Source organism: Borostomias antarcticus (assembly GCF_949987555.1).
Source record: "Borostomias antarcticus genome assembly, chromosome: 5".
Lineage (NCBI taxonomy): Eukaryota > Metazoa > Chordata > Actinopteri > Stomiiformes > Stomiidae > Borostomias > Borostomias antarcticus.
Genome location: NC_140238.1, coordinates 21,906,746 through 21,978,834, shown reverse-complemented (window position 1 = coordinate 21,978,834; position 72,089 = coordinate 21,906,746). Strand labels below are relative to the sequence as shown.

At 45.3% G+C, this 72,089-nt stretch overlaps 1 protein-coding gene across 2 annotated transcripts; it reads right to left on the bottom strand.

The window, feature by feature from the left end:
- Positions 1–19,638: 19,638 nt before the first annotated feature.
- On the bottom strand, positions 19,639–54,265 carry LOC311309355 (cell death-inducing p53-target protein 1-like). Of its 2 annotated transcripts, none has more exons than XM_084438586.1 (5): positions 54,193–54,265; positions 30,354–30,589; positions 29,972–30,043; positions 20,686–20,830; positions 19,639–20,567 (listed from the first exon to the last, which is right to left on the bottom strand). In XM_084438586.1, the coding sequence occupies exons 2-5, from the start codon at positions 30,571–30,573 to the stop codon at positions 20,462–20,464; spliced, it is 543 nt and encodes a 180-aa protein (XP_084294712.1). In that variant the 5' UTR covers positions 30,574–30,589; positions 54,193–54,265; the 3' UTR covers positions 19,639–20,461. The 2 variants fall into 2 exon arrangements, with proteins under 2 accessions (XP_084294712.1, XP_084294713.1); XM_084438587.1 differs by lacking the exon at positions 54,193–54,265 and adding an exon at positions 49,876–50,001.
- Between the last annotated feature and the right edge of the window lie 17,824 nt (positions 54,266–72,089).

Below are 72,089 nucleotides of genomic sequence, written 5' to 3'. Positions count from 1 at the left end.
GTCCTCCACAGACACACCATTGAACAGGGCAGCCAACATGGCCACGCCCCTCATACAGTGTGCCCGAACAGCCCCAGGCAAAGGGCAACCCACAGTCTCATAAGACTTGGAGATGCCCTCACAAATCCACTGGGAGAGACGTTGTTTGGATAGAATAGAATAGCTCAGCATGAGTCAGACGACTCGTGCATAGGTGAGATAGAGTACGAGCCAAGACATACACAACAGGCTCACTGTTGAATGACAGCTGAGTGCTAGTGCTATAACACCCAAGGAGTGGGGCCTCGCTCGCTCATGACCATGGTTGGACGAGGCTACCGCCGACTTTCCTTTCTCAAACTGTTTCTCCCCAATGACAAGTGGAAATGTTTTAGCTGCTATAGAAACAGAAAAAACATTCCGCCGTCCGAATCACAGACTTCATTGCCCATCAACAGTGTCAACGACGTCATGCTAGGCGAGGATATCGCGTGACAGAGAGCAAACGCTGCCACACATAACAGGCCTGCTGTTTTATGATGGCTGAGGGCCAAAGGACAACACCATTCCACCATCATCCCGGGCAGTCAGCAGACCATGTCCATACTAACCAAGCCCTTCACCTTTGAGGAGTTTGAAGCAGGACTATGCACCATGAAGCTGGGCAAAGCTGCAGGTCCTGATGACATACCAGCCGAGGCACTACTATTGGGTCCGGGTGGGCCTGGGCCCACCCATTTTGACCCAGGCCCGCCCACTTCTAGCTGTTCATCCAATAGGCAGCCTGAGGAAAGCTTTGAGTGAAAGCTTCCCAGCCAATCAGCGGCTTCTACCCCACGTGTGGACTCTTAAGCCTGCCCACAGGCTGCATCGTCACCAGCATGTGATCCAATGAAATGAATGAGTTAGTTGGTGCGCAATCTGTCAAATTCAAGCAGTAAGTTCAAAGAGACAGACAGTAGCTAGCTAATATGAAAAGTAAACATGGCGAAGCACAGCAGCTTGTTAACATTAAAATTCACCAAGAAATGCTGCGAGGAGCAGGAGGAGGAAACCCTGCGTCCATAAGTAACGTTACGTAACCGTCCAGCTCAGCCGCCCTCGCTCCATCAAGTCCTCCCATAGCTACTAGTGGAGGAACCAAACCCTCAAAATTTGGAGACACTCCTCCCTGGGGTAGAACAAAACGGGACATTGTTTTTTCATATCTTTAATATGTCCCCTTCATGAAATAGATTGTCCCAAGTATTACTTTTACTGCAAAAGTCATGAAATTCATCCATGAAGTGACTTACCCCATCCATCTATCCATCCATCTTCATCCGCTTATCCGGGGTCGGGTCGCGGAGGCAGCAGTTCCAGCAGGGGGCCCCAGACATCCCTTTCCCTAGCAGCATCAACCAGCTCTGCCTGGGGAATCTTTAGCCACTCCCAGGCCAGTGCGGAGATGTAGTCCCACCACCTAGTCCGGGTTCTACCCCGCGGCCTCCTCCCAGCCGGACACACCTGGAACACCTCCCTAGGGAGGCGCCCAGGAGGCATCCTCACTAGATGCCCGAACCACCTCAACTGGCTCCTTTCGACGCAAAGGAGCAGCGGCTCTACTCCGAGTCTCTCCCGGATGACTGAACTTCTCACCTGATCTCTCAGGGAGACCCCAGCCACCCTCCGGAGAAAACTCATTTCGGCCACTTGTATCCGTGATCTCGTTCTTTCGGTCATGACCCATCCTTCATGACCATAGGTGAGGGTGGTGACGAAGATAGACCGGTAGATCGAGAGCTTTGCCTTTTGGCTCAGCTCTCTTTTCGTCACAACAGTGCGGTAAAGCGACTGCAGAACCGCACCAGCTGCTCCGATTCTCCGGCCCAACTCCCTCTCCATGGTTCCCTCACTCGTGAACAAGACCCCCAAATACTTGAACTCCTTCACTTGGGGTAAGGGCTCATTTCCTACTCGGAGCGGACAGACCACCGGTTTCCTGCTGAGAACCATGGCCTCAGACTTAGAAGTGCTGATTCTCATCCCAGCCGCTTCATTTGCGAACCTATCCAGAGAGTGCTGGAGGTCACAGGCAGATGATGCCATCAGGACCACATCATCTGCAAATAGCAGCGACGCGATCCCCAGCTCACCGAACTGCAAACCCACCTCCACACGACTACGCCTCGATATCCTGTCCATGGAAATCACAAACAGGATTGGTGACAAAGCGCAGCCCTGGTGGAGGCCAACCCCCACCGGAAAGGAAGATGACTTCATCTTCCTTTCCAACCCCACCGGAAAGGAAGATGAAGATGACTGGATCCCCTCACCCCATACTCCCGCATAACCCTCCACAAGACCTCTCGAGGGACCTGGTCGTAAGCCTTCTCCAAGTCCACAAAACACATGTAGACAGGTTGGGCAAACTCCCAAGCCCCCTCTAAAATCCTTGCGAGAGTGAAGAGCTGGTCGGTGGTTCCACGTAAAATGTCATCAGTCGAAATGTAACCTAATCTGTCATTTGTCAAAATGCTTAAAAGTGGGCGTAGGGTAAGCCAGCTCTCGAAGTGCTTACATTGGAATTCCCATTGACATTTTAACACTGGGACGGTTTATCCAATCAAAACTTGGCATGACTGTCCCATCATTCACGTCGCCTGTCAATCATGTTACCCACTTTAGCTAACTAGTTACTGGCAGCATCAATGAACATGGAAAATGGTGATCTTGAGTATTTGTTGAAAGTTTATTTCAAAATGAATTGGATTAAACGAGTTTGGGTTACGATATAAAATAGGCCTAGGTCTTTTGTGATTAATTACCAGTTGTTATGGATGTGCGTTTTGTTTTGCCTAGATTTAATCAGCACTCGAGAGCGTGAACTTTGCTTCCTGGAGCGGTGGGCTAATATGCCTAGTAGGCTAGTAGTAGCCTAAACACTGATTAGTGAAGTAGGGGAGAAGCTATTGAGTGCTGTGCCCTAAGAGGGTGTATTTTATTGTCCTGTCATTCCTCTTCGTGGTGCTTGGCCATTGTTGTCATATAATGGCTCTATAGTTTATTTAGTGTGTCCCTAAAAGCTTGGTTGTTTCGGCCTAAATATTGCCCTCTTATTCGCTCGTTTTTTTTATTGGCCTTTGTTGACGTATTAAAAAACATCAGTAGCCTAGGCTCAGCGCCCTTTTGGTGCAGTGAAACCTCCCATCAGGGCATGCTTTTAAAGCACACCCCCCAAAAACTGTGCGCGCTGCGTGCGTGCTTCGTTGGTCCTGGCTTACACGGTTCTAGGACCCACCAGACGCCACTGGGAAAGCTAGGAGTTTTTCTGACAAATGGTATTCAAAATTACCGTGGCTGGAATACTGATAGCTGAGGACATCAACACAAGAGAGCCACACCGGTGCACTAGAGTCGCTGTCCTCAATGCCACAGAAAAGCGCTGAAACAGAGATGAAGGGGAACCCGTTTTTTGCTTATTTCAACTGGCCCATCCAGTTTTCTGGAGGCCCACCCACAATCAAAATCCTGGCGCCGCTAGTGACATACTGACTGAAATGATCACTCACCTAGGCCCAGTGAGTGATCATGGCTTATGGACATGTACAACACTTGCCTCCAAACCCAGCGCATACCGACGATCTGGAGGAAAGCCATAATCATGGCTCTTTTAAAACCTGGAAAAGACCCCAATCTTCCCAAAAGCTACTGGCCCATCTCCCTAATTTGTATCACCTACAAGCTGTTCGAGAGACTACTCCTTAGCCGACTATCCCCACAGATAGACGCTGAGCTAATCAAAGACCGAGTTGGATTTAGACCTGGAAAATCATGCTCAGGCCAGCTGTTAAACCTCATCCAATACCTCGAAGACGGCTACCAGAAGAAGCTGATACAGGCGTTGCCTTTGTACAGTAGATGTGTCGGCAGCTTACAACACCGTCCAACACAGGCTGCTGATCAAAAAACCTTTCGACATGACAGCGGATGCCAAACTGTGCAATATAATAAGATGTCCTCTAAGCAACCGAATGTTCTGTCACAGTCAACAATAACAAAAGCAGATGGTTCCACCAGAATAATGGGCTACTGCAGGGCAGTGTCTTGGCACCTCTTCTCTTCAATGTGTACACCAACGACCAGCCCCTACCAGAATGATGAAGCAGGTTTATCAACACAGATGACCTAGCCATGGTAACGCAGCAGCATTCCCTTCCCAGAAGTTGAGTCAACCCTGGAATGAGGACTCTCAGATATGTCAGCATACTATCTGGAAAACCATCTGCGTCCAAACCCTGGGAAGAATCAAATCTGCAGCTTCCATCTTAAAAACAGGAAGGCAAAACGGAAGCTCAACATAACCTGGGATGGAATAAAGCTTGAAAACCACCAGCACCCAGTCAACCTGGGAGTAACATTAGACCGTACCCTTAGTTACAAGGAACACACCCAGAAGACGAGAGCCAAGGTGTCCACCAGGAACAGTCTTCTGCGACAACTAACCAACTCAAAGTGGGGAGCTCACCCAAGTACGCTGCGTACAATGGCACTAGCCTTGTGCTTTTCCACTGACAAATATGCCTGCCCAGCATGGTATGAATCAAGTCACGCACACAAAATAGACCCAGGCTCAGCTCCAGGAGTAGCTTCTTAGACGCCACTGAGGAACTGGAGATCACACCACCTGCTGCCTGGATTACTGAGTGGCACGACCAGTGGAACAGCCTGGGCAGCAAGACAACCCGATGGACAGAGAGAGGCATCATCCCATACGAATGTCTCGCTACTGGCCACTACCAACCTTGGGCTGTCTGGAAAACACTGAACCGTCGGCAGGTGAGCGAAGGACGCTGCAAGACAACCATGAAGAAATGGAAACTAACACCTTCTGATGCATGTGTGTGCGGTGAACCTATCATGGATGGAACACATCATGAGATGTAGCTACACTCCATAATGTACTGGAGATTACCTGCCCGAACCAAATGCCTCTGCACTCGCCTGCGCTAGCCACTGGAAAGACGTGATATAGAAGATGTCTGGTCATGAGGAAGAAGATGATGGCTGAGCATAAGCAGTAAGGTATCTCCCACTCTGCCTATCCCCGGCGATAAGCAGAAAGTTTTAACTGCCGTAGAAGCACAAAAACATGCCGCCACTCAAAACGAGGACCCAATCAACCCCTAAATTACATTCAATGCTCATCAGCCGTGTAGCCGCTCTACCTGTCAGTATCACAGGGAAAGGCTCAGCCGCTCAAAACGAGTTAATGACCGCTGCCAGCTGGATGAGTGCTAAGCTTAGTCCCGCTGGCAGTCGGAAATGTAACACATTAAAAACACAGAGCAGCGGTGGACCAACAGCTCATGCTGAAACGCCGCGCCCCCATGTTTACCGGTGAGACCGCTGTTGTCACATCTGCTGGGAGGCAGGGGAAGACATCGCGGCTCGAACCGGCACACCAAAGTTTTCCGATGGGACCGGAGCTCTGAGCAGTTCGGTCCTGTCGTACTCACAAACACCCCCACCCCCTCTTTCATTGTACAGAAGGAGCTACAACACGGTTATGCCGTTTGCTAGCTACACTAAACACAACATGAGGTGCAGACTGTACATTACCACAGACAAACGCAGGAAAACCAAAATAACAGTTAAGTATATTTTTATTGTCACCCGCAAGAAACATTTCCACACCCGCTCTTAGAAGAGCGTGGTGGGCATGGCAATGACAATCATTTCTTCTCCCGAGCCTGTGGGTGTGCATCGGAGAGAACCGGGCTAGGCTGGGCACTCTGGACTAGCTGGGAGGTGGGAGGATATGGTAGGAATGCTGTGCTTGCGGCCTCGAAGGCCAGCGGGGAAGCCAGGTGATGGGCCGTGGCGTGGCGGGACTCCACGGCAAGCTGTTCCATGCTCATTCCACCGACGTTGCTTGCTCAAAGTTGTGGCAGCAGCAGCCGAGGCACAAGGGCATGCCAGCACACTGTGCCTCCCTAGAGCAGCGAGGTATCTAGTGACGGGGAGCTGGTCTTGTGGCCGTGTAACTGCTCCAACACATTTGGTGCAGCTGAGCCAGGCAAGACTGATACCTGACAAATGACAATTGATACCTGACATCTGATAAATGACAACTGATACCTGACAACTGACATCTGACAACTGACACCTGATATCTGACCTCTGACAACAAATACCTGACATCTGACTTCTGATCTGACAAATATCTATGTGGCATCTGACAAATATCTAGGTGATATCTGACAGATGTCTAGGTGATATCTGACATATCTTTGTGACATCTGACAAAGATCTAGGTGATATCATATTATTGTATGTATGCTATTTGTATTGTAACTTTTTGTATTGTAATTTGCTGCCTCTTGGCCAGGTCACTTTTGAAAAAGAGATTCTTTATCTCAATAAGTTTACCTGGTTAAATAAAGGTCTAATTTTTTTTTTTTTTAAATGTCAGACATATCTAGGTGACATTTGACAATATCTGGGTGATATTTGACATCTGACTCCTGAGGATGTCCTTAAATGGCCACCATACAAACCAGTAGATAACAATGCACTATGCAGTATTTTGCGCATACAAAAGAGGTCGCGAACATGTCCTCAGATGACAGTTGGGGAATACTGTGTGTACGACTGATTTAATGAGACGCAAATAAAACAGAAATGCAGAGATAAAACAGTATTACTCGTGAGGGGCGTTCCAGTTAAAACTGCGAGTAGTATCATGTGAATCATGACTTCATGAGCCAAATGGAACGCAGCATTACTTCGGTCCTCTCTATGTCCCCGTGGGGGGGTTGTAGCATGCTCCCTGTCTTAGCTTGGCATGCTGCTCAGCTAATCCAGGGAAGCAACCAGAGCGGAGCCATCAGCACCAAACTTAACTGTATTCCATTTGTAGCAATGAATGGTAATCAACCAGTGGCGCGAGTGTCCCTGAATGAAAATGCAATAAACATAGTGGGCTTCTCTACTCATTGTTTTGTAGTGGAGTGCAAATGATCTATCACAACATGAGTTTTTCTGCAATGCTGCCAAATGTGTTCATTTAGTCGACTGTGTTCCATCTCACCAGGGCTTTGGGCCAGCTGCAGTAACCAAGGCCTTTCTGGAAGCCATCCTAACAGACAAATTAACTTGATGGATGATGGAAACTTTTATTATTTTCCTGCAACAAAGTTCTGCTTCTGTCCTCATGCACAGCTTTCCATCAACACTAGACAATTTTATGGAAATGCACATTGCATTCCTTTTCTATGCAAATGGCTATGCAAACTGTTTTATTACTTGCACCGCCGAAGCATGCAAGTAGTGTGTTCACTGCTGTGGGTGTGTGGGTACAGTATGTGTGTATGTGGGTGGGAGGCTAGATGGGAATTTTGTTTACGTCATAGCTCGGAAACAAATAACCCTATAACATTCATACTTTGTATATGTTCCGCTCAAGGTATGCTGGACCTGATTAGATTTTGGAGCGGATCTGAATTGCAGAGCGGATCCACAAATTGCACTGTGAAAAAAGTAGTGGATCTATTAACATTTCTGAGGCAACGTCAAATATTTATATTATTATATATATTATTTTTCCTAAAAATGTAAATGTAATAAAACCAGACGTTTGGTGATAATAATGTAGCTTACTTTGTAGCTCAAAATGTCCTCTGAACAATTCCGGTTTTCAAATCGAACGGTGTTATGTCGGTTTTAAATTCCCAGCTGGCATTTCAACATTGATTCACGGGTGATTTAACGTCATGTGACTATGTGAATCAACGTTGGATTAGGTTTTGATTTTGAAAGGTGAATTAACGTTGATATCGCGACATTGTTCCAACATCTTACTCTTCAACATGGGTCACAGAGAACAAAGGCGTGAAGTTTTTACAATTTTATTTTACATTAGAATCAAGATGCACATGTAGGCCTACAACAGCAGTAAATGGGGTTGCAACACTGACAACTGTACAAATAGCAACAACATCAATCCAACAATAATATGAAAAATAAGTGTTTGTGGCACTGGCATGCACACACACAAACACATTTTGTGACATACTTCTATACAGCAATGCTACAGAAAAAGGCATTCACAGTCAATCTGCCGGCTGGTAACAGCTTTTAGCTTTCTAAACAGACAACCTCTGCAGCACAATACGACCCAGGATGTAGCCTATGTTAAAACGCTAAAGCAAAACCAACTTAGTTAGCAAGCTAAACAACATATTAACCTTACAATCTACAAGTAGTGGCAAAGGTTGGACAACAAGGGAATGACTGGCACATTGCTCAGCTTGTATATAAGTATATACTAGCTACGTCCAGCTAGTGCGAGACAAACATTACACACGATGCACCACACCAAAATTTCCAAAGATACTACGGTGTCCATAATAGGACATCCTCGGATGTCCACGAAAGGAAATTCGAATCTCATTTACGTCTTTGTGCAAGCGCAAAATAAGGATTTGTGACCAATAAAATAAATTTATTGCAAAGATATATAAAGCAAAACCTTCGTTGGGCCACTTTTTACCCATATTGTGCATTTAAGGGCTATAAGGCAGGTTGAAGACATCATGTTGGCGTTGTTGTACATCAACGTAGGCTACAGATCTTCAACAGAATTTCAATGTTGATTTATAAGTATTTTATCAACCTTTTTCAACCATTGAGCATTCAATATTGTGACAAGGTTGAAACGACAACTGACATTAATCCAACTATATTTCAAAGTTGAAGGTCGGTCGTGTGCCAGCTGGGTTGGGTTGCTAATTTTGAGATAGCGCTGCACTTTGGAATCCTCTGAGGGGGGTGTATTAACGGCATTGAATGTACAGTAACGGTTACAGTCATAGATTACAGTCATAGATATTATGAATGGAATGCTCACACCAGTGTTCATTTTGACAACAAATTATGATTTTGTTTTAGTCATAGTCTTTTGACTAAAATGCCATTTAGTTTTAGTAATATTTTAGTCATCTGACTTGTTTTAGTTTTAGTCTAGTTTTAGTTGACTAAATATCATTACGATTTTAGTCGACAAAATCTACCATAGATTTAGACAACTCAAATTTAACAGGCTTAGTTCAATCAATCAATCAAGTTGGATTTATAAAGCGCCCTTCATGAAACCCAGAGCGCTTTACAGAGTCCAGTATTCATTCAGACACAGTCATACCGGTGGTGGTAAGATACATAGCTACAGCTGCCCTGGGGCAGACTGACAGAAGCGTGGCTGCTTCTGTCAGACAGTTTCATAATGAAGCATTCCTCTCCCCCAGTCTGATGCTAACTGTGTTTTTTGCCTGATATAGCAAGCTATAACATTATCATGTCAGCACTAGTTGGCTAGTCAGGCTAGCTAACATCAGGCACAGGCTAGCTAACGTCACACCGGAGGAGAGGGGCTATTGCGGCGCCAGATAGCTAACTGTTCGTGTCTTATCCATCTAGCTACAGTATAACATTAGACAGCAGCAGTAGTTGCTTAGCTAGCTTACCCAGACTAGCTAACGCTAGATACCCCCGCCAGCCGCCACAAGCATAGCCCCACTTGTTGCTAGCTAACCTGTGCCTAACATTAGCTAGCCACTAACGTTAGCATTGCAATGATCAGACACTTCAGTTCTCCCCCGCCACAAACCTACGTGAAACACTGGTTTCTTTTAGCTTGTATTGTATTTGAAGTATTTCAGAAACACACCAGCTTGGGTTTAGCTAATACAGTAACGTTAGCCGGGGGTGGGGGGGTGCTTACCTTCTCGTGAATTTCGGGATGACTGTTCTCCAAATGTCGCTTTAAGTTTGTTGTATTTTTGCCAGTAATTTTCACCCCACACGGTTTACAAATGGTTTTGTTTTCCTTTGCATCAAATATGAAGTTTATCCAGATGTCTGCTCTCCTCTTTCTCCCGGTGTGTGCGAACGTTGACAAAGACATTTCTGAACTGTGGTAATTTACTGAACAGTTCAGGCGCAGTCGTATGCTGTTAGTTGACTTCCCGCCGGCCGGTGTAGCAACGGTACTATTCAAATGTGGGCCTACACACAGGCTACCTGTAGGTTGCATCCAACTCGTTCTATTAATACATCCATGATCCAACTGCGCACATCCCGAACCTCGACATTCTGATTTGAACTTTTCCCATAAGTCCCTCCATAACCATTTTAGTCTAGTTTTTATTTGTTGACGAAAATGTGAATAGATATAGTCATAGTTTTTGTCATCATACATTCATTTTTATTTAGTTATCGTCTCGTGACGATAACCCAAAAAATGTTGTTGATGAATAGTTTTCGTCATAGTTCTCGTCAACGAAATTAACACTGGCTCACACTATGACGCAGCATTACCAAGCAACATTTTCAGGGTGAGACCTTGCAGAATTATTGGTGATGATTTGAGGTCACTAAATATGCACATACTGTAAAAAGCTGAAAATATGAATGCAGACTATGATATGTAATTGTAGGAGAATCGGTTACTTTTCCATTGCAGTTTAAAATGTCACTAGTAGATCTGTATGCTCGGTGTTTTTATGGCAGGATTTATTAGGCAATCAATCGTTGAGAAGACCACTCTTGAATTATTTCGGTTGATAAGTATCAATTTTGAGAAGTGCTCTTTCCTTGCATTTCTTATTGCCGTATTAAAGGCAGAAATATGTTATTTGTGAATGTCATGATAGACCTGTAGCTTGGTCTTTCTCCATATACGCTCAGATCTTCTGCAGGTTCTCTTTAGTTGATTAGTTTCCTCATTTCGCCATGGAGCTTTATGGTTGCTTGTAACCCTTTTCAGTTTAATATGTGCTACAGAATCAAAGACTGCCTTTACTTTGGTGTTAAATGTGGTTGCTAAATCTTCAACATTACGTGACGGCCCCACTTCTGGGGTTGATAAATTGTTTGTGATCACTATTTCTCTAAAGCTATCAGCTACTGCAGAGATAAGATAATGTTTCTTGACAATGCGTTCAGTACTACATTTGACTTTAGGAACCAATGCAGTGAAGAAGATGCAGACATGGTCAGAGAGAGCGAGGTCACTGATAGAGGAGACAGCAATAGTCAGGCCCTTTGTAATCACTAGATCAAGGGTGTGGCTGCAGTTGTGGGTTGGCTCGGTGATGTTGGGTAAAATCCGTGGAGTTCAGGAGGCTGATAAAGTCCCTGGCTTTCGAGTGATAAAATCTTATAATTTGTATGGGTGATGGACAGGAGTTCAGAAAATTCTGTAGAGAAGGCAGGGCATTGTTTAGGAGGCCTATACACGGTTACTGCCAGAACTGGGGGCTGGCATTTTAGGACAAAAGCGTGGTATTCAAAGGAGGTTAAATCATTGAAGGAGATGGTCCTGCAGCTAAGGGCATCTGTAGCTATGTACTGTAGACATTTAGCATTTATACTTCAGCGAAGTGTCTGATCACCTCCATGGTTACTTGCAGACACATAGCTGATTGATCCATGGCAACGAACGTGCCTTCTATCTACCCAGCTGGCCAACCCACAACTGCGGCCACACCCTTGATCTAGTGATTACAAAGGGCCTGACTATTGCTGTCTCCTCTATCAGTGACCTCGCTCTCTCTGACCATCTTCTTCACTGCATTGGTTCCTAAAGTCAAAAGTAGTACTGAACGCATTGTCAAGAAACATTATCTTATCTCTGCAGTAGCTGATAGCTTTAGAGATCACAAACAATTGATCAACTCCAGAAGTGGGGCCGTCACATAATGTTGAAGATTTAGCAACCACATTTAACACCAAAGTAAAGGCAGTCTTTGATTCTGTAGCACCTATTAAACTGAAAAGGGTTACAGCCAACCATAAAGCTCCATGGCGAAATTAGGAAACTAATCAACTAAAGAGAACCTGCAGAAGATCTGAGCGTATATGGAGAAAGACCAAGCTACAGGTCTACCATGACATTCACAAAGAACATCTTTCTGCCTTTAATACGGCAATAAGAAATGCAAGGAAAGAGCAGTTCTCAAAATTTATATTTATGAACCGAAATAATTCAAGAGTGCTCTTCTCAACGATTGATAGCCTAATAAATCCTGCCATAAAAACACTGAGCATACAGATCTACTAGCGACATTTTAAACTGCAATGGAAAAGTAACCGATTCTCCTACAATAACATATCATAGTCTGCATTCATATTTTCAGCTTTTTACAGTACGTGCATATTTAGTGACCTCAAATCATCACCATTAATTCTGCTAGGTCTCACCCTGAAAATGTTGCTTGGTAATGCTGCGTCATAGTGTGAGCATTCCATTCATAATATCTATGACTGTAATCTACAGTATGACTGTAACCGTTACTGTACATTCGATGCCGTTAATACACCCCCCCTCAGAGGATTCCAAAGTGCAGGGCTATCTCAAAATTAGCAACCCAACCCAGCTGGCACACGACCGACCTTCAACTTTGAAATATAGTTGGATTAATGTCAGTCGTCGTTTCAAACTTGACACAATATTGAATGCTCAATGGTTGAAAAAGGTTGATAAAATACTTATAAATCAACATTGAAATTCTGTTGAAGATCTGTACGTTGATGTACAACAACGTCAACATGATGTCTTCAACCTTCCTTATAGTCCTTAAATGCACAATATGGGTAAAAAGTGGCCCAACAAAGGTTTTGCTTTATATATCTTTGCAATAAATTAATTTTATTGGTCACAAATCCTTATTTTGCGCTTGCACAAAGACGTAAATGAGATTCGAATTTCCATTCGTGGACATCCGAGGATGTCCTATTATGGACACCGTAGTTTCTTTGGAAATTTTGGTGCGGTGCATCATGTGTAATGTTTGTCTCGCACTAGCTGGACGTAGCTAGTATATACAAGCTGAGCAATGTGCCAGTCATTCCCTTGTTGTCCAACTTTTGCCGCTACTTGTAGATTGTAAGGTTAATATATTGTTTAGCTAAGTTGGTTTTGCTTTCGCGTTTTAACATAGGCTACATCCTGGGCCGTATTGTGCTGCAGAGGTTGTCTGTTTAGAAAGCTAAAAGCTGTTACCAGCCGGCAGATTGATTGTGAGTGCCTTTTTCTGTAGCATTGCTGTATAGAAGTATGTCACAAAATGTGTTTGTGTGTGTGCATGCCAGTGCCACAAACACTTATTTTTCACATTATTGTTGGATTGATGTTGTTGCTATTTGCACTGTTGGAACAACGTCGCAATATCAACGTTTATTCACCTTTCCAAATCAAAACCTAATCCAACGTTGATTCACCACATGACGTTGAATCACCCGTGAATCAACGTTGAAATGCCAGCTGGGTAGCTATCCAATCATAACTGTGCGACGAAAGTGACAGCGTCTGTGACATTAGAAAGTTTGGTAGGTGCAAGACATCCCTGTCCAACACAAAAAAGTGTAGACAGTGACATCATTTCTGTCTGTCGACACTTTCGAAAGTGTTGTACGACTAAATATAAATTGGCCTTAAACTGGTGGCTGGAGTCAAATTGACAGGCCAATCCTTGCCTCTTACTCATAGAGAAGAATAAACTGTCCAATCCCAGCGTCTCAAACATACTCTAGAGAAAATCCCAGCCAGCGTTTGTGTGTGTGTGTGTGTGTGTGTGTGTGTGTGTGTGTGAGTGTGAGTGTTTGTGTGTGAGAAGGTCTATTCAACAGAAAGTGTACTGTGTGTGTGTATGTGTTTGTGTATGTATGTGTGTGGGTGTGTGTCTATGTGCGTGTGTATGCTTGTGTGTATGTGTGTGCGTGTGTATGTTTGCGTGTGTGCGTGCGTGTGTGCATGTGTGTGTGTGCATGCCTCAGTGACCAAAGTTGCCATTGTGTCAGGGCAGTAATAAAGATGGATGGTGTTATCAAGGAGATATCAAGGGGGTGCCGGAGCCCAATAGAGGGTAATGAGATGTGTCGTATGACTCAGCTGGCGGGTTACAGGGTCTGAGTGACTCATATGCTCCTAGATGCAAGGTTACAGTGACTCTGCTAACCACGTGCTCCAGGGTGGCTGGGACTACAGAAATTAGAAAATGGCCGACGCTGATTGCCACTTTGAAGGGTAGAGTGGTCACATGTGTGCCTCTATAAGAAACTATGAGGTCATTTCAATTTTAAGCATGAATAGGAGTGTCTATTTATGTTTTTGGGAGAGAGTTTTTCTTTTCTGACAGGTGCTCTTTGGGTGTTGCACAGGTGTTGTCTGGTGTCTTTTGAACCACTACAATATGACTGATAATAGAGTTGTTGTTTTTTTTTAAATCTTTTTGTGCCTCAGAAATAATGCCTTGGATTTTAGGGGAGGTTTATGTTGTCCTTTTCATGCAGCATTTGAAAGAATGACATTGTTCTCATACTACCTCATCAAAAAACCTTTTTATTCAAATATACATTTCAGTATAGATGTGATGGAAAATTCTGAGAACATGAACAGAAGTTGCTGTACTGCTGTTTAGACATCACAGCGCCTCCAATCAGAAACCATGGAAATCAGATTATGGAGCTTTCAAGCATGAACGGGAGGGCTGAGGTTGGCGGTCCCGGGTGGCGGTCCCGGGTGGTGGTCCTGGGAGGCGGTACCAGGTGGTGGTCCCGGGTGGTGGTCCCAGGTGGTGGTCCTGGGTGGTGGTCCCGGGAGGCGGTCCCGGGTGGTGGTCCTGGGTGGTGGTCCAGGGAGGCGGTCCCTGGAGGTGGTCCTGGGAGGCGGTCCCGGAAGGTGGTCCTGGGAGGCGGTCCTGGGAGGCGGTCCTGGGTGGCGGTCCCGGGTGGTGGTCCTGGGTGGTGGTCCTGGGAGGCGGTCCTGGGTGGTGGTCCTGGGAGGCGGTCCCTGGAGGTGGTCCTGGGAGGCGGTCCCGGGAGGTGGTCCCGGGTGGTGGTCCTGGGTGGTGGTCCTGGGAGGCGGTCCTGGGTGGTGGTCCCGGGTTGCGGTGCCTCCCTCGTCCGTCCAGTCGCCACCTGCTGCCAGGACGCTCCTTTCCTGTTCTCCAGCCAGGCCACCAGGAGGAGAGGTCTCCCACTCCAGCCTCCTCTCTCCAGCCAGGCCACCAGGAGGAGAGGTCTCCTACTCCAGCCTCCTCTTCTCTGTCACAGATCTAACGCAGGTCTCCTCTACTCAGGTCTCCTCTACCCTCCTCTCTCTCTCACCCCACCCCCCTCTCTCTCTCTCTCTCTCTCTCTCTCTCTCTCTCTCTATCTCTCTCTCTTAATTCAATTCAATAAGCTTTATCGTCAGGAAATACTCAGTATGTACTGTAAATATTACCAAAGCATAGAGATAATTAAATAACAAACAAGCAAATAGACAAAAAAGAGATGATAACATTGTATGCATTACACAAATATCTCTCTCTCTCTCCCCTGTTTCTCTCACCCCCTTTCTCTCTCCTTGGTCCCCCCCCGCCTCTCTCTCTCTCTCTCTCTCTCCCTCTCTCTCTCTTCGGTCTCTCTCACCCCACCCCTCTCTCTCTCTCTCTCTCTCTCCCTTCGGTCTCTCTCACCCCACCCCTCTCTCTCTCGCTCTCCCTCTCTCGCACCCTCTCTGTCTCTGTACCTCTCTCTCTGAGCACCTGTTTAATGTATTCTCTCCATGGTTCTGCCCCTCTCTCCTTTCATCTGGCCAGATAGGGGCCTTGATCTGTGAGCAGTGATTAAATCAGCCTAGCCGCTTCAAACAGCTCCGGGTGATACTCCAGACACACCAACACAAACAACACAACACACTACAAAGACACTAACACAACACACTACAAAGACACCAACACAAACAACACAACACACTACAAAGACACCAAGACAACACACTACAAAGACACCAACACAAACAACACAACACACTACAAAGACAGCAGGACATACTGTAGTAGAGAAGCGAATAAGGGCGGGGGCGGAATGGGATAGTGACCCCTGTAGGTGTGTGTGTGTGTGTGTGTTTTATCTGAGTCTGTGTCTGAGTCTGAGCAATTGTAGCTGTGTGTGTGTGTGTGTGTTTGCGTGCGTGTGTGCACACGTCCTGTGCACAGACACCCGTACCACTTGACCCGAAGCTTAGATACGGGCCCTCAGCACTTGTTACTTGCAGTAACTCCTAACCTAAAGCCGACATCCCCGCCGTAAAACATGAGGAATGGACTCTCACACGGCGCATGGCCTCACAGCGGAGAGCGCCACGTAAATCCTCCGCCGCTCGGTGGACGAGCACAGGCCATCCTGGAGGAGCCCATGGGCTGATGGGGTGGCCCTGATGCACTGGAGACTCTCCCTGGAGAGAAGGTCACTCGCGGGGCAGACTCTTGAGTAAACGAGCGGGCGGCTGGAGATAGGAGATCACAGATGATGCAGATATGTCATTGAGTTCGGTCCAAGGTCGTCTTTGTCACCCGCGCTCGCTCTAACCCCCCCCCGGGTCCGTTCTCCCCCCGTCCTCGGTGGCGAGGTCTGGGCCGGGTCGGGCCCTTTCAGCAGAGCGCCGGGTCGGGCCCTTTCAGCAGAGCGCCGGGTTGGGCCCTTTCAGCAGAGCGCCGGGTCGGGCCCTTTCAGCAGAGCGCCGGGTCGGGCCCTTTCAGCAGAGCGCCGGGTGATGGATGAGGGGGTGTTGGTGCCTCTATACTGAGCCTGGACCACAGCCTGGCTGTGATCACCCCTCTCTCTCTCTCCCCCCTCTCTTTTCCTCTCTCTATTTCTCTCTATATCCACTGCTTCACACCTCCTCCCCACACACACACATACACACACACACTTTTATCTCTCTCTCTCTCTCTCTCTATCTTTGTCCCTCTCCCCCCTCGTTCATATATAAAGAAATGGTTGACATATTATTGGTTAGGAGGTGCATTTCTTTTTACATTCATTAAATTCTCAGTCACTTGCGGTCACAAAAGTATTCATATTGTCTTAACTAGAGGGACCTTTCCGATACCTTTGCTACTGGTAACATCGTCAAGGGAATTGACTTGACCTCAGGGACCCACTTCATTCACTGCATTTAATAGTTGGAAGTGTTCTTGAAAAGATCTTCACGAACTCACTATAACCAAAATGGACCAACGACCACAAATTATCCTCCTGTTCCCACTCAACAACGGTTTATAGATTTTGGATCCAATTAGATTTCTTTAAAGTAGATTGCAGTGGTGCCTAGATGGAAATGCTGATGGTTGCTATGGTTGCTGCTGATGGCTGCTACGGTACTCATTAAAAGTGAACAGCTCAATCAATAGAGTAATTTAATGATTGCCCCGCTCAAAGATGGATATCAAACCAAAGCATAATGTTAGAATGGTCAACAGACAGTGAGGAATTATGATTGGAATGTATTAATGTCAGCAAATGGGTTTTGTTTGGATTGGATTGTGTGTAGCACTACAGTAGTAGCAGAGAGTGTGTGTGTGTGTGTGTGTGTGCATGCGCGCATGTGTGTGAGCATGTATGTATGTGTGTGTGCATGTGTGTGTGTGTGTGCATGCGCGCATGTGTGTGAGCATGTATGTATGTGTGTGTGCATGTTTGTGTGTGTGTGTGCGTATGTGTGTGTGCGTGTGTTTATGTGTGTGTGTATGTATGTGTGTGTGTGTGTGTGTGTGTGTGTGTGCATGTGTGCATTTGTATATGTGTGTATGTGCATGTGTGCATGCGTCGTGCGACTTATCAAAAACAACGTATGAATGAGCTGCAGTGTAGGAAGCTGACAGAAGTCCTCCCATGAAAGACTGAGCTGAAAGATCACCGCCCCCTGGAGCCGCACCGGAGAAGGGCCTGGGATCTGACCCGGTCCTCCGCACTGCCCTTTACAGCCCAGCAGGGGGCTCACTTTGAGGCCCCGGGTCTCCCCAGACCAAGGGAGGGCGGGTGGAACAAGCCCCTGCGGGACACTAAGCAACAGCCATTGATTAGGGTGACTGTACTGGGTGACACAGAGCAGGTTTAAAGAGAGGCGTCCCTCCGCACACAGCTGCAGGTCCACGGGTCCTGTACCGCCTCAAAGACAGGAACAAAGACAGGAGGAGGGAGGGATGGAGGGAAAGGGAGGGAGGGAGAGGGAGAGAGAGGGGAAGAGAGGGAGGGAGAGAGAAGGAGGGAGAAAGGGAGGGAGGGAGAGAGAGGGGGGATGGAGAGAAAGAGGGAAGGATGGGAGGATGGAAGGAGACAGAAGGAGGAAGGGAGGGAGAGAGAGAGGGATGGAGAGAGAGAGAGAGGGAGAGAGAGAGAGGGAGAGAGAGAGAGAGGGATGGAGAGAGAGAGAGAACAAACCAGCACCAGAATGCCTGGTTTCCTCGTGTCCTCCAGTCTAAAGCTAACGAGCCATCTGTCTGTCCTCCTTGGCTGCTCTCTGTCACGGAAACAGGGACAGGTGTTGAGGGAACATAACAAAGAACAGGTGTGTGTGTGTGTACTGTACATGTGTACGTGCATGCGCGCAAGTGTCTGTGTACGTGTGTGCCAGTGTGCGTGCATGTGTGTGTGTGATTGTATGCATCTTCAGCCCCGACAGCACATACACGCACGCAGGGCCGTTACCAAGCGGAATCAAGATATCCTTCCAGTTCTTTTCACTTCATCTGTCTTCCCTTCCTCCTGATTGGTTTTCGCAATCAGGAGATGAAAATGAGCGCCATCTGACAGCCAATCAGTCAAACTGTTGCTCCAATTTGTTACACACATGTCTGTACCGCCACTCCACAGTACACACACACACACACACACACACACATTAACCCACAGCTGTATGTGTGGACCGCAGATTAATGGATCCATATCCATTCGATCGCCCCTCAGACGCTAGGAGAGAGGGGTATAATGTAGTGAATATGAATGCAGTGGCAGATAAACGACACACACACCAACACGTACATAAACTGCAGGCAGACATGCGCACACAGTACACACACAGGCTACACACACACATAGACTTTTGCAGGCATACTGTTAGTGATACAGTGAGCTTGAGCTGCGAGCATACACACACACACACACACACATACTCACTCACTGTGCTGGCATTTACTATAGGTTGTACCACCTGGGCTTTGCTCCTCAATCCTCCGTGTTCCTCGTTCCGGCTTCCCTTCCTCATCCAGAGAACAGTGGTTCCACCCTTGGTTCACTGGGTTCATGGTATTTAGCATTCGGAAGGGGTAGGCTCAGAGACTTCCCCTCTCCAAATCTTTCCCCTCTAAGCAATACCACACCGTGTGATTAATTAGTATGGCTAGCAGCAACAAAACTCTCAAATAAGCTGTCATCGCCAGTCCCAAGGGTGTCTCTCTCTCTCTCTCGCACCTTCTCTTTAACTCATACTCTCTCTCCCTCTCTCTCTCACTCACTCACTCTCTCTCTTTCTAACTCACTCACTCTTTCCCTCTCTCTCCTTGGTTCAATTCAGTACACTCTCCACCATTTCCTTTCCCCTGGAGACTTCTGTTTGGAGCGAGTGTGTGATATATTCAAGGCTCGCTGAAACCCTGAAGGTAAATTTAATCACCAGGGACAGTTGCCTCTAGCCAGCCAATTACTTACTCTGATTGAGTTACTGTGAAAGAGATTTTGGTATCAAGTTTCTAACAGAGTTAAAGAAACTGAAATGATTCAGACGCCATTTTCTTGACAATCATTTAACATTGAAGTAACTCAATTTTAATGTTTTATAGAGAGGTTTTAAAAAAGGCTTAGGCCTATCTTCAGTCGATTTTAAACACTTCTGTTGGCTATAAGCACAAATGTGAGCAGAATGGCCAACACATTACAAGTCTGGACATGTTAGACAATGCGCCATGGGTGTGAGATTTCTCAGAACACCACACTTAATGGTGTTTTCAGAGAAAAAAACAAGGACATAATTCTCTCTCCCCCGTGTGACCACTTGAACACGTTTCCCCCTCCCCTTGCCCATCTCTCCGGTTCAATTAGGATGGCAGATGTGCGGCCCGGACTTGACTGGCTAAGCGCTCGACTGCAGGGAGGAAGTAGGCGACAGCGTATTATCACTTCCTGCTCAGCCTCTAATAGAGTTTGTCATACCACAATTATCCTGGTCCAGGAACGGGAGTCTCTCTCCGCCCTGACCCGCTCTCCCGCTCGCAGAGAACCACCTGATGATTCACCACTTCTCTGATATACTGTACAGTAGACAATCCACACTTTATGGAGGCAATTACTGCCGGCCGAAATGGAAATCGCGTAACCATGAAAAGCCATGGTAATTACTGACAATGGCCCTTTAGACAGTTTGTTCTTTGCTGCCGAAAGCAATAGGAGAAAATGACATATGGAAAGCTGTTTGCGCAAGGTTACATTGCATAACGTTACTCTGGAAGGTCGGACGTGAACAACATAATTACAAGGTTAGATATCACAACTTATGGTTACTTCACATTCATATACTTAAGGCATAAAGGTATAAAAGTCTGGAAGTGGTTAATACATATTGGAGAACGTATTTTTCTTTGGCTGCCGCCCCCCTGTCTGGTTGGGAGCCGAGCGATGCTCAAATGCGTTTGTAGATGTGAACCAGGTTGTTGCAGGTGGGACAGCGATGCTCCACGTCTTGTAGGGAATCCACACAGAAGGGGATGCAGCAGCATAGCCAGCACCTGTGGCAGAGAGGGCAAAGATATGAGGAGACGCATTCTTCTACAATATGGCAACTTTAAAGTAAAGTTTAGTTAAGATAAGCCAAGCTAAGCTAAGATAAGCTGCGGTTGATCTCACCCAGTGATGGTGAGGCCTCCACAGACCAGCCAGGTCAGCAGGCCAGCGTTGTGCTCCGTCTTGGTGACCACAGCCTGCCTGCAGTGGGGACACATGGCATTGCCGGGCACGTCGGTCAGCGATGGAGCCACCACCACTGTGGTCACTGGAGGGAGGGAGAGAGAGAGAGATGGGATGAGAGCAAATTCAACAATCTCCCGTTCTCAGTTTTCCTTCTGCTTTTCATGATTGTTTCCTTGTTTCTTGTTCCTTTCCTGTTCCTGTCGTCTCCACTCACCCAGACCACAGGGATGACTGGACTAAGGTAAAAGGAGTGGAACCAAGTGAAACTGCGCTGGAAAGATGTTGTCTCTTGTTATTCATAGATTTAATCTGACCGGTCACTTAAGGCAATGAGGAAGCATTACAGTGGTCTTGATTGATAGACAGTGTCAGTCAAATCAAATAAGGGGTATGTTGATAAATGATGTCCATGAAAATTTGGGGCACCAAAACAAACTGTCTTTACTCCCTCCAAGCTGGCTCAGGTCCATAGTGTCCAGCCAGTCAGGGGATGTATTGACTGATGGCAGCTGGTAGGAAGGAGCTATGCAAGCGCTCTGTAAAGCACCGTGGCAGGATCTGTCTGCTGCTGAAGGTGCTCCTCTCAGCCTGACCAGCGTGTCATGAAGAGGGTGGGAGACATTGTCCATGATGGCCCTCAGTTTGGCCAGCATTCTTCTCTCCACAGCTACAGTCAGGCTGACCCCCAGTACAGAGCCCGCCCTCCTGGTCAGCTTGTCTTTAAATGTAGAAACATATAAAAACAAAGTCTACAGGGTTTTGAGATGTCAAAATACTTCAAAAACATTAATAAGACGATGAGATCCTCAGGAGGTAGAGCGGCCGAGGATCACAAGGTCCCTGGTTCGATCCCAGCTCCCGGCATTGTGCTGAAGTGTCCTTGTGCAAGACACTGAACCCCAAAATCGCTCACATGCGGCATGGTGGCGCAGTACAGTACCTAGTACTGTAACCTCACAGCAAGAAGGTCTCCGGGCCTTTCTGTGCCGCGCATGTTCTCCCTGTGTTCACAAGGGTTTCCTCCCAAAGAACCCAATATGAAAAACATACAGAAGAACAGATGCTCTTGGACTTGGTTCCTGGGCACCGTGAACGATGGCTACCCACTGCTCCTGGCTGTCCCTGGAGGAGGACTTGCTGGGATGGGAGAAATGCAGGGAACAATTTCCACATACGACACCTGAAGTTGCATGAGTGTGTTGTGTGCCATGTCGCCGTCATGGTGTGTAATGTGTGTCACTGTGTGGTCAAGATAACCCCCCCCCCCCCCCTCCCAAGTGTCAAATGATTCATCTTTCAGTTTAGAGTAATGAATTCATTTTTTTTGCAACATGTAGTTACGCGTTATCTATAGATTTAGGTTACTTTGTGCGATGGTGTTTCAAGATTCATGCATTATCAATGACAATCTATTATTCTGTAGCTAGCTGTGATGATTGATTACTCAACAGTGTGCACCTGTGTGGCTGGGCTACATGTGGCAATATGGCTCAGCCCAGTGTCTCTCACCCTGTTTTTTTAAGTTGACCATATTCTTTTTGGCTATTTTGTCCTGTCACCCTTTTTGGTGTACTTTATGTTAACTATAATTGAGTCCGCCTACAGGTGGAAGATCAACCAGCTGCTGTCCTGGTGCGGCCAAAACAACCTGGAGTTCAACGCTCTCAAGACAGTGGAGATGAGTGTAGACTTTAGAAAGAATCCAGCCCCCCCAGCCCCCCATCACACTGAATGACACCCCAGTGACCACTGTTGACTCCTTCCCCTTCCTGGGCACCACCATCTCCCAGGACCTCAAGTGGTGCTCAACATCAGCTCCCTCACCAAAAAAGCACAGCAGAGGATGTACTTCCCGAGGCACGCCTCCAGGACCATAAAACGGGCCAGAAAGATTGCGGCCGACCCCTCCCATCCTGGTCATGATCTCTTTGAACCACTCCCCTCTGGCAGGAGAGTGCGGTCCATAGGGACTGGGTCCACGTGCCACAAAAACAGCTTCTTTCCCACGGCCATCAGACTCATCAAGGCTTGTGTCCCCCCACGGCCCCCCCCCCCCTCACACTGACTACCTTTGCACCACTTGCACTCGACTTCAAATGTTCCACATATCCCAACAGCTCACACATTGCATACATCATCATCATCATCGGGTCGTCCGCAGAGAGGCCTCCCATCTTTGTCTCCAGTTATCCCAGTCCTCCGTACACCTGGTCTCCACTTCCCTATCCATCTTACTTATGTCCACAAATGTTTTGGTAGGACATCCTTGCGACTTGCGTCCGCGCCATGGAGATGGCTCCCATAACACCAGCTTGCTGGCCGGAAGCTCACTGTGTCTGTAGCAGTGCCCAGCCAGCCTCATTCTCCTTGCTTCTTCCATTACATTAACATTACAGTCGTTTAGCTGACACTTTTATCCAAAGCGACTTATAAACTTCCCACTCACCCATGGCATATCTACGTACAGATCTTCAATGCTGACGTGCGTTATAACTTATGTCCAGTGCTGCACGCCACATTCTCACACCACACTGCACACATAATGTACATACACTCGCCACACTATACTTCTGTATATATTGAGTAATTTAAATTGTGCCTTTCTTTTTCTTTTTATTGGTTATATACTGTAGTATTTTTGTACTGTTTTTTTTATTGCATTTGCTTGTCTTTGCACTACCCTGTCCTGCACTGCACCCTGTCCTATGTCATCTTCAGCGTAGTATGCCATTACCCTAGTCAAAGTCCTAGTATGTGTGAACCATGTAAATGGCAAAATAGAGGATCTGGCATCTTGAAGCTGGACCATTTTGCACCAAAGGTGGATGCTGACATCTGGTGGTCATACAACTGAGCACACGTTAACAACAATATGCTGGTGTACACAACACATACTACACACACACACACACACACACACACAAACACACACGCGCGCGCACACAAACACACCTGCACACACACAATACCCCCCGCCCCCACACACACACACAGAAACACACACAGTTTTACTTCCTGGTTAACTACAGGAACAAACCCGTTTTAAATATATTTTTAATCAGAACCACCATGCAGGTCTGAATAGCAGCTTGTGCAGCTGGAGACTCACCAGCACAGTAACAACCCAGCACAGTAACAACCCAGCACAGTAACAACCCAGTACAGGCAACACTCTGAGTACAGAGGGAAGCAGATGTCCCCAACTCCTTGGCGCGGACGCAAGTCGCAAGGACGTCCTACCAAAACATTTGTGGACAGATTAACGTCCTACCAAAACATTTGTGGACAGATTATTAAAGTTTAGTTAATTTTATCTTTATGTTAATCCATCATACTGGGGGAACGTAGGGGGAAGTTGATGTCCAGAGACATTTGTCCAGAGCCATTGTTATGTACAGTATAGGGAACAGGAAAAAGCAGAAGCAGGTGTTACAAGTTGATAATCGGCCTTCCTGCCGTGTCGAAGGTCATCAGAGGCACTTTCATCCACAGTTCCTTTGTGCCAGTAACCATCAGATTCTATAACAGGGCCTGAGCTTTCCTGAGTGTTGTGGAGGTGTGCATGTATGTATACTATTTCTACAGACACACAGTAGACACATCTATTTATACAGACAGACAGTAGACACATCTATTTCTACAGACAGACAGTAGACACATCTATTTATACAGACAGACAGAATTATGTGTATTCCTACAGTAGACACATCTATTTATACAGACAGACAGAAGTATGTGTATTCCTACAGTAGACACATCTATTAACAGACTGGATGTATGTATGTACCTGTACATATTCTATTCTATTCTATACTCATGCTGTACATATACTGTAGATGTACAGTATATAGCCCTTGTTCTTCTTTCATGCTTATTGCTACGATGCATATTTTGTATCTGCATTTTCAACCTTGCTGTAATTTTTCCACTGCAGAAACGCCAAATTAACGCAATCATCCATCCATCCATCCATCCATCCATCCATCAGCACTGGTGATTGGCAGGCATGGGCTTCTCAGGCACCCACCACAGTACAACTAGTGTTTGTCTCACTCTCATGGTTCAGCTGCTCATTTTAAAAAAGGGCGGGTAACATGAAAACTAGCTGATGGATTTGTAGAACACATTTGTATACAGGGGATAGAACAGCGGGCCTATGGAATGGTTTGTGTCTTGGGCATAACCCCGACACACACATGCATACTGGCAGGCTCTGTCCACTAACGAGAACTGCAGCCAAAATCATTTAAATGAGAATGCCTCCTATGCTGTGTGGTTGTGGTTAGCCAGACAGAACAGCATTGTTTCAACAGTTCCACTCAGACCAAGTGCTTGAACATGGAATTTGTGTAAGTGTGTGTGTGTGTGTGGGGGGGGGGGGGGTCTCTACAATGTATGTGTGTGCATGCACGTCTGTGTGCTCGAGAACTTACAGTAACGCATTTCATATTAGTGTATGCGTGTTGAGGAATTTACATCCAAACACCTTAAACCTTTGTTCTCTCTCTCCTTTTGTAATTCATCACCTCCCCCAAATATTCACATAGCTGTGCTAACATACAAAATGGCCTCCAGGAGGCCATACACTTTGAATCTGTCTACAACATAATAACCATCCTTTGTCATCCTTTGTCCCCAATTGCCGCCTTTTTCTCATGTCACATGTCTGTACTCTTGGCCACGCCTGCCATTTCATATGACGTACAATGGAGTAGCCAATCACATCCTGGAAGCACCGTACCTGTGTTTTGATTGCATATAAGGCACAGCAAAACTTGATGTGAGCAACTTGAAACTTGAAAAAAGATTGTGTTGGTCTAGATTGTTGAAAACAGAAACCCCCGGGTGGGTTTAGTAACTATCTAAGGAGTTGTGACTCAACAATAGATATATTATATTGTGTTGTTCTTTGACTTCGTCCTTGTTTCGTTACTAGGGTATATGCCTTTCGGAAGAAGTGTGGATTTTGGTCTCGTGATTTGTTCCCCTGCAGTTGATGTACAGTTAAGGTTGTTTATCGGTTGCAGTTTAGAACGGTTTTGAGTTAATACGCCGTTAAAGTTGGCACAGAACGGGCTTCCCTTTGGCCGGTCGCGGGAGTTGTACCGTTGTATTTTTTCTCAGCGAAGGTAGCTACTGGGAGTGGTTTGGTAGTAGTCCGACCCGCGTTTCTTGGAGAAGCGTTTGTCCCTTTGATCCCGGGTGGTTGGTATAACCTAAACGAGTTTTAGCTTTCAACCAAGAGGCTGGTTTTCAGCCGGGCAGGCATATATTTTTTTTGCTTGTCGTAAACGTGGGCCTGTGTTCGTCCCCTTTGTTCGTCTTTTGTGTTCCGTGTCCCTACACAGGGTTGTTCGTTTTGTTGTTTACTGTTTGAGCTTCGGCTCTTGCCTTGTATTGTTTATTAAGCGCGCCTATTATCCAGGTAAGTATTGTAAGTATTTTGTACACTGTTTTGACTGTTAAATCCTAACTGCTAGAATCTAGTAGCTGGTCGCCTGGGAGACGCAGAAAACACCACTCCGCTCTCCCGTGATCCGCCATCGAGCCAGAGGGAGAACAAAGGACCAGTTGCTGGGTGAGTTAGCCTACTTAGCGGTTTAATGTGTCTTTGTTTCTTTCGAAATTGTATTCCTTTGTTTATTTCCCGCCTTGCTGTTTTAACTATACTTTTCTTTTCACCGTTAGTTTTGAATTATAGGCTGTAGGGTATTGTGTTAATTATGAATCCAAATACTAGTTCGCTGTCTGGCCCAGCTAAGATTGTTGCGCAAAGGTTTTGGGATGATGCTTGTATGCAGTTTTTGCTCTGGGCGGAGACATTCTGATTTCCCCCTGTCCGGTACACTCAAGATTCTCGAGTTGGCGACTGTTAGGGCTCAGTTACAGGCGTTTGAGATGACTAGATTAGGAAGGGAGCCTGGAAATGCGATAGATTGGAATTCATTCAGGAAGTGGGAAATAGTCGCACACAAGTTTTTTCAAGTCAGAAAGAAGCGTAGCTGAGAAAGTTAATCAGAGAGATGCATATTCAGAGTCCCTTCCCCCTCCTAGTCATTCCGTTTTGAACTCTATCACGCCGACTCGGCACTCAGAGCTCACACATCCTTCCCAAACTATGACTGGTTCACCCGCTGTTGTAGCTGCCGCCCCGCCTCCCAACTCTGTTTTTCCGTCTGCTCCCAACCAACAACGACCACAGGGCCGTCACATGAACAAGAATCATAAAGGTAGAAACAGAACGGACTACAGGATAAAAAAGAGCGAGAGAAACGAAAACGGAGACAAAACTGACGCGTGTTTTCATTGTGGTAAAACTGGCCACTGGATTAGAAATTGTTACAGTTACCGCAGGCAAAATGAGAGGGAGAATCCTGCAACCTGGGATTCGGCGCCACCTGCTGGGGTTCCCTTGAACAACCCACAAGGTAGATTTTAACTAGCCAATATAGACCCATTTTTTTTAAGGTAAATAAACAGGACAAGACATATGTAGCTGAGGACGTAAGGTTTGTACATGATAGTGGGAGGATAGATAATGTTTGCCAGTGTCTTAATCTTAATACAGCATCTCCTAACAACCCAAATTATATATTTTTAATGTTTATGTTAAATATCTCAAGTTTATAGTTTGAGGCACATTCATCGGGTCTGAGTGTTTTTCTGAGTGTTTTTACAGACACCTGTCGTTCAGGGAGTGATGGGTGAATGCCGAACCAGGAGACGGGCACAGGACCGGAGGTGGAGATGGAGGTTACCGGCCTGCTTCCCTACAGATGGGCGACCTGTAGTTCGTGGGATGCAGGGCCAACGCCATGTCACCGACTCACTGTGAACGACAGATAAGTATGACATAGGAAAGAGACCATTTTTTCAAAGAGACCATTTTTTCCGAAGCGTGCCAAATACTCTGTTAGATAATTGATATTTTGTTAATTGTAAATGAAGCGAGTTCATTTTAGTGTTATTTTGTTGAGACAAGAATGTTTTTATTTTATTTTTATTTCATAAAATCGCGAGAAATTCTAAAAGCAAAATCCAATTGCCTTGATCACGAATGGGGACTGGGCGTGTTAAAGTAATTCTTACACTGCCCCTGATGTCACTGTAGGCTACTGCAGAGCCTAGATCCCTGCTACTGTCCGATTCGGTAAATGGACAAAAGCTAGTTCCCCACTGACAAACTACATAGACTGACGAGCCCGACTGGCTCTAACGACACTTGAACAGACACCCTGTTTAAGTTTTCCTGACTGATTAACACAATTTTTTCCCAAAGCAAGATCATCTCCTGCCAGGAAGAGGAGATGATAGAATGTGACCTGCACTTAACGATGTTTCTGAGTATCTTCAACAGACTGCTGATAACCGTTCCTGACCAAAGAGGGGCTTCCTGACCAAAGAGGAGAACAGGGAGACCAGACCAGACCAGAGGACTCTCCTCTTGCTCTCCTGTTTTGTCTATGCTGTCTCTCTCATCTGTGGATTCACAGGTCTCTCCTCCCATGTCTCTCAAAGACATTGCCGACCTGCTCCCCGTATGAAGTCCCCACTAAGGAAAGGTGACCATTCCGGACGCCAGAGAGGGCTTCTTCTTATCATCTCCAACCAAGCCATTGGGTCCTGATCCGCGACCTGGGGCCGTACCAGATTCAACTCACCACGCAGACGGCTGCCAGAGTAGCTGAGAGAACTTCGACGCCGTTGCACTCACACCAAGGAGCAGATGAGCAGCCTGAGAACAGGCCAGAAAACATGGAACAGAAGTAGAAGTAGCGGGGTGAACCTACCCGTCAAAGATGGAACAATCAGGACCATGGCATTCTGGCCTGTGTGGAATAGCTGTCAAAAGTAGCTGACAGGACGGTCCATGCAGCCGAACCAGAGATCTCAAGGGCAAAGCAGTGGGCCGCCACACTGTCCTCTCCTCTGATGAGCAATCGGAGAGTGACCTTGCCGGTCACCGCCACACTGTCCTCTCCTCTGATGAGCAATCGGAGACTGACCTTGCCGGAAACCTCCTTCTCGTGGTTGTTGTTATGACAACGTGGACAAGCTCAACAGCAATGACTGCACCTCTAACCCCACACACTGGAACCTACATTGGACATTCAGAGACGCAAACATGGAAGCTACAATCCAGAAGAAATTACATTCGATTGTTCACAACAGGAGTAATGAACTTTGAAATTATCTTGAAAAAATATCATATTTGTTTACAAGAGTTACAATGGTTGAAACATAAGTTGATAAATGAGTTTGAAGAGTTATTTCTTTGGGTTTTTCCTCTAAATTGACCAAGAGGTTTTTGGTGAATGGTTGTCCCTTTTAGATTAGTAATCATGCCATCTTTTTTACCTTGTTTCCTGTCAAATTTCTGAAACAAGGGAGTTTTGGTGCGAGATTTGCACGTGGAAAGAAAATAATCTATTTTTTGTTAAATATTTCACAATAAAATTATTTTTTTATTCTTGCTCCACCTAGTGGAGAGATTACTTCCTTTCCACATGTATAGCATAGAGTTTTTACAATTTGTGTTTGTAATTGATTTTTTTGGTTATGCTTATTTTATATTTGATGTATATATTTTATGTGGCTTTTCAGCCACAGATGAGGGAGATTGTCATGGAATTTTACAACTAGTCTCAAGACTATTCAGATAGCTTTCTTTTCTTTCCAACCTATTGATCCAGTCCCCTGCCTTTTGCTATTGTAAACACCTTAACCCTTTGTTTCTCTCTCTCTTTTGTAATTCCAAACACCTCCTCTACCTCTGTCTTCCTCATTTCTTTGTTTAAGTCAGACCCCTGTCTCACCAGGACAGGAAGGGCCCACACCTTCGTCCTTCCCGTCCTGGCTCAGACCTTTTGTTCCTTTGTCTATATTCAAAGTGTACCGCGCTTTTCTTTTCATCCCTCGACCACTGTTTGATATCCGTCACCTTACGATGACGTATAGACGAGTCAGCCAACCAAATGTCGGCTGCACCACATCCTTGTTTGAGCACATATAAGGCGGTACTAGGCGAGCTTAGGTTTACTTCTGTTCTGATGAACCACTCTGTGTTTTATCTTGAGGTCCTTTTGCAATCGTATTGTTTTCTTAATAAATCTGACTGAACCTTTTTGAGCGAACCTGGGCAAATACTTCATTTTTCGAAACTTCTACTACAGTGCGCGTGTGAGTGTGTATGTGTGGAGGTATGAGTGTACCATGGCCTCACCTGTGGTTGGGGTAGGAGCTCCTGGCCCAGCAGGGTACTGGGGGCTGGGAGGGTACGCACCCGGAGCAGGACCTGGGGGGGGCAGGGGGGACTTAACCAGAACCACAGCGCTCACAACTCAACCGAACGACAGGTCGAGCAGATACATAGTATCCATCCGTTAGTCTGAAGTTGTGTTGCTTTTCACTACTGCTACTGTTCAAACTATATATAATTTATAGCTGTGATGACATATTCCAGCTTTTGTTTGAATGTTCTTTCGCTGTTCTTTTTCTCCCTCTTGAAAGATTGTGTGTGTCTGTGCGTATGCGTGTGTGTTTTGAAAGTGCGCAGTGATAGGATAACCAAACAGACACACACACACAAACACACACGCACGCACCTCCTTGATAGGGTCCGGGCTGGAAGCCAGGTTGGGGGGTCGGGCCCCCTGCGGGGAAGCCAGCCTGGGGGTACATCCCGGGCTGGGGGGCCGGGCCCCCTGCGGGGTAGCCAGCTTGGGGGTACATCCCGGGCTGGGGGGCCGTGGCTATGCCCCCGTAGTTCATCGGGGGTCCTGGGTAGGGGGGTGCGGAGTCATCAGGGGGATATCCTTTCTCCATCTCCGCAGTCTTTTACCTGGGACAGTGTGGAAGACAGGGCGCAGATCAATCAGCCTGGAAGGTGTGATTCACACTGGTTGAAGTGAATGGTGTTGTTATGTTATTATACCATCATAAGGGGTAGTCTCACGAATCAAATCAAACTTTATTTATATAGCGCATTTCATAACACAATGCCTTTTACAGAGAGCAATGGGGGGATGGACATAGGTCCTCCTACCCCTACGTATTCCAGAGGGAAGCAAAAAAAACACTTCACCCAAAAATGTGTTTGTCAAAGGAACAGCCTCAAGACAGCCTTCTGTCACCTGTCTGTTTCTTTTATCTCCCTTGACACGCCTATTGCTATGAGCAGCTGTTAACACAGTCGAGACTCAAGTGCAGTTTGCTAGGCTACTGGTACCTATCCCTAAACTTGCATGCATTCAGAGAGACATAAACTAACCTGCTCCAGCAATGAAATCAATAAAGTAAATGTCAGATGACAGCACTATTAGAAAGGAAGTCCCTGTATACTTTCCACTTTTACTGTACCACATGGGGATTGAAGGCCAGATGTTTCACATCCCCTTTTCATTCTTTGTTCAACATTCAAGGTCCATTATAGACATGCCATTTCCCTTTAAAGGGGTAGTTCAGAATGTTGGACACAGAGCCGTATTTATGATTTACCCATAATGTTGTTGTTTGAAGAAGAACATTTTCAGCTGATTCCATGCTCTCTCATTCTCGCGTAGCGGCATGCTTATGCTAGCTCAAATATGAGGACAGTCTGTCAGTGGCTCATTTGAGTTTTTATACCATCATTTTTTGTATATTGTTGAACCCATTCGTTTGTTCGGACCTCTGCTTTCTCTGTAAATAGGGAGGTGGACCGATACGTAACTAGCCACATGGGCATAGAATTTAAAGGAGACGCAGGGGACATGTCCCCATCAATATTCAGAGACAACTGAATTGTCCCCAGCAATAGTTTGGTACACAAACGCTTAACAGACCTCATTCTCTACTAGTCCCGCCTACTAGCCCAGTATCGCTAATAGAATTGGTTTGCCTTCTTCTTCTTCGTTGTGCGGGTTAGGTGTTGTGTCCTCTACTCCCCAGGCTCGGGGCCGAGGGGCTATCCTTTTACCACCCCGAGCCTGGGTGAGGGCTATATATCCGGGCATACCTCCAGGAGCCATGTCACCGTTTCGTCATCCAAAACCGTCAGGCCATGCATTCCGTTGGGTGTCCGGTATATCAGACAGTCCTGGGTGACGTGGTCTGTGGTTTGTTTCTCGACGCTAAACTCGCATGCCGCACAGGATACCAAGCCCCATCTGTGCATCAATGAGCGGAAGTGCCCGACACCGGTCCGGAGGCGATTAAGCCTCACCCACGCCGGTCTGGGTAGGTCCATCCCGGGAGCCCGGATAAAATCATGGAGTCTGGAGGTGTTTGCTGCCTGCCTCACTGATGTTAAGATCTCTGCATTGCTGCAGGAGATCCCGTGCGGCAGGCACAAAAGGGTGTCTCGACTTGAGACGCCGGGGAGGCTCCGCTGTTGCAGTGAGCCTGTCGTGGAGCGGGTGGTTAGGCTCCATGGCCCGGCAGGCGAGACGTGCTGTGGTTTCTGTGCAGTGGAGGCCAGCGGGCTGGATGCCTGCGAGGATGGGAAGGGTGTCCACAAGAGTGCGCGCAGGCATCCTGTCACGATGCACAAGGCTTCGTTGATAGGCGGGTCGATGAGGCGGGTGTGTGAGCGCTGCGACACCAGACCGGTGCGCAATATTTACTGGTCGAGTAGATCAGGGCTAGGGCTGCCGTGCGCAGTGTTTTTGCGCTGGCACCCCAGCCTGATCGGACCAGTCACCTCATCAATGCCACACAAGCTGTTAATTTCTTGCGCAGTGACTCACAGTGTCGGCGGAACATGAGCGACCTGTCCAATGTCACGCCAAGATAGGTTGGTTCGCCGCTGTATGGTAGGAGTGTTCCATCGATGTGCACTTGGAGCTCACGTTTGGCCTCCTTGTTGTTAAGGTGGAAAGCTGCCGACACCGTCTTTGCCTCACTGAGCTTCAATCTCCATTTCCGGAGGTATGCTGCTAGTGTCTGCTCCTTGCTCAGTGTCTCCTCCACGGCCTGCCAGTCTCCAGCTGAGTACACCAGCGCAACGTCGTCTGCATAGGCATACTTCCTGGAGACTGTGGTCGTAGGTGTAGATGTTATAAAGGAGGGGGGCCAGGACAGATCCCTGGGGGAAGCCATTCTTAAGGCGTCGCAGCCTGCTTCGCTGTCCCTACTGGTGGCAGGGCCGGACTGGCCATGTGGCGTACCGGGCAAATGCCCGGTGGGCCGGACCTACTTGTGGGCCGATCTAAAAAAACGAGCTAACGAACGGCCCATAGAGCAGGGACAGCGGCCCATTGGTCCATTTTCTATACTGACACTGGGCTGGCCTAATCATATGTAGGCCCCACCCCTCCCTCTGTTAGTTTCAGGTGTCATTTGCGTGGGCCGCTAGAGAGCCTCAGCAGCACCCCCCCCCCCCCCGTCAACAAATCGCGCAGCAGCACACACCCCCCCCCCCCCCCCGTCAACAAATCGCGCAGCAGCACCCCCCCCCCCCCCCCGTCAACAAATCGCGCAGCAGCACCACCCCCCCCCCCCCGTCAACAAATCGCGCAGCAGCACCCCCCCCCCCCCCCCCCGTCAACAAAACGAAACTGAAGGTGTTCCATTTCACGCGTCGGCTCGGCTAGTGGGCCGACTGGGGCTACATTTCCCGGTAGGAAATATTCACCCAGTCCAGTCCTGTGGGCCGGTCTGGGCCAAGATGCCAGGGCTGAATTTTTGTCCCAGTCCGTCCCTGACTGGTGGTGAGGGTGAGGCTGCGGTTTCGGACAAGCTCCATGATCATGCTGACCAAAGCACTTTGAGATCTGTCTTGGCAAATGAGATGCGCTATATAAATCCAATTTATTATTATGTGCCTGTCCAGCAGCAGACGGAGCAGCTTGCAGGTGAGGCCGCGGTGCCATACGGTGTCTTAGGCAGCCGTCAGGTCTATAAAGACGGCTCCGGCCTTCTTTTTAGCCGAAAAGCTGTCCTCGATGTCTTGAGTCATCAAAGTGACTTGATCTACGGTCGATCTCCCGCGTTGGAACTCGGCCTGCTACTGTGGGAGAAGCGGGTTGATGTTTGGTTCGATGGAGCGTACAATAGATAAGACGCTCGAGGATCTTGAAGGGGATACATAACAGAGAGATGGGGCGGTAACTCTTGGGGTCCCCTTCAGGCTTGTTCGGCATAGGGATCGCGACAACTAGGGCTCTTCTCCAGATTTTGGGGATCTTGAGTTGGCGCAAGCAGGAAGAGAGGAACACTCTTAACCAGGACTTCAAGGTAGGCGTGGCATGGAGTATAAGCTCCATTTCTTGCTAACGTGTGAGAGACTGGCTGTAGCACTGTATCTGGTTGAATTTGGTTGAGCATCTCCAAAGCTCAGACCCTCCGTCAACACCACAGTTCTGTGCACATAAATACGGGAAAATCTCACGTCTCGTATTGATTCAGCATTAAAAGTGCATTTTGTTTTTCAATAGACCGCATCAGTGATCCCCAGTGAGGCCGTGTCAGTGAGTGTTTGTTATGGGGGGGGGGGGGGTTCCACCACATTAGCATCGCATTGTTAATAGACTTTTTATTTTTATCCTTATATTTCAAGAATTGAGTCATGAACCCAGCTAATTATTCATCAGAAGAATCGTGACATTTAAACATGTAAATTGGAGCTCTTTTTTGGGGGGGGGGGGGGGGGGGGTGGTGAAAAAAAAGGTTATGGTACAAGACTGTGTACATAATTAGCCTATTGTAGGAGTGAATAAAACAATGCATCCCAAAAACATTGTGAATCAGTCTCTCGCTCAAACAGTTTCAAACTTGCTTCAGAATTCCAACTTGCTTCTTCATGAATGTAATCTTTGTCATTGTTAAGTGTTAATATTTTAATATTCATGTTTTAGTTTGTGTTGTGTGTGTGTGTGTGTATATTGTGTTTATATTGCGTGTTTGCTACCTAATGTGTCAGAAACATGGTGGTGCCATGCTTCGTTCCTGACTGCATTCACCACTTAGATGATCGTCGTTGCCACCGGTTCTACCCATTGCCCGAGAAGGCGTCGGCGAGGAAGCGGTTGATCACATTGATAAGGCATTACTCATTTTAATGAATTTGTGATGCAGGTACATTCACATACCTAATGTTAAGGTGTTACGTGAGTTGCCAGAACTGCATAGAATAAGCAGCTAACATTAGCTAGAACCCTTGTTAACGTTCTTAGATCAAGAATGAATGAAAAACAGTCACTGGCCGTGTCCAAATGTCCATACTATAAGAGCCTAAATGCAGAGTTTAGATATTTGGTTCACTAGAAGGCAATAATTTAAGTTCATTTAATAGACATTACCACAATGGTTTGCATGGTTAATTGATTAGATTAGATTTAGAACAGCAAAGAATATTTACAGTAATGCAATATGCTTCTGAGATCATTTGTGTTATGTTTGTAATTACAGGAATAGGTTATTATTTGGATCTAGTAATTAATATTATTTTGGATGTTATCTAGTAACTGCACACTTTGATTTCTCTTTGTATAAGCCTACTCTCGCGGGAAAATGTTAGGAGTTTAGGGTTTTAGTCAGGCCTGCAGTTAGGCATGTGGAAAGTGGAGCCAGACAGTTTTTAGACCTCTCTCTGTCTATCATTTTCTCTTTCGATGGAATTGGTATTGTAATTCGACGTTTACGAGAAGAATATTGTATGAAACATTTTTCTTTAACTAAACAGTTCGAATTTTTACCGAGTTGTCCTGTGGATTCTTTGATTTCAATGACGAAAGGGAATATAGAGGAGCGTCAAGCTAAGGCTTCAGTCAGCGCACATGGGAACCTACACTATGTATGTAGTACATACTATATAGTACGCCAGATGCAGCATGCTACATCAAAATTGTCCCTGCTACATCTGGCATACTATATAGTATGTACTACATATTCCTGAAACTACCCCAAAAATGTAGTAGACATCGAGTGGATGCTATTCCGGAAACAAGATGCCGATTTGAGTGAAACGTCGCGGCACATCACTGTAGTTTCCGGTTTGTCAAAATTTGTGGAAGTTGAGGCGACAGTCATTCGCCAACCTTGCTTAAATGTTCATGGACATAGGGAGGGAAAGTTATCTCATCGCCCCCTAGTGGTAGCGTTCCTAATGCCGAGAGAATGAATGGGATTTCTCATAGACACGTCTTTTGAAAAATGATATCTTGGTCGACACCGAAAAGTTAGTAGAATGCCTTAAACGGCAAATACTTGGAGACAAACTTTATTGATTCTGGTGATCATAGTTGATTTTCAATCACAATCCGAATTATGAAAATATTTTTCTTAAATTCCATTGACTTTGACTGGAGGAAGGGAGCAATTTCGAAAATTTGAAAGAAGGCGAAATTCTGTTTGAAATTCTCACGGTTAGTAGGTTATTACTGTAAAGACACTCACAAGTTTTTGTTTTGATAACTTCACCGAAATGGCTTCATAGTAATTATTAGAAAATCCGGTCTATGGGAGTTTACATTGAAACTCCTCTCCAATAGGAACAAATGCACTAGGGGCGCATGTTTTCACTTTCTACTATTGTAGATAAATCTGCACAGCTGGCACACGACCGACCTTCAACTTTGAAATATAGTTGGATTAATGTCAGTCGTCGTTTCAACCTTGACACAATATTGAATGCTCAATGGTTGAAAAAGGTTGATAAAATACTTATAAATCAACATTGAAATTCTGTTGAAGATCTGTAGCCTACGTTGATGTACAACAACGTCAACATCAATCAATCAATCAAAGCTTTATTTGTATAGCGCATTTCATACCCAGAGGCAACACAATGCGCTTTACAGAGAACAAGGGAGGTGGGCATACGACCCACTCTCTACATATTCCAGAGGGAACATGATGTCTTCAACCTGCCTTATAGCCCTTAAATGCACAATATGGGTAAAAAGTGGCCCAACGAAGGTTTTGCTTTATATATCTTTGCAATAAATGTATTTTATTGGTCACAAATCCTTATTTTGCGCTTGCACAAAGACGTAAATGAGATTTGAATTTCCTTTCGTGGACATCCAAAGATATCCTATTATGGACACCATAGTTTCTTAGGTGTGGTGCATCGTGTGTAATGTTTGTCTCGCACTAGCTGGACGTAGCTAGTATATACAAGCTGAGCAATGTGCCAGTCATTCCCTTGTTGTCCAACTTTTGCCGCTACTTGTAGATTGTAAGGTTAATATATTGTTTAGCTTGCTAACTAAGTTGGTTTTGCTTTCGCGTTTTAACATAAGCTACATCCTGGGCCGTATTGTGCTGCAGAGGTTGTCTGTTTAGAAAGCTAAAAGCTGTTACCAGCCGGCAGATTGACTGTGAGTGCCTTTTTCTGTATCATTGCTGTATAGAAGTATGTCACAAAATGTGTTTGTGTGTGTGCATGCCAGTGCCACAAACACTTATTTTTCACATTATTGTTGGATTGATGTTGTTGCTATTTGCACAGTTGTCAGTGTTGCAACCCCATTCACTGCTGTTGTAGGCCAACATGTGCATCTTGATTCTAATCTAAAATAAAATTGTAAAAAGTTCATGCCTTTGTTCTCTGTGGCTACATGATACATGAAAAGTAAGAAGTTGAAACAAAGTTGCAGTTTCAACAGTGATGCAAAGTTGACTCAAAGACCTTAATTTACCCATGTTGAAAAGTAAGTCATTGAAACACAATTGGGATTTCAAAATTGATTCACCTTTCAAATTCAACACATATTCAGCAGTGATTGTAAGACCTTAATTCACCCATGTTGAAGAGTAAGATGTTGGAACAACGTCGCGATATCAACGTTAATTCACCTTTCAAAATCAAAACCTAATCCAACGTTGATTCACATAGTCACATGACGTTGAATCACCCGTGAATCAACGTTGAAATGCCAGCTGGGAAGCTATCAAACACATTCGGAGGCAGCAGAGAGGATTTTAGCAGAGCGGAAATATGAGCAAGGCTAATAATTTATTTTGAAACTTTATTCTTGTTTTACGGAAAATAATAAACACCAATCAAGGTATTAGCCCAATAAAGGCTATTCAAGCATAACCTAAATGGACGAAAGTTCGTTCAGAAAAAGATTGAACAAAATGAAGCATCCCTCCATCTTATTCCACAAACCGATAGCCAGGCTATTCTAGCTATTTAAAATGCTGTAATTATGTAACTGTCATTCTCGTTGATTTTAAATAGCCTAGCCTACTCAGAAATGTGCCTTGGCAACAATTGGTTGTTTCTATAGGCTACCAATATAGGCCTAACCAAAATAATCACGGAAACTTGATGTCAAGTGATTTTCTGATAGCCAGGAGAAAGAGAAAAAACACATTGACGATTCAACGTGTCACTTTGAACACCAAGTCTGAGTCGAATCACAAAATCCTGAGTTGAAGACAGCCCTAGTTATCAAACAAGCTTGGGAACTAGCTGGCTAGCATAATTTAAGCATAACAATCCAAAGTCATAGAATTTACAACTAGCCTCAAGACTATTCAGATCTCAGCTTTCTGTTCTAAAAAACCTATTGATCCAGTCCCCTGCCTTTTGCTATTGTAAACACTTTAAACCTTTGTTCTCTCTCTCTATGGAATTCCAAACACCTCCTGAACCTCTGTCTTCCCCACTTCTCTTTTAAGACAGAGACCCCTGTCGTTGTATCCTCACCAGGACAGGAAGGCCTCACACCTCAACCTTCCCGTCCTGGCTCAGGCCTTTGTTCCTTTGTCTATATTCAAAGTGTACCGCGCTTTTCTTTGCATCCCTCGACCACTGTTTGATGTCCGTCACCTTATTATGACGTGTATAGATGGGTCAGCCAACCAAATGTCTGCTAGCGTCACATCCTTGTATTGAGCACATATAAGGCTGCGCCAGACGAGCTTTGTCTCACTTCTTTCTGATGAACCACTCTGTGTTTTATCTTGAGGTCCTTTTGCAATCATATTGTTTTCTTAATAAATCGGACTGAACCTTTTTGTGCTAACCTTGGCAAATCCTTTATTTTTGACTTAAGATCAAAACTTCTTCAACAGGCTAACGCCCCCAAAAGAAACCCTCAACTGCACAAGCTTCTCACCAACCGCAATAATAAAAAGAAGCACAAGCCACTGAGTTGCTACTGAGTGCAACGTTAGCCCTGCTACCAGAGAGAATGAATTTGGAGGAGTGTTGCAGCTGGAGGCAAATGAAGAACATTTTGTGGATTATTATCACAGCCATTCCACAGTTTGGACTATACAGAAAGGTGAGGATCGAGCCTGTTTGATGACCAACTCCAATGCATGCCTAGCTCAATATTGTTGGAAATTTAACATGAACCATATGTGAGCCAGAGCCCATCACTTTCACTGGATAACTTGAGAAGCATGCTACTGTTATAGAACTCTAGCTGTGTTCGGAATAGCTCCCTATTCACTATATAGTGCACTATATAGGGCATCAGCCATTTTGTTTGTAGTGTCCGAATTCTCCACGGAATTTTCGTTCCCTATATAGTCCACTATTTATTACCCACAATTCACCTTGATTTGTAGGGAACAGTGCATGTACCCTACATTTTCTCCGTTCCCTAGGTAGTTCACTACATGGTGAACCCTATATAGGGAATACGGAGTGAGGGAACAAGGGAGCGATTCCGAACACAGCTTCTGTGTAGTCCATCACATTATGCGATTGACGACACTTGCGCCTCAATCAGGTGATCAGGCTGGGGCACGCTGGGCTGGGAGGTTACTGGGGTGTACCCTATATGTCCGTTTGGATCTGGCTGTATTTGCTGTAGGCATTTCGCGTCTTTTGTTGGGGGGTGTGCCCACGGCTGGTTAGGGCTCTGGGCACCGAAGATAGGGAGCAAGGGGGCAGGGGCATTTAGTGTAGCCAGGGGGGATAAATCATAGGAGTGCCTTGTTCTCTCTCGACTAACGAGCTGAACTTACCCTAGCGAAGGCTTTCCTTTAGACTGCAATAGCCTAAGACACGACAACTTTTCTTTCATTTCATTTATTTATTTATTGATTATCAATGTAGACGTCTATTGACGTGGACATTTATTCATAAACAATAAGCATATAGGGTTACAGACAATAGCCTAGATACAAAACTAGGCAGAGTACAATCATATGACATGGTTACTGTACAGGGTGGTTGTCGCAGCAGCGAGTGGGAAGGCGAAAGTATTGAGTATTGAGGGAGGTATGCAGCATGACGGTGCAGCTAAAGAGGCAAACAATGCTACAAGCTAACAGTGCTACAAGCTGAAGGCTAGCTGGGCTGAGAGAGAGCTAAAGCACTAGGAGGCTAAGAAGCTAACATAACAGTATGGGGCTGTCTTAAATACATTCTGCCAGGGGAAGGGGTGACATATCAGGTTATTGTAGAAGGCTGTAATTGTGCTTGATATAGTCATTTGTCAATCAGCCAGGGCTGAGTTTCCCAGAGGCATCGTAGCGCTACATTCATCGTAAGCTACAGCGTTCATCGTAGCGCTACGATGAACGTAGCGCTACGATGCCTCTTCTTCTTCCACACATGATGAGTGTGCATCATCATGTCATCATCCTAGTGCTTACAGACTACAGTCTGCCCCACAACCTTGTGTCACCCAAGAAAGTAAATAGAGCCTTCCTGCAGATACCTACCCCCTCCCCCTCCGTGCCCAATAAACCCCTCAAATTCCATTCCCGTCCTGCTACTCTGACTTTACCCGGAGTCTCCTTCTATCCTCTTCATACTGTAGTTGGGACAGTGCAACAGAACATGTTCAGTGTTTTCTTTAGCTCCACAGTGCCCACATGTATCGCTCCCCCTTTTCCCCAGTACAAACAAGGTGCCGTTCAGTCCCGTGTGATCGAACCTGAGTCTAGCCATGACGATTTCCTCCCTCCTATTCTGTGCAGTGTAGTTTTCACCATAACTGACTTCTGTACCCTGTGATACCCCCTTCCTTCTATCACCGCTTTCCCTTCTCCCTTCCCGAGCGGAACAGGTACTGAGATGTCCTTAGTCAGCGCACCTTTCGCCAGTTTGTCTGCAGTCTCATTCCCTGTCACCCCCTCGTGTGCCGGAACCCAACAAAACTGTACGTTTATACCACCCCTGTGAAGCCTAAAAAACTGTGATACAATTCAATAAGTAGATCCTCTCTGATGGTCTTGGTGGACTGTATACTGTCCAGTACCGATTTGGAGTCCGTGCACACCACCATCCTATCAGGTCTGACCACCTCCACCCACTGCAACCCAAGGATGACCGCCACCATTTCAGCCGTGTACACAGATAACATATCAGACAGCCGCTTGGAGAGACCCACTTCGAACCCCGGGATATACACCCCAACCCCCACTCTATCCAGTTCATCCTTCGACCCGTCAGTGTAGATCTCCACACACCCGTAGTAACTCGCACGCAGATACATGACCGTGTTCATACCCACTTCACCTGGCTGCCATCCATGTTTTCTCTCCAGAACGCGCCTGTCCACGGTTACTTCAGGGAAGAGCCAAGGGGGCACCCAACTAACTGGGGCGGATCTAGTGAACTCTAACCCCTCCAGCCCATAGTCCCTCACTGTGGCGTCAATAGTCCACCCAAACCCAGTCCCCTGGAACCTATTGAATTCCCAACAATCCCGCACCATGAGCTTAGCAAGGTGGTCATCCCCACACCCTTGCAGCCTAACCCAGTAGGCCAGCGCTAGTTTCTCCCGCCTGAGCTCCAGTGGCATTTCTCCACCTGCAATGAGCACTGCATTATTGGGGGTAGATCTAATAGCTCCTAAACAGATCCACTTTAAGCAACGTAGACTTTGCTGCCGCTGCATACACCACTCCCCCATAGTCCAAAGCTGACCTCATCAGTGCCCTATAGATGTCCAGCATCGATTGCGTTCCTGCCCCCAGTCACACCCAGCCACAGCACGCAGCAGATTGATAACCTTTTTGCATTTGGTTTCCAAGTGGCGAATGTGTACTGCCCATGTAAACCTGCTGTCGAGCCACAGGCCCAGGCATTTAAACTCCGTAATCAACTCCAGTGGCTGACCATAGAGCATGAGCCCCCCAGCCTCGAGCTTGCGCTTATTAGTGAAAACCATGTAGCAGGACTTGCTCGCTGACAGTTTGAATCCCCACTCATAAGACCACCTTTCCACCTTCTCTATTGCCTGCCTCAGCTTCCCGAACACGTACGGCACATTCCTTCCTCTCATCCAAATGGCCCCATCGTCTGCATAAAGAGCCGACTTGATGCATCCCTCAAGGTTCGCAAAAATATAATTAATCATCACATTAAACAACACCGGGCTGATCACACTCCCTTGAGGGATACCATTCACTATGCTGAACAGCTCTGAAACGTCCTCACCCACCTTGACTCTAAGTGTCCTACCCGTTAAAAAGTCCATAACCCAATTGTACAACCTCCCCACAATACCCAAACGGCTCAACTTGATAAGTAGCCCATCCCTCCACATAGAGTCGTACGCCTTTTCAATGTCAAAATAAACTATCACCATCCCCTCCTTAATTTTCATTGACTTTTCAACATCAGAGCAGACTCCGACCAGAGCATCCAGCGTGGAACGCCCTTTCCGAAATCCACTCTGACAGTGACTCAGTAGCCCTCTCCGTTCCAGCACATGACACAGCCTGCGAACTATCATCTTCTCCATCCATTTGCACAAATGAGAAGTCAATGCGATAGGCCTATAGCCATCAGGCACAGCAGGGTCCTTCCCAGGCTTATGAAACGGCAAAATCACTGCACTCTTCCACCCACATGGCAAGATGCCCTCACTCCAGATTCTATTAAAAAATCCTAGCTCTAGCTGTAAAGATGCCACGGGTAGCTGTCGGAACATGGCGTAGCATAACTGGTCCTGCCCTGGGGCTGAATACCCGGTACCTTGCAAAGCTATTTTGAGCTCTGTCATTGTAAAGTCCACATCTAAAGTCGACCCAACCTCACCTCCCCGATCCCACACATTCCCATGCCTACTAAGAGTGCAGACCTTCTGCTGCCTATGCACGTCATCCAGGTGCTCCCCACTATGCACTGCAGCAAAAGCACGACCCAACATATCCGCCTTCTCTTTATCAGACACTGCCAGCCTCTCCCCAACACTCAGTGCTGGAATACGGACTGATGCCCTCGTCCAACTCATTCGCTTAAACATGGACCAGACTTCTCCCAGCTGCACATTCCTGCCAATGGAGGAACAAAATTCCGTCCATGTCCTCTTTTTTGTGCTTTTCACCACCCTACGAGCAACAGCCCTACTCCGTTTGTAGGCAACCAAATTCTCGGGCGACAGGTCACTCCTCAAAACTCTAAGAGCCTTGTTCCGCACTTGAACCGCACTACTGCATTCTTCATTCCACCACGGCACCACCTTCTTCCTACGCTGGGTCAACCGTCTTGGTATACTCACAGTGGCAGCATTCAAAATATGACCAGCCATCTCAGCTGCGCAGTCCTCTATGCTACCTTCAAGAGCAACCAGATGAGCCGTGCCCTCACAAGACAACCTAAAGACCTCCCAGTCAGCCTTCCTGAAACACCACCCAACAAGTGCACACCTGTCTTGTACATACACACTCGCATGAACAACCGTGAGAACTGGAAAGTGGTCACTCCCAATAGTCGACTCGGTCTTAACGTGCCACTCACAGGCCGTCACCAGACTACTTGACACCAGCGTAAGATCCAGGCAGGACATTGTACCCCTATTCACATCAAGCCTCGTTCCCTGCCCATTATTAAGGCAGACCAGCGACCTTCCATCCAACACGTCTTCCACCACCTGACTATTACTGTCTGTATGAAGACTGCCCCTTAAACTGTTGTGTGCATTAAAATCCCCAACCCACAATTCCTTCCTAGACAACGCCCCAGCTATGTCCTGGAACATGTCCACTGTAAGCGACTCACATGGATTGTAGAAATTGACCACCCTAATATTGCCCCCCTCCCTCGGGCTGCACAATTCCACCACAACACATTCAACATCCACAGGGGAGGGCACCTCCCTATAGGCTAACCCATCTTTCAGAAAAGTCGCACACCCCCCACCACTTCGATTGTGCGCCCGTACGATGCCTCTGGGAAACTCAGCCCAGGTCAAAATTAGATTGTTGCTAGGGCGACCGGACATTCCAGGTCATTGGGTGTCTGGTTGGATTTCCCAATCCTAGCAGCTGCTGTTTACTGCTGACTGGTCAGCTTCTGATGGTCAACAAGTCAGCAGAGAACATTCTTAACTTCCTTCATGACTCAGACTGTGTGGCTATTCCTATGGCCTAGCAAAGGTTATCTTAGTGCAATTCAAAGCTGAGTTCTACTACTACTACTACTACTTCATCTTCCATGCCCAGGAGAGGGGCTAGCCTGTCGGGTTACGGGGGGGGAGGGGGCACTGAGGGGGGCGGTAGCCTCCCGGGGTCCCTAAGTGTGTGTGCGCACCTATGCCAGCCTTTATTTTAGGGAGTTCTTCCCCCTTGTTGTTTTGCTGTGGGTGTTGAATCAGTGAGGTTGTGTCTTGCAGTGGGTGTTGGAACCAGTGATGCCGTGTTGTGCTGTGTGGGTTTGTCCATTGGAGCACGAGTAAAACAGACCACTGTACCGTTGTCACCTACCTGGTCACTCCCCGGTGACCGGACAGCCTGCCGCCTCCAGGGGGGCGCCTAGACCATGTTTTGCTGTTTTGAGATGAATTACAAATAAAGCTGATATCCTTCTATGAGTGTGTGCTGTTGTCTTCTGCCTGACATTTGACCACTACCCCATTTTTCAGGGTGACCTACACGATTTATTACACTACATTTATCTCGCATACTAAACATGTTTTTGTGGAGTAGTATGTACTAAATAGTGTGTAGTATGCGAGTTGCACTATGTACTATATAGCATGTAGTATGTACTACATGCTATATGGTACATAGTGTAAGAGATATAACTTGTAAGGACAATTCAGCACATGATAGCCCAGATGTTATTGGGAGAATATAGCTTGTTCTATGGGCCGAATGCATTAAGATTTAGTTAAGACTAAAATGTTAAATGTTGCAATTTAACCACCAGCCGGTAGGGGGAGCGAGTATGAGGGTGAGAGAGAGAGAGGAGGGGAGGAGGAGTGAGAGGGCTACCGTCAACCTAGAGAGGGAGATGACGCCCGTTAAACATGAGTATGTAGGGCTCCTCGAACCATCCCATATAGACAACTCAGGACTAGGAGTAGCCAGGACCCTCACAACAGTGCAACATGGGTTAATGGCGGTCAGAGTAGTCAACCCATCCACACAAACCATCCCGATCCGCAAGGGACAGAGTTTGGGGCAGCTTCACCCTATTCTTTGGCGACATCAGGAGAGCTATGACATAGCAGACGACCACCACCCGACCGACCCGCCCCCTAGCCCATCTAAATCCTGTCCCAAGGTAAACGTAGACCACTCATGCCTAACCATGACTCAGACAGAACAACTCGAGGCCCTATTGACAGAATACACGGACGTCTTTAGTACACACTCACATGATTACGGCCAGACTACAACATCGCATCAATACGGGCGAGGCGGTGCCAATAAAGGTCTGCGCCTACCGAACCTCCGCCGTCATGCACAAAGAAATTGACAAACTACTCCAACAGGGAGTGATTGAGGAGTCTCATAGCCCATGGTCTGCACCGGTAGTCTTAGTCAAGAAAAAAGACGGCTCATACCGGTTCTGTATAGACTACAGGCGCCTGAATGCTGTCACGGTCAGGGACTCTCACCCATTACCCCGAGTGGACGACACTCTAGACCGACTCTCCAGGCGCTCATATATTCAGCAAGATCGACCTTACGTCAGGCTATTGGCAAATCCCTCTCCGTCCCGACGACAGAGAAAAAAATGCATTCTCAACAGGAGCAGGACTTTATCAGTTCCGGACAATGCCGATGGGAATTTGTAACGCGGCCCCTAGTTTTCAGAGACTGATGGAACTAGCCCTCCATGGGCTACACTGGAGTGTCTGTCTAATTTATTTGGATGACATAATTTACAGCACCGCCTACGAGGAACATCTCCACCATCTTAGAGCAGTGTTTGGTAGGTTCAGGGCTGCAGGGCTGAAGTTAAAGCCCTCTAAATGCCACCTTGCCAAGACCTCCGTCACCTTCCTGTGGCACATCGTCTCACAGGAGGGAGTGCGGCCAGACCCCTCCAACACAGATAAGCTCCGCTCCTGGTCACCCCCACGCTCTCCCACAGAGGTCAGGGCATTTCTGGGTATCTGTTCATACTACACACAGACATACACCAGCCCACTTCCGGCTTTAGGCCTGGGCCATAGCAAACACACACCAGTATTTGCCATGTCTCTCCTATGATGCTTTTTTAGTCTCTCTTACTCTGAAATGTATTGCTTTATAAATGTTCTTAGCCGGTAGACAAACATACTCCAGGAGCTTGCTCGATCGCCTTGTTGAGAGGGGTCAGGGAAGAATTTTTACAGGTCACTTATCTGGCACCCGGGTGATTACTGTTTTTTTGCTTCCCTCTGGAATATGTAGAGAGTGGGTCGTATGCCCACCTCCCTTGTTCTCTGTAAAGCGCATTGTGTTGCCTTTGGGTATGAAATGCACTATACAAATAAAGCTTTGATTGATTGATTGATTGATTGACTACAGACGGTTTATCTCAGGCTTTGCCGAGATCGCGGAGTCACTGCTCCACCTGACTCATAAGAATGTACCATTCACTTGGACTGACGACTGCCAGGCTGCATTCACCTTGTTAAAAGAGAAACCCAGCCCCCCGTAATGTCAATCCCACACTTGGATGAGCCTTTCCTGCTCCACACAGATGCATCCCAACACGCGATAGGCGCAGTTCGCGCCCAGAAGTTGGGAGGAAGAGAACATGTGATCTCATACGCCGACGTGGGCACGCACCTGTACAAAAGGAGTAGTTGGCCTCAGCAGGAAGTGATTGAGCGCTGGTGTTGGCGTGGGTTATCGCTGTCCCGAGTCTGGAGATTGTCAACAGAGTGGTAGCCATGGTCGCAGTAGGACGTGGGACAGGTGGATGCGTTAATACCTCCCTGTCGACCTCTAGCCTGACCTAGGACGAGGTCCGTGACCGCTATCTAGCCGCTCCAAAACCAGAGCCAGGACTGCTGTTAGCTGCTGCTTTGCTTAGCCGTGTCTCCTAAGTTTAGCGAACCCTATGTTTGCGTGTACCACTAGTTTAGCTTAGGTTAGAGTAGGTCTCGGTAATCATTGGCTCTTCTCCCTTGAACCAGCTGGTCAGCCGCGCGGTCGTGGTGCATTTTTGTATCTCTTCTGAGTGGGGGGTGGCGGCGTGGAGGAGGTAGGCTAGCCACTCACAAGTGTTATAACTGGACATTCGGACACAGCCACTCAGTAGCCTGCGCCTAACCTTCGACAGTGTACACATTTCCATGGTAACAACACCGCTTGAGGATTGTGGGTAGTGTAATATTTCTCAATGCTACCGCAAATAAAACGTGATTTTCTTAAAACAAGGTTGATATCATATGGACTTTTGGCTTCTATCATAAGGACTTCTGGCTCGATTCGTCTGATGAATTATTAGCTGGATTCATGACTGAATTCTCAAAATATAAGGATTTTTAAAAAAGCGTATGGGAAATTAACATGCGATGCTAATGTGGTGGAACCTCACTGACACTATACAGGACAATACCGTATTAACGGCAACGACTTGCCTACCATTGCAAATGCGGCAAGATCAGCTCTCGACAAAAAAAACACTAGACCTGCCAACCTGTACACATTTTGTGTAGTAGGTAAAAAAAAAGTTTTCCAGTGATTTATGTTGTACATTTTTAGTCTATGCGACCTCAAAATACATTTGTGCGAGTGCACATAATTGTTATGGTGCAACCTTTTTTCCACAGACGATTCGTTAGTTACACACTCTCATGCAGTGCGGTTCGCGGTAGAGGTGAAAACGAACTTTTTCTACCATGACTTAAACGCCTAAACAGCCATATCTTGACTTTGGAGGGTCGCATGAACATGGGGGTTGGACTGGGCGAAAGCTCTCGACTTCATGAATGCATCTAGCTCAAGTTATCAAGCTCTGGTTATCGAACAGATAGTGATTTCTCTATGGGAGTGTGGAGCCTCTTCTCCAGCCATTGACATAAAACCGCCGGTCTACTGTGGCTACATGTTTGACCTGACAACCTACAGTCAGTGTTGTCAACTCTTCAGTAAGGGAAGTAGCTATTGGCTGTCCCAGAAGTCTACATGTGACTCAAGTCAGATTTTTTCATGACCGTCTGAACAGCGCAAGTCACATGAAATCTGATTTTTTTTTTATCCAGCCTGGGTCTCTAGAGCGGTGACTTGCAAATTCGTGAAGCGTTCCACGGTGGAGTGCTTGTGCGGCATACTGCACGTCACAAGACGATCCTGATCCTTCTTCTCGTTATCATTTGCTCATACCATCGCCGGCTTCCACTGCACAAATAGCCTACTTGAAAATCAACCCGTAGTAAAGGCTAACTTCAGTTGTGGTTGTAATGTTATCATGGATGTATTAATAGAACGTTATCCATGGTTAACATTACTTCCGTAAACAGTGCGCTGTGTGTGACGTCCTGACGTCTTTGTTATTGTTCTTCTGCGCATGCGGGTCTGTTCAGGGCCGTGGGCTGTTCCCACGGCAGTCAAATACAGTATAAGTCAAATATAGGTAACATTTAAAAAGTCATGTGAACAGCTAAACAAAAAAATCGGATGTGTAAAAAATCGGAATTGAGCGTTAAGACCTGCTGTGTGAACTAAGCCAGAGTCACAGTGATATACCCTCACAAATGTTCTAGTCTGTTTGTTATTTAGAAATAAATAAACAATGAAATTGAATAATGTAGGCGATTATAGTTAGGCAGACAAGCTAATAAAGCAGACATTAGTGAATAGAAAATTCCCCAGAATGCAGGAAATGAAGCTTTTGATGCCTAAAATTTCCTAGGGGGGGACCCCCAACCCCCCACTTAGTACCACCACCGCCTCATTCTGAGCCAGGAAAAACCCTCATAATGTTAGTAAACAAACCAAATATGTAATGTTTAGCTATGTTTTTTTTTTAACCATATCGGTTGTTATCAATTTGTATGCAGGAAGTGCACATGTGGGCCAAATGAATGATCATCAGGATGATTCAGGATGTTTAAGAACCAGCCATCAGGATAATCAGATCTGACTGAAGCTGAAATGTACAGTATGCTTTTTTATTTTACATAGTGCAACAAAAATGTAATGTCCCCAAAATAGCTCAAATCAAAAACCCGCCGTTGACTAGCCGGCACTATTGTCTTCACAACAACAAGGAACAGAGGAGTGGACTGTTTTCTTACTTTCAACACAAGTTGCAATGGCCACGTTCAAAAGGGATAAGTCTGACTTTGATGAGGAGTTTAGTTTATCTGGTGATCCTTACTTGTTTGGAGTGTTTATAAGTGAGTTTTTTTTATTTTATGCTAGCCATTTTTGTTCGATTGCGCTAGCATTAGCATGCCGCTAACACCCAAACAAGAGAGAGTATGGAATCAACTGAAAATCAATCAACAACATTATGGGTAAGTTGTAAATGAGGCACAATTCTGAACTACCCCTTTAAGAGGTCACCTACAGACATGCCATTTCCCTTTAAGAGATCACCACATCGTCTAGTCAGTGCTATTAGATCCTCAAATAATACTGTGCTCTATTCGCTTTATTCACACAGCTGCCATATTGGTCAAGTCTGACGTAATTGGTTGGACGAATGTGGAAGTATCCAGTGACTCCAATGTTAAAAGTTTACTATAACCAGGCCAGGTCCAGCCTAGCTTATGTGTGTGGCTGGCTTGTTTCTGTTCAGGGCTGATAGGACGGAAGCTAGTCATGCCACTGAAATAGCTGTGAATTGAAATGACATGAAATAATGTCTCATAAATTAAGAGGTCTTGTCGCCTGGACACATCAGTTCCAGTGCTTCCAATGCTTCCAATGCTAATCCAGCACAATAAGAGCGGGACAGCTCATGAGCTCACAACAACTAGCAGCAGCTTCCATAACATTAAAAAGGTAGCGGTCAGTGGCTAAAGCAGTTACATATAGATAACATAAAGTCATCCCCACCGGGTCTTGAACCCCGGTCTCCTGGGTGGGAGTCCAATGCTCTCACCACTACTCTACTTGTGCAGTGGAGATCGCTGGGGTGGTTTTGGTGTCCTTCCAGTCCCTGTGGGTTGGGGTTAGAATAAGGGTTGGGGTTGGGACAGGATCTGATCTATAAGGCAAGAGGTAAAGGTTGGAGTGAAAGGATGAACATGTGGAGGTTTGGGGTATAGTCCCATAAAGTCATTCCCACAGGGTCTTGTACCCTGGTCTCCCGGGTGGGAGTCCAATGCTCTCACCGCTACTCTACTTGTGCAGTGGAGATCGACGGGTACATTTTGGTGTCCTTGATTTTGGTGTGCTGGGACTACTGCCTCTTATGGTGCCAACAGAGAAATGCAGGCCAACATTGTCCAGAGTAACGGAGGGAGGGAAGGAGTGATAACTGGACAAACGCTATACTAGGTGCGCTGGCTTACAGCCACGCACAAAAACACTGCCATAGTTTTCGCGTTTGGAAATACATGGAAGTGAATGAGCCATAGTTAGCCATCAGCTGGATTCACTTCCATATATTTCCAAACGCGAAAACAACGGCAGTGAAAAACAATTAGTCTGGTAATGATGAGTTTGTAACCCCGATAATGATGAGTTTGTAACCCCGATAGTGTATTTAGCCAGTTATTTTGACTATTTTGGTTCATGAAGTGTAATTAATTAAAACTATGGGCGCCAATTGAGGGGCTCTAGCACTTTTGGGGCGGGCCAGGACGTCTAAAGCCTAATTTATGCTTCTTGAAAAGTGTCACATGTCGCTCGACAAAAAAAAGGTGTTGCTCGACATGTTGCATTTATCCTTCGAGTGACACTTTGCGTTGTCTCTATGGAAACAATCAGCCGCACGCTTCATTCTGTTGCGCGTTTCTTGTCATTCTGAGAGAAGCGGCTTTCTAAAGGGAGAGAGACGAAGCATACATTGGGTTTAAAGGAATAGTAAAGGGAAAATGCATGTTTAGCCCAGTTTTAGGGTTACTTGTGATCATATACATTGATTCAGATCAAAACATTGACAAAGCTAGCATTTTCGAGAAAGTTGATAATTGCTCTACCACCGTTTTGGTCATACAATGGATGTGGATGGGCATCTTGAAAAATCATTCAAAAACATGTTAAACTCTCGATTTCAAAGACAAGAAACTCACCTAGGTGTTAGTTGGCATTCTGGCATATAATTCAAATCAAAAACAAGTCAAATTCTGGTTCATCTGGAAAGGCTTTTTAAAAATATTTAGCATCGAACTATTTAGTCGCAGCACATACGTGTGTAAACTTCCGCTTTAACTGATTCCGATATTGCGCAATGCCTTGATCTCTCGGTAGGCGACTTCCGTGGATTCCGCTCAGCTTCCTTATTTGAAAAGCTAGCCGCAACAACAAGACAGGCTCGTGCGAAGAATTTGTTTGGGATCTCTACAATGACACGCTATTGTGCCGTTGCCAATTGTGGCAAAATCTGTTCATCTGTAACTTGTCATAGACTTCCCTACAACGATCCCGCAAGAATGAAGTTGTGGCTAGAATCTCTTTACTTGGACGTAAACACACCCGTGGATTTTCTTCGGGTCTTAGATCACCGTGTGTGCACTTTGCATTTTGAGGACAAATGTTATAAGCCTAGGCTATTCTCGAAGAAATCTCCCAAAATTGTCTTCCTCAAACGTGATGCTGTTCCGACTTTACATAGAGGAACGACAGAAGATGAACGAGTGGAAGAACTTGAGGTAAGTTCTTATTGCCAGCTGTGTGTGTGTGTGCGCCCGTGTGTGTGTGTGTTGAAGCATAATAATAATAATCCCTTTGCTAAGACTAACTTTAGAAAAATAGAATTGTAAGAAGTGGTCTTACAGCATGAAATTATCAAAACTGTAGATTTATTCACTCGGACATCAATACTAGTGGTAAAAGCAGGACTCACTTTCAACAGGCAAGGAGTCAGACTCATGGACCGAAAGGTTTGCCATGTCAGCTGTTAGCAACAGGTCCCACTTGGTACAGCACAAACTTTCCTCTTCGGTGGGCATCTGTCGGCAATGTTTGCAAGCACACCACCAAACACCCGTGGTTTGTGGTATAGCGACAGCTTCATCAACTGGCTCTGCGGTTCGGCGAGCCTCCATCTCTTCCATTTGCTGTAGTTCCTCCTCACTATATTCAGGCTCGAAACGATAAGCGCTGCCGTCAAAGTCTAATTCCTCGCGATCAAATTCATACTCTTCTATTACATACTCTTTTGATAAGTGTTTTCTGAACTCTAGCCTACAGTAGGGCTTCCTTGTCTGAGCTAAAGAGTAGCGTGAGCAGTGAGCAAACTAGCTAGCCTAGCTAACATAAACAATAGCTACCGTAAGTAGAATCACCTCTGCGGATTGATCTACACATCTACAACGGTCGCGTCAATAAAGGATTCATACTTTGCGGCGAATTTGATGTCAGAACACCAACGGACACCAATTACACCCTCGGTGAGCTTCTTGTCTTTGAAATCGAGTTTAACATGTTTTTGAATGATTTTTCACGGTGCCCACCCACATCCATTGTATGACCTAAACAGTCAGCCTCTTTGACCTAGGACCCGAGATGTTGGCATGGCTACACGACACCGAGTTGGACCTCTGACGTTACACGAAAGAAGAAGACCTAAACAGTGTTAGAGCAATTATCAGACTTTCTCAAAAGTGCTAGTTTTGTCAATGTTTTGATCTGAACCATTGTATATGATCATAAGTAACCTTAAAACAGGGCTAAACATGCATTTCCCCTTTACTATTCTTTTAAGGCCCGCCCATAGCTACTTCCTGCACCCCTCCTTTGGTTGGTGTTCTGTGGCCGGGGTAAACATGCAGGGTGCTACATCTACGACCCCCCTGACAAAGGCGCCAGACTCCACCACAGAGCAACAAAGAAAGTGAATTGGAGTACGGCTCAGTGTCTGCTTTGGCTCGTCCTGCTCCTCGTTAATCAGTCGGTGTACTCTGGGGCCTTATTGGCAGGGCGCCGCTCTCCCCCACGCATTCCTCTCACGTTCCCCTCTCCCTCCATCAATCTGCTAAGAGCCTCTTACAGCAATGGTTGCTGTCAGCTAACGGCTCTGGAGAGTATGTGGTTGGGCACACACATCATGGCTAGTAGACATCTGTATCAGCTGGATGTGTGTGTGTGTCTGTGTGTGTGTGTGTTTAAAAATCCTGCTGTGTTTAGAAAATGCTCTATGGCCAGAGTGGATAGGACCAGTATTCCCACAGCACTCCGGCTCCTCATCCTCTGTCCTGCTCGCTAAATTAATTAGAGCAGCAAGATCCTGGACCGCTCACGTGGTCATACACACGCGCGCACACACGCGCGCACACACACATGCACACACACATGCACACACACCTACTGTTCCACATGCTCTCTCACACACACACACACACACGCACTCATACACACACACACGTCTCTCCCTTTCTCTCTCTTTTTCTCTCTTGCACACACACAACGCACTCTCACACGTACAGTAAACTGTGCTACATGTATATTCTATAGTACTGATCCCAGCAGCTCTTATATACACACGTATCAAATGTTTCAATCCAGATATGGGTTTCTGGTATTTGTTTGGCTGAAACCCAACACCTGGTTCCCTCCCTCCCTTTTCTTTGGAAACGGAAAGCAAATGAACACAACAAATGAAAATAATGCACACAAAAGCTCGGGAGGGGAATTTGTTTTAAGGTGGACGTCACTGTTAATGTCCGTCGTCAAGCAAATTGCACTCCGGCCAATCAGAGAGTTTGCAACAACCACAGGGCAACTGGACAATGCAGCCGTCTGTACACAGACGTGAACGATTCCTGGAACAACAGCAACACGCCCTGGTCTAGAGATCTAGAGAGGGGCTAACACAGAGCAGCACTGCTAGTCAGTATAACAGCACCCACCCACCACATCCTGTGGGGGGATGGGGTGAAGGGGCCGGGGGTGAGGGGGGGCTGTATTTAGCACAGTTCACCTCCATCGTCAGGCAAATTCCGCTCCAGTGAATCAGACATTTCGTAACAACTGCTGGGCTGGCCCAATGGAACAGATGTGAACAATTACTGGAAACCAACAACGGCACACCCTATTCTAGAGAACTAGAGAGGGGCTGACCGTAGGCTAGTGCTACAGAACAGCCATGCTAGTGAGTGCAAAAGCCCCACCCCCCTCCCCTCACATCCTGTCATAGCTCCCTCCACCCTCCACCAGTATATAATGCCCCCGGAGGGACCCGCTGTGGTGCCCCCCTTGCCCACCTACCTGAAGCTTCTGTGTGGGGGACGACACTGGTGAAGCCGGGGCTGGGTCTGGCCTGGTCGACGCTGGGTCCTGGGAGACAGAGAGAGAGACAGAGAGAAAGACACACACACAGAGAGGCTGGACTGAAGAAGTGGGAGGAGATCTCCTCCCACTTCTCTCTCTCTCTCTCTCTCTCTCTCTCTGCATGATACAACAAAACAACATACAGTACAGTAAAATCAGTATGAAGTCATAAGATCAGGAGGGTGGGGTTAACTTCTCTGGTTCTGGTCATGCTTTTAGGTTGAGGGATGAAATGAGAGAAAGAGGAGAAACGAAAGTGAGAGGAGATGGAGGAGGAGAGATCTTGGGAGAGGGGTAATCTGTGAGCAAAGCCATACTAAAGGTGTTCCCGGTTCATTATATGCCTGTACCTTAGATGTGCTATCTTATCTCCACCCATCGTAAAAACTTGACCGTTGCTGTTTAACGACTTAACGCCTACACTCACCATACAGCACAGTGTTGTCTAATGGAAATGTTAGCCTCAAAATGTACAGGTATGACCATGAGGAGAGTTTAAATGTAATTTCATTTCAAACCTTTATTCATACTCGTTAAGCACTGAGGTTTCCCTCATTTACAGTGTTGACAAGTTCACACAGATACACAAATAACAACAGAACAAATACAATAATAATAATAATTATTATTATTATTAAAAACAGTTACAGGTTGAAGTACAAATGCCATGGATTTAAACTCTGCAACTGAAGGAGGTACCTCAAGCTTATAGAGTATTCCAGGTATAAGAGTCTGTTATAGAGTATTCCAGGTATAAGGACTTTAGAGTCTGTTATAAAGTATTCCAGGTATAAGGAGCATCATGGACAAAAGCAGCTCTGCCAAGTTCAGAATGCACTTGAGGAACCCTGAAAACAAGCCGATCGTTTGATCGGGTCTGGTAGGTACCAAGGCTCTAGTCCAACACAGACCAGATGTATGGTTGAAGTTTACCAATAATGGCTTTTAAAATAAACAAATACCAGTGATGGTTACACCTTACAGAGAGAGGAGACCAGCCTAACCTATCATAAAGAACACAGTGGTGGGTGTCATAACTAATAAATCTTAGGGCGGAATGGTAGACAGCATCTAACGGTTTTAGGGTAGTCAAAGAAGCATGTCTATACAGTAGATTGTCACCATAGTCTACTACTGATAAGAAGACAGTTTGAACAATTCTCTTCCTGCTGAACATAGAACGGTTTCTGTACAGTTTCTGCCGCAGCTTAGAGGCTAGAATGAAGAATAGAGGCTAATGAAAGGGGCAGCACCTTTTTTTTAATGAGCAAATAACTTATTTTCACTTTCTGTATTATTTCTGAAGGTAGTGCTGCCCCTTAGCATAGCAAGACCTTTAAACTAAAACAAAAAATGAAAAAAATTAAAGGACAGATCAGAAGTGCAAAAATGTATCAAGGGTAAACTACATCTGGTTGGCGCTGGAGTGTCCTTGGCAGTGAGAGTTTCTGGGTTCTCTCATCTCTGGGGTGTTTACTACAGACCACCAGAACACGTTCTCTGCATGTCTACATAGTTGGATTCCCCCGACTGTGGATGACTCGGATACAAAGACGTGATGTGACTTGTCGACCCATGACTGCCAGGTCACGCTCTGATGACAGCAGGTCACAGGACTGTCACAAGGGCCTGCCCTGAGCCAAGCACAGTCTCCCAGAGATCAATGCAGTCCAAAAGATATTTCATATACTGTAGGAAGATACTTATATACAGATATACTATATTTCATATACTGTAGGAAGATACTATACAGATATACAGTACTATATTTCATATACTGTAGGAAGATTCTATACAGATATACTATATTTCATATACTGTAGGAAGATACTATACAGATATACTATATTTCATATACTGTAGAAAGATACTTATATACAGATATACTATATTTCATATACTGTAGGAAGATACTTATATACAGATATACTGTATTTCATATACTGTAGGAAGATACTTATATACAGATATACTATATTTCATATACTGTAGGAAGATAGTGTCACTTTATAACAAGTGCACAGTAAACATGTTGTCCCCCACCCATGATGCATATTCCTTTGTGGTAATGATGGAGTGGAAAGATGGAATTTCTTTTTTAATTAATATGTTACACTACTAGTACTAATCTGTGAGACCCCTAACATGTAGAACAATGAGTAGACAATCCAGGAATATTTTCGTTTATCTAAACTCTGGATGTGAAAAGTAGAAGGGTCCCTCAGTAGAATAGACTATACTTTTACTGAAATAGCATACTAATTTAAAATCTTCAAATCTTAATGTACTGGTAATGGGAAAAACAACTTATAACGAGAACTACTATGTGAGCTCTAACCAGCTCATGTGGTTGATGACGCTGGTCAAGCTAAAAAGGCCCCTGGCTAGAATTGTGCTGTGCCTACACTGAGATACTTAGTTTTTTGTGTAGAAAGCAACGACGGATGAGCATCGTTTTAATAGCCAACAAGTCCATGCACGTGCAACCATGCATGTATGGTCTACAGTCCCATAATGGATGTAGAAATACAGACATATCTAGTGCTACTACATCATGTGTATCAATGATTGACCAAAGTAAGCTCTCTACAAACCAAGGTAGAGTGAATAAGAGTACAATAACGTCTCCAGCTAGTGGGCAAACAAGTCCATGCACCTGTATGGTCTAAAATCCTATAATGAATGTATAAATACAGACATATATAGCTCTACTAAACACCTCAAGCTCTACTCTGCGGATGTAGAAAGTACATGGTTTCCCGAGTAAACTTGTCTGAGACTATACTGAGACACCAAGCATAGTTTTTGATGTAAAATCTAAATGTACATGTCAATGGAAAAATGCATTGGAAAGGCGCCCCTTTTGTGGTGGATTCTGGTACTACGTGGGGGACTGACAGACTCACTCACACTCTGGCCCTTTCCGAATCCAGCTCCTCTTCCCTCGCCCTATGCACTCCCCCTCGGTTTGCGCGTTCACGCGGAGGCCGCTCCATATTAAGTGCCATCCGAAACCAATTAGCGCCGAGTGGAAGTGGCTTATAACACCCTCGGTAGCGAGTCTGCACCGATGCAGGCTTGATTCACATGTGCAGCTGTGTTTATTGTCCGAAATGGAAGACACGCCGTACAAATGTAAGTTCCTCACAAATTATACGACATTTGCATTGTATTTCGCATCAAATTCCGTTCTCCAGTTCAGAAAACGGTAGATTATGTTCATTTGATTGTAATGTAAAGTGGTGGATATTTACCGGGACTGTTGTTCAGACTAAACAGCTGATCAAACTGAGAATGGAAAATGAAAAGTTGTCCACAAAAAAACAGCACTAAAGAAGCTTGGGAGTAAGTATTATTTATTTTCATAGGTTTAGTCCATGAATGGCCTACCACTCACCACAAAACACATCTTTTTACACGTAATGTAGACACTCAACCAACATGCAACATTTCAGTGAGATATAGGCCAAGTGACTTGTTTTACAGGGGCGGACTGGCCATCAGGAGCACCGGGAGCTTACCCGGTGGCCTGGCGCGCCAACTGGCCTGGCCCGCGGTGAATGGCCTGCCCCCCCCCCCTCCCCGTCAACAAAACGAAACTGAAGGTGTTCCATCTCAACGCATCGGCTCAGCTCGTGGCCTGACTGTGCCCCCCCCGTCAACATAACGAAACTGAAAGTGTTCCACCCTGTGGCGATTTTAGCATGGCATTTCTGGAGCGGCAGTTAATCGTGCAGTGGAGAGCTTCAAAGTGAATGTGAGAGAAGTGAGAGAGAGACCAGATGAGATCGCTACCCAAGCTGGCGAGGGCACAGCTAAGCGCAGGAAAACAAACACGGCTGCTGTGATGAAGGAGGCCTGTGACACCATGGTGGCTCAAGTGGAGGACCGGCTCTCTAAAAGTGACCATCTTATTGCAGCACAGCTGGTGGACTGCTCACTGTTCCCCAAGTTCCTACAGTCATTCCCACTGGCTCAACTCAGCTGTGCTATCAAGCTCTGGCCCACAGCCCTTAACAAGAAGGAGAAGTTGCAAACAGAGCTGGCTACTCTCTATCGACACACTGAGCTGTATACAGGAAAATCAGCACTGACTCTATTCCAGACCATTCACGAGAACAACCTGCAAGAGGCCTTTTCTGAAACCTGCACCCTGCTCAAGATCATCATCACAACTCTCATGACCTTCGCCGAGGCAGAGAGGAACTTTTCAACATTAAAGAGAATCAAAACATTCGCAAGAAACACAATGGGACAACAGCGACTGAACGCCCTGGCTATGCTTTCCATTGAAAACCCGTTCATCCAGGGACAAATTGACTTCAACTTCAATCGAGAGGTTTGCGCACGCAAAGAACCGCCGCGCTACCTTCCTATTCAAGTGAGCTGCATTGGTGAGTTAATCTTTGTGCGTGAGTGTGTGTGCGCGCGCGCATACCGGTTCGTATGGCGATTCTGTTGCACCTCTGATAGCCTCTGTTTGTTGGACATTGTAGTATATTTTTATACTGTACCATACTGTATTACATCAAAACATCTGTATTACTCTCATATAGTAATCATTTTAGTAGAATAAGGAATAAACTTCACTTTAGGTAGGAACTGTGTTAATTAAGGAGTTTAACATGTGGGTTACAACAGATGTCCTGTCCTGAGTAAACATTCCTTTGTCCCTGAGTCAATATGATCCTTTGTTTATGGTCACCTTTGAAGTCAGTTAGCCTACAGTTGTAACGTGATCCTAGGAGGACACAGGAAGAACCCAAAATAGCCCCATGTCCGAGGGGGGCAGAGCTCAGTGACCTGTTGACCAATTACAAGACTAGTTGATCAGATCTGTGTTAATGAACATTCCTTGTATGCAAATTAGTTTGTCATGTGAGACCTGGCCTGAAGCCAGGACATATAAACTCGGCCCCACCTTGTGAACCTTAGTAATGCCGAAGATTCGACCCTGTTAGGCATGCTCAATAAATTGATGATTCGACGATTTTGGCCTCCTTGAAGTTCTGTTTCACAAGAAGAAGATGCATCAGAAATATACTACATTTCTGGCGACGGGGATGGGATAGCTAAAACAGCAAAGATCAAGATGACGGGAGTTGCCTCTTTTCGACAAGATTCACAACCAAAGCTTACTTTTCTGAGGACGCTCGGAGAAGAACCACGAGTTGGGAAGCGACTTCCGATGTTCTGTGAGGTATAGAACTTAATTGTCTTGACAGTCAAATTTGCTGTTGCTATAAAGAACTTCCAATAAATAAGGAGAAGAGATTAAAATTGTGTAGGCTAATTAAGACGCATATTGCGCAGACTTGTGAGTTAAGGTCTCTAAATACTGCGATGTTTGTTAACATTCAAGGCCAGGCATATTTGACGATGTGTGGCAGGGTCTGTTCAAGGTCGTAATTAAAAGTCGCATGTGTTGGCGCAAGTTTAGCGAAGACTTGTGAGTTCAATGTCTATAAAGAAAGCCGGTTAAATTAAACGCGTTTAAGTTTGCGTATTAGTATATTAATAAGTGTGGTAAAAGCCTAGAGAAGAGATTAATTAGGTCCCGGGAATGTGTCACGCAGGCTAAACCGGAGTCCCTGCGTGTGTCTATTGTCTAAGTACAGATGTGGGAACATAAGAATGTAACTTGACCCGCGGTATTCTAACAGGCGCTTTACGGCATTCCGCACCACAGCTCGCCTGCCCATAGGGGCGCAGTAATACCACTCATTGACCCATTGCTGTAGCTCATCTCGCACATTAGATGAGCCTACCGTTCTCAAACTCCTTGTTCTCTGTCTGGTTGTAATTTAATTATTACGAACAAAGCCTATCTATTTATAGTTTCTATCTCTGTAACTGTCGCCGGGTCTATATCTGTTAACTGTCGGGACAAGTAGAAGTTTAATACATTAGGCTGAGTGTTCTCATAAGGAACATGGCATCAGGACGAGTAAGATGGCTAACGGAGATGACCAGAGATGTGTTTGAAATGGTTCACTCACTCCCTCCCTATTACCATGGATGTATTGAGTGCGACTCATAGTGAACTACATGGGGAATGATTTAACAGTTTTGGGACACTACATGGAATATAACTGCGTAAGATATTCATGACTCAAACAAGCAGACGCGCCAATCACTGATGGCAGCAGGTTGAAATATCAGGTAGTATTCAGGTTCCATGTTTAGTTGAATGATAAATCCCATATAAATGGTTGGAATTCTAATGATGTGCAAGTGTGATTTTGTCAACTTTAGTGCTGTCTGCTAATAGCAGGCTGTGAAGCTGCACTATAAGACCGTGATAGCAAGTTAGCGCACGACAGCAGCTTCCATAATATTAACGGTAGCTGTCGGTGGCTAAAAAGCAGATAGCTAACTTTACAACGATGATTCCTGTAGCTATTTTGATTTTGATGCTATTAGTTCAACTTCTGTTTCTCGGGCAGGAACGGAGACGAGCTCGCATTAGCAGCAAAGCAGCTAGAGGAATGATCTTAACATTAGCTAACTGCTTTAGCTACTGCTAGCTACCGTCTTCTTCACTTCTCCTTCGGTAAAACATGACACCGTTGTGTTGTGGTATTGTGGAGGGCTTAGGCAGAAGCAGGAAGAGAAACCACTTTTGCCCCATATAAGTAAAATAATGGTCTCATAAGCATTTTCGATTGTAAAATTGTGTTCACTTGTTTTAGTTTGCAAACATATGCAATTTTCTTAGCATTCCCAGCTTTGTATGTAGTTTAAATGTGAAAGATACATCTTGAATGCAGTCAAGACAAATTATTTTGCCTCATAACTTTTGTCAAACCCCCTGGTTCCAGTCAATTGGATTATAGGCTAGGCTATAGGCTACTTTCGTTTACAAAGACGTTACCTTATGAACACAAATAGCTTAACCTATAGGCCTACATAAAAACAATAGCCTAAAACCATGTTTATTTACAATGTATTTTCTTTCATTGATAGCATGCCAATAGGGTGAGGAAAACGACGCGCGGTCTCTTTAGCCCTGAGACCATCAGGCAGGCAGCTCAGGAGGTTGAAGGCTTTATATATTATTATGATATTATGTCTAATAATACATTCGTTGAAAGTACACAGGCTGATCTACTATACGGAATTGGACCGAGGAGTGTTCTCATATGGAACTAGGCTGCACACGCCCGCCCGCGACAAGAGCTGAATTGTAGTCAGCTTTCCCCGCTGCGCGCAGGACGTGTGCGTCCCCCGCTCCGAGCGAGAACGCAGGAGGAATGTCGCTCCCCGTCTGAAACGGCCTTGACTCCTGGAATCCCAAGGTCTTTCATATTGAAATTCTCTTGATGGTCTGGGGATGCGAGACGTGTTAAGGGAGTGCATCAGTCGTGAGCCTTGACAGTAGGCTACCAGCCTGCGCTGTGCTCAGAACAAAGTTGGATGAATGGATGGACTTTTTGGAATCCTGGAAAATGTTTATTGCGCTCTAAAATCATGAAAGCATTAATGTAAAAATGCAGCAACAGAAGTAGTCTAGATGAGATGGTGGTTTAAATGAATGGCAACACATAAATTGAGACATAAATTGAGACTGGTGATAATGCTGATAATCTACAGTAGGGCCTACCTCTGGCTGAGTTACAGCCATTCATCTCTTACACATGGGCCTATACAATACTTGCACAATCTACTTTGGACCGTTAAATCCATCCATCTATCAATCAAACTAGCGAATTCAATGGCCGGTCATGGCAAAGCACCCGCTAACGCAGGCTACCCCCCTCCCCACGATCCAGGGCTAGGAAACCGGTTCATCCAGTTTATTTGAATATAAAATAATTTGGGGGGGGGGGGGGGTTACAATAGTCTAGTCCAGGTTCGCTGGCGAGTGACGAGCTAGTCAGATGGCGCATGCATGTGTGGACATTGTAGGCCTGTTCTCTAAAACCTAAAGAATAAAAGTAGGCTACGTTCAACATTCATTGGAGTGGTCCAGTTGGATAGGCTAGTCTAATCTAAATAAATTGAGGATGCCACAGACAGACAGGGAGGAAATCTATTTGTTTCATTGTTTGTGCTCTGTATGCCAAGATAGTTAATGTTCGGATATAAATGGCAGTATAGCGGGAAAAAACCCTATCAAAGGCCAAGATTAGAAGGGATTTGAAGATGTAATTGGTCATTTTAAATGGGCCTTTTGATGCCTATTTGAACGGACTGCATCGATCAATGCAATGACTCTCCATGTTTTTCAGTTTTACCCTTTTCATCAATAAAACATAATTTTTACAACCATGTCTCATTGATTGGGAAGGCATTTAGAGCTGCCGGTCTATTAGCCTACTCGGACTCAGAGGATGACATAACTGTTTATTGAGAAACAATTGCAGGCTGGGCTATATACAGAAATACCACAATGCATGTAGTCTAGATATATTACATTATGGTTAGGCTATAGCCTACACTTTATGGTAGACTGCCCTCTCGCTCGCTAAGCAGGCTACATCGTGGCTGTTTTGTTCATCGCAGAAGCCTATAGCCTAGGCTACACATTAAAAAAAATGTTTTTTTTTATATAGACCTAGAAGGAATCAGAATATGTGGAAATTTAATTTTAGCCTATTTTAATACAATTCAAATTCTGCTTAGAGGGAATTATTTTCAACGGACATTATGACCTGAGCATAATTAATAATTATCTAAGTTAATATAGGCCTATGAGAACGCAACGCTTTTTACAGTAGGCTAGGCCTATGCGTCTTGTGATTGTACTGTAGCCTAGGCTACAACTTAAGGCTTATTTGGCCCTATTGAATTCATTTAAGCCTACTAGGCTACTCATTATTATCGAATTATCTAGTTGATATATGAATAAAACAATAAGCCTTTTTAATGGCTATGGGCTACTAGTTGTAGCTATACACGAGTTGATGCGCTCTGCTCTTACGCACGGTTGAGGCGGCAGCTCAAATACACTTCGCACATATCCTCTGCTATAGCCTCTCACAGACAGCTAGGTGCACTTCATGCATTGGTAGACAGTTCTGTTCTTGCTGCAGCTTGTCTTCACCATGCAGGTATTTTGGTGGGGATATTCTTCTGTGGACACTGCGAGGGGCGCCGCCGGTGGCTTGGACGCCAGAGCGCGCAGCTCTTCAGCCAACTGGAGATGTCGCGTCTGGGGAGGCTCTGCGTCTCTCCACCAGTCCCCAGCGAGTCCAAGCTCCCCCAATGAATAATACTTATTTATAATAGCCTACGTAGCGCGAAACTGTGCATATAATAGGCTGTAGCCAGCGCGAAACTGCGCATTCCCTATAGCCGTTCATGGAACGGGTGGCGGCCGGTATAAATAAATAAAAACAGACACGATATTTTCTTATTTGAATGATCTTGAATATATATATATTCAAGATCATTCAAATAACAAAATATTGTGTATATTGTGCATGTGAACGCACTCACTGTCAAACCTGCCGCTATCTATGCACAAGATAGTTAATGTCCGGATATGATTGGCAATGAGTGATCTTTACTCATGGCGACTATGTCAATTTTGTATGGATCCACAAGTCGATCAAGCTTATTTTTTCTTTGTATCGTGCTGAAGCCATATAGCCTACTGCGCTCAGACTTGGCTACATTATGCCCCGTCTTCAAATTTACTTCCGGGGTTTACGAGTAGCCTACCAGTTGAATGCGTTCCAGAAACAAAACGCAAAACCCCCACGTTCACCATATCTTTACTAACAAATATATTTACAATACTGTTATTTTGCGCATTTGACCAAACAGCCACCACGTCTTGACCCGACATCAGTTACCGAGATAGATAGGCTACTGTAGGCCTAGATATAGGTGTTCTTAATAATTAAATTACATCCAGATGGAGAAAACGTGTTTGAGAACAAGGTATAGCACCTTTCATACAGATAAATTCAGCTCAAAGTGCTTTACAACAGAGCATTTAAATTAAAGAATGTGAAACTTAATGATGCTTCATTCGTAGACTATAGGAGAAAAACACTGAGCCCAGCCTGCTAAATCTACTCAAAGACGCCACCTGGCGGTGGTGCATCACTAAAACGAAATAACACCTGTCTGAAATCCCACGAGATTTCCAACGGGATTTCCCTGCCAAATACCGCGAGGTGAAATGCTGCAGCATGTGACATTTCTAACTTCCTGTACGTTTGGCTGTCTGCTACGTCCTGTGTCTTTCTACGTCCTGTGTCTTTCATGTTCCCTGTAACTGTCTAGTAGGTCCATTGTATATTTGAGATTAGTTCAATGTAGATATTACTTGTGAATATTCCTATTTTCTGAATGGATGTGTGAGGGAAGGGAGATTCTTTTGTTCTCTCTCCCACGTGAGTGGCTATGCGTGTGTGCCCTTTGATCTTGTGTGGTGTGGAGACACATGGGCTGTGTCGGTGTGAAAGGAGAGCGTGAGGAGAGCGTATGTTGCGTTTTTGTGTTTTGAGTAAAGTTGAGGTTTTGTGTTTTGTTTGCTGGATCCATTATATTTTTGAAAGTAGATTAAATAAGAATAACTATTTGCTGATATTTTCTGTTTAATTGTCTTCTGTGGGTGAGGTTGCTCCCCGTACTCTGAGTTGTAAAATTCCTAGCCCCCATAAAACACAGCTGGCTGTGGGGGGGGGGGGTCAGTGATACGCGGTCACTAGACAATAGTTTTTTTTTCAGCCTTAGGTGATGCGGGCAGTGACAATACTCTCTATCTCTCTCCTTTTCTTGTTCTTTCGCTCTTTCTTTCTCATTTCTCTCTCTTTCCTATCTTTAGAAATTAGGGAAAGATAATTAATCCAGTGGGTCATGCGGTGTATGGGACGACTGGATTAGATTAGAATTATTAATTTATAAATTCATAAGTGGATGCTGAATCTGGGCCAGGTGGACACTGATCGAGACAATCGGTTACTCAGCACTCAAACCCTAGCAGCAATCCACTAGTCAATCATACCTTTTATTAATTAAACCTTTCTTCAATCTTCATAAATTGAGGAGGGGTGTAGCATTAGCTATACTTTAGGGATATAAATACATCTTTCATCCTTCTCACCTCTGTTGTCCAATGTCGCCCACTAGTGGTTGTTATAAGTATATCGGTATAGGTATAATATATTAGGTTGTCTAGTGCTGCCATCTAGTGTTTACTATTATACATGACAGTCTTTTGATTTTTTGAATAATGGGTTGTGATAGCAAGTTATTTTTAATTATCATTGCTTTGTGATTAATTGTTCTTTCCCTTTGAGTAAATCTGTTTGCAGTTATATCCGGAATAGTTTTTGTCCTTACCAGTCACCAATCTCAGACCATCCATCCATCCATTCATCTTAGAGGGACTTCTTTGCAAAAACCATCCATCACCTGCTTGAAAAGTAAGCCTGAATTGCTGATTAATGCTCATTCATTGAAGTAGATTGGCCATCTGATTTAATTGTTTTGAGTGGTTGATATGCATTTGAGGCTTGGTGTTTTATGATGGTGATTGATTGGTTTGGTTATTTGATTTGATATTAAGGATAAATGGTTAGTTCATTAATTGATTAATTCTTCAATATTTTATTGATTGCTTGATTAATTATTTATAGTTATTCAACTTTTTATTATTATAAGTATTCTACTTGATACTGGATATTTGTGGTTTTGAGGGTGTTTAATTGTTAAATGGATGTAGATGGTTTGGTGTTGAGCTTTGGTTCTTGAGTGATTGGTGGTCTGTTTGATATCTGGTTAAGAGATGTCTTGGTTTTTGATAGAATAAACATCAGTTTATGGGTTTGCTTTAGTAGAGCGATATAGACGTACATACATATATTACGCTTTGCGCATTGTGTGTGTATGGTGTGAAAGGATTGTGAGTGGACGGACAGTAGGACTCAACTTGCTGACAGGCAAAGTGGTGTAGACATTTCGATCTGACTACATCAAAATCTTTTTTATTTTAATTTATTATTTTCTGGCATACAGCGGTTAATGAGGGGATTGTCCTCTGGTGCGCAATACCCTAAGCTTGTGTCAAATCAAGCCTTGTGGTTTTTAATTTGTAAAAATTAAAAGTGCTTAAATGGGACCGATCGCTCCCTGTGCTGAAGACTAGGGTTGAGTTGAGCAAGATTAGATCTGGTTAGGAAGTTTAGTCAGAGCAAGAAGAGTCCTATGTCCGTGAGTGATTGAGTGTTTTGAGGCCAAATAAGTGAGCTGCAAAAAAAGCATCATAGGAGAAAGAATATTCTACGGACATGCTACATCATCCACAGTAGACACAGGGGTATCTATCGGACTTCGGGAGGTCTGCTGGTGACAGTGGGGCATCCACTGGACCTGGTTAGAAGATAGGAGAGAGAGAGAGAGGCACTAGGGAGAGGGAAGGCAGAGCAGGGTTAGTAGCACATAGAGCCATACAGACCACACAGATATTGAAACAGGCAACCTGGGGCAGGCTCCTGGAATATATTTGTCTAATGGCTAAGAACATTTAAAGAACAATAAATAATATTAAATTAAGTTTAAATTAAGTTTTCGGAGCAAGAAAGGCTAAGAGCATCAGGTCCAGGCCTAAGCCGGATGTGGACTGATGTGTGTCTGTGTGTACGTGTGTGTGTGTGTACTAAATACTACGATATCCACAGCTCCGCAGCTGACACTGGACCTGGTTAGAGGATAGGAGGGAGAGAGAGAGACACTAGGGGAGACAGAAAACGGTGAGTAGCACACTGAGTCATTGAAGCAACACAACAGTCAGAGCAAGCCTGTTTCAGGATAACCAGCTTCTGTACACTACTTGATATACATACATTGCATAGCAGGACAAATAACAATGTATACAGAGGATTCACAGGTAGGTTTGAGGCTGCCTTTCTGTATCTCAAGGTCCTAGCTAGTGATTGGAGGCTAGGTCGAAAAGGTACGTCTTGAGGTCTCGCTTGAAGACCTCTGTTGTTTCAGCCCCTCTTAGGCACTCCGGTAGGGTGTTCCAGAGGTTGGGGGCATAGAAACTAAAAGCTTTCTCTCCATGTTTCTTGGTCCTGGCTTTTGGAACTGTTAAAAGTTCAGTGCCTGAGGATCTAAGTGGTCTGTTTGGCATGTACTTAACAAGCATGTCTGAAATATATTCTGGTGAGTGACTGTGGAGAGATTTATAGACTAGTAATAGTATTTTAAAGTCTATTCTAGAGTTGACTGGTAACCAGTGTAGTGATTTTAACGCTGGTGTGATGTGTGCCCTTCGTCTAGTCTTAGTGAAGACTCTTGCTGCAGCATTCTGTATTATTTGTAGCTTAGAGATTGGTTTCTTTGGTAGGCCTGATAGTAGAGCATTGCAGTAGTCCAGCCTGCTTGTGATGAAAGCATGCATTAATCTTTCGGTGTCAGCCTGAGAGAGAAAGGGTTGCACCTTGGCAATGTTCCTTAGGTGGTAAAAGGATGTCTTTGTAATATTCTTGATGTGGTTTTCGAAATTAAGATCTGAGTCAAGTATGACACCTAGGTTTTTAGCCTGGCAATTGGTGTCAATTTCCAGAGTTTTTAGGTGTGCAGCTAGTTTCTCTCTTTCAGCTTTTTCTCCAATGATCAGTACTTCTGTTTTGTCCTGGTTTAGTTGGAGGAAATTATGTGACATCCATACATTTATATCTGTAATACACTTGACAAGGCAGTCAACCAAGCTGTAGTTACTGGGTGTTACGGAAATATAAAGTTGAGTATCATCTGCGTAGCTATGGTAGCTAATATTGTGCCTCCTGATGACACTGCCAAGGGGCAGCATGTACAGGCTGAAGAGCAGAGGTCCTAGGATCGATCCTTGGGGCACCCCACAGGTCATAGGGATCTTTCTTGAGCTATATTCACGGAGGGCAACGAAGAAATCACGACCGGTTAGATAGGTCTTAAGCCAATTTAGGACTGGACCAGAGAGGCCAACCCACTTTTCCAGTCTTTCGATGAGGATTGCATGATCTAGAGCAGGGGTGTCTTTGGCCCGCAGTGTAATTATATTTGGCCCGCGAGGCAATACCAAATGACTACTAGAGCTGTCCCGCCAGTATTATACAGCGCATTCACCGCTAATACTACAAATCCCATAATGCTCTGCTGTTGTTTTGGCGCGTCAATCAAGACAGGACCCAGAAACGCCCTCTCTTCTGTGACAGTAGTCATAGCAATCTCATACTACAACTGTAACCGTGTTACCCCTTCTTAAAAATGGCGAAAAGAAAGGCAGAAAACAGAAGCTTTACGTTATGTAACGTCTCACTGTGATAGAGACACCTGTGTTGACCTAGCCGGCCGCTGTGTTTGCTCTGTTCCTGTTCATTCAATCCTGCCGGCCTGTCTGCCTGGCTGTCTGTCTGCATGCCGGCTGTCTGTCTGTCTGCCTGGCTGTAGGACAGTCAGGGTTTTACAAGCTTCTCTACTGAGCAGATGGAGCACCAACACTTGTGTCTGAGGGCGTATTCACATATGTTAGTGCACACCATTGATGCGCACCAAAAGCGAAAGTGATGTGCATATTAAATGTTAAAGCAAAACTTGTTTGGGTCCATATTAAAATTTTCATTTGTTCAATGTTGGCCCGCGACTTTGTTCAAGTTTTAAATTTTGGCCCACTGTGTATTTGAGTTTGACACCCCTGATCTAGAGTATCAAAGGCTGCACTCAGGTCCAGGAGGACAAGAACAGAAAGCTCTTTGGAGTCAGCATTAATTCTGAGGTCATTTACAACTTTGACTAATGCCGTCTCTGTGCTATGGTGGGCACGGAAGCCGGACTGGAAAAGGTCAAGGGTACAACTTGTAGCTAGGAAATCATTAATCTGTTTGAAAACAATTTTTTCCAGAATTTTACTCAAAAAGGGAAGGTTGGAGATTGGTCTAAAATTGCTAAAAACTGAAGTGTCTAAGTTGTTTTTCTTCAGTACGGGTCTCACCAGAGCAGTTTTAAGTATTGGTGGGAAGACACCTGTAGATAGGGAGTCATTAACAATGGATAAAATGTGACCGCCGCTGGTAATTTGGTCCTCAACTAGGCATTTTCATTTTTCAGTTTTTTACAGATTATGAAAGTGCAGATTGTAAGCTTTCAAATGAGGTCTCATACATTGAAATCTGAACATATTTGAAGAAGATATGCTTATTTGAATGCTAGTACTGCCAAATCAACTTAGCTGAGAAATCTCCCTCCAAAGTTCTCCAACATTTTCACACCTCTGACTGCCAGGTAATGGGCGTGAACAATGGCCTGGTAACCCCTCTCCCAGCCACTCCCCCACTGGACGATCTGTCATTATCTGTCAGAGTGGCTGTCAACTTGGGGTATTACCTGAGAGTGGCTGCCAAGTGAGGTGCTCTCTCACTGATGACCCCACACTCTGAGTCAGTATTAATCTTGTGTTGTGAATGCAGTTAAGAACAATATAAGATGAAGTTCAAATTTAACGTTCTTTATTGTCACATACATGATATAAAGTACAAGCATAAGTAGTTAAGTGTACAAAAAAAGGCAACTGTCTAAGTGTTAAAGTGTACAGTCAGTTGTCTGTTTTGTAGACAAGGTGCATAGTGTTCATTGTGATCAAGTGTACAACAAAGTAATAACAGTCCCCAGCTCAATACTCAAGGTAATAACAACAGTACTCAGCTCAGTATTCAATATTCTAACAATGCAGTCTGTGCAAGTGTGGGCAAGTCTGTGCAAGAGAACAAGCAACGCTTCAGTATACAAACAGGAAAACAGGAAAGGCTGTGGCCTTTCTCCTGCAGTGCTGTCCGTCCTGATGATCTGCAGTGAATCTACAAGCGGACAGTCTTGTTCTGAGCTGCTGTGGAGTTTGGCGGGGGACATGTGACGTCTCGTCCCTCATCAGAACAGAACTCTCTGATCTTGTCAAAGAGATACGTCTGTCTGGCCATGTCCAGTCCGGGTGGGGCTTGCACAAGAAGACCTTCTCTGGGGGGCAGGACATCAGGCTTGCGCAGCAGCTGAAACTCGACTGCCGCTGCATCACGGTGTTCTCTGGCCACAACCATGCCAGGTCTCTCAGCATCAAAACTGCAATAGAATAGAAGGAAGAAAGTACATTAAACTATTGCCCACAGTACTGGCACTCCATATAGATAAAATAGTACCAGAAAGTGTTGATTAAATAGACTAGCTAATGCATGATAGGATGAACGTATTCTCACCTGTTGTGCAAAATCAAAGCTGTAGTGCATAGTGATCTTCTTGCTGGCTGGTATGGAGGGGCCCAGGGAGAGCTGCAAATCCTCACCTTTTTGCTCATCCTGTAACCAAAACAAAAAACAAAGGTGTCAGACTACCATACCTCTCATGCTCTCTCATTCTGTTTCTCTCTATAATATAGCTACCTAGCTCGATATTAGCTGCCACGCTGGCTAGTTTAGGAACAAAGGGCTAGCTCAGCTAACTAGCATGTTAGCTAACGTTAGCTAGCTAGCCTTTGTTAGTTTGTTATGCTAGCTAGACTTAGTCACTTGTTTAGAAAGGAGCTACTGCTAAACGACTAATGTTAATGTAATGTAAACAGCACAGATAGTATAAAGATCAGCTTACCCCAAAGCAAAGCAGAATGCTTGGCGGTGGTGTGAATCTGGTACCTCGTTCGCTTGGTAGCAACATGCTATGCTGATACAGTCATCTCTGTATCACAGGTCATCAAGAATAAACTCCGTGTACGAACGAGTCCCGCTCTGCTGGAGTTTTAGCTGCTCTTAAAACTCTTTCCATGTCCTGGATGCCATCCCCGTCTTCTCTTTAGCAAAAGCTGTAGCATCCATGGTTTAACGTGGGACTGAATGTAAACAAAGGATTCCCGTGTTGGGGAAGGGTGGGGGCGGAGAACCCGGAAGCAATAGCCAATGAAACCAAATCATGCTAATCGATCTGCCCGCCCCCAAGCCCAGCTCGAAATCAGCTAAAAACGAGCTTAGTTTGCAGACTAATTAAACGTATTTCCTGAACCTAAAACTGTTGTCTGTTATAGTAAGTAGGTTCTTCACAACTTCAACTTTGGTAATACACAAAAAAACGAAAAAAAACGTTTTTTTATGTATTTTGCCCTCTAGCGCATTTCGGGGTTTGCCGAGTTGCGGACCAAATCACCAGCCGCTGTCACAAATGTCATAGGATACAGAGTCAAAAATAGTTTTGAAAAAATCGGTGGGGATGGGATCCAGCAGGCATGTGGAGGTCTTGAGTTTGGATACTACTTTTCTCAACATTTCTGTGTCCATCAGTGTAAACAGGCTCATATGTCCATTACATGGAGGGAGAGGATCTGTGAACGGGATGCATGGCCTTTCCTGAGTGATATTCCTCCTAATATTCATAATCTTATCTCTGAAGTAAGCTGCAAATTCCTCACATTTACGGCAGGGTTTATTAGGCTATCAATTGTTGAGAAGAGCACTCTTCAATTATTTCGGTTGATAGATATCAATTTTGAGAAGTGGTCTTTCCTTTCATTTCTTATTGCTTTATTAAAAGCAGAGAGATGATCTTTGAGAATATCATGGTGGGCCTGTAGCTTGGTTTTTCGCCATATACGCTCAGAACTTCTGCAGGTTCTCTTTAGTTGATATGTTTCCTCATTTCGCCATGGGGCTTTATTATTGGTTGTGATCCTTTTCAGTTTAATAGGTGCTACAGAATCCAAGGCTGCCCTTACTCTGGTGTTAAAGGTGGTTGCCAGGTCTTCAATAGTTCCTAAGGGCCCCACTTCTGGAGTTGATAAATTGTTTGTGGTCAGTATTTCTCTAAAACTATCGGCTACTGCGGAGGTAAGATAACGTTTCTTTATAAAGCGCTCAGTA

Excerpts from the sequence above, each read along its gene's own strand:
- LOC311309355 (XM_084438586.1), bottom strand. The coding sequence starts at position 30,573 with ATGGAGAAAGGATATCCCCCTGATGACTCCGCACCCCCCTACCCAGGA. Across the intron at positions 30,044-30,353 it reads GCCCGGACCCTATCAAGGAG|GTCCTGCTCCGGGTGCGTAC; the intron begins GTGCGTGCGTGT and ends TGCCCCCCCCAG. Across the intron at positions 20,831-29,971 it reads AGCTCCTACCCCAACCACAG|TGACCACAGTGGTGGTGGCT; the intron begins GTGAGGCCATGG and ends CCCTCCCTCCAG.